Here is a 61,360-nt window from a genome sequence, read left to right as displayed (position 1 = left end):
TCTGTTGAGGCTGGGTGAGTGGGCAGATGAGGTTCAGTGTGGCCAAGTGCAAACTGCAAAGCAATGCACATTGGGGCCAAGAATCCCAGCTACAAATACAAGTTGATGGGTTGTGAACTGGCAGAGACTGACCAAGAGAAAGATCTTGGGGTCATGGTAGATAACTCACTGAAAATGTCAAGACAGTGTGCGTTTGCAATAAAAAAGGCCAACGCCATGCTGGGAATTATTAGGAAGGGAATTGAAAACAAATCAACCAGTATCATAAACCCCTGTATAAATCGATGGTGCAGTCTCATTTGGAATACTGTGTGTAATTCTGGTCACCGCACCTCAAAAAGGATATTATAGCTTTGGAAAAAGTCCAGAAAAGGGCAACTAGAATGATTAAAGGGTTGGAACACTTTCCCTATGAAGAAAGGTTAAACGCTTGGGGCTCTTTAGCTTGGAGAAACGTCAACTGCGGGGTGACATGATATAGGTTTACAAGATAATGCATGGGATGGAGAAAGTAGAGAAAGAAGTACTTTTCTCCCTTTCTCACAATACAAGAACTCGTGGGCATTCAATGAAATTGCTGAGCAGTCAGGTTAAAACGGATAAAAGGAAGTACTTCTTCACCCAAAGGGTGGAATAGATAAAGAACTGCTTTTAACAAATAGCTGACTGGCTTATTCTTACTTATGGGACATCCAGGGATCCCTGGAAAGATCTGATAGTAGCAACTAGCATAAAGGCAAGGGAAATCCTAGCTTGGGAGAAAATCTAAGTGATTAGACGTTCCATGGGGACCTCCTTATAGCTTTGCTTGTTGAAAACCACATCAGTATGCCTGTTTTTGTTTTCCTTGTTTTTCTTGTAAGCTTGCTTAATATAGAAGTCCCACAAGTTCAGGGCACAAGGAGAACAGCTGGGCCAGCAGGCTGCTTGTGGCATTTCTCCCTGTCACATGGTGTGGTGGGGTAATCAGGTTATCAATCACATGACCTAGATCGCACCAGCAGTGCCATCTTGGGGGGGGGGGTGCCGCCCGCAAAGTGACACCACTTCCTGTTTCCCCCCCCCCACAAGTGGTGGCCATTTTGGGGAAGTTACATCACTTCCTGTTTCCAGCAGGGCTCCCTCGCAAGTGGTGGCCATCTTGCGGAAGTGACATCACCGGAAGTGACATCATATCCTGTTTCTGGCGGCGTGCACACACATAGGGGGGCCCACATAAATCTTGGGCCCCGGGCCCCCAAAGCCCTAGCTACGCCCCTGTTCTCTGGCTCTCCTCTTATATCCTAACTTATGAAGATAGATCCAGGTGGGCAGCCGTGTTGGTCTGAAGCAGTAGAACAAATTCTGAGTCCAGTGCAGGGGTGGCCAAACTTGCTTAATGTAAAAGCCAGACAGAATAAATGTCAGCTGTTTGAGAGCTGCAAGACATGAATGTCAGATGTTTGAGAGCAGGGAGGAAGGAAAGAAGGAAGGAAGGAAAAAAAATAGATGGGGGAGCGGAGGGAAGGGGAGGTGGAAAGAAAGCAACTTTAAATACATTGCACATGCTGCCAGCTGGCTTGACTCGGAGAAGTAATTTAAAGAGACAAATGCCTTCTCCAAGCCAACCAACAGGGTCACACAATATGTGTGGAAGGGCCACATGTGGCTCCCGAGCTGCAGTTTGGCCACCCCTTGTCCAGTGGCACCTTTTATCTTAAAAGGTACTACTGGTCACAAAATTTGCCCTGATTTATACTAATGCAGAAGAGCCTGCTTCCCCCCACACCCCAGAGCTATTCATGTCACAAGGACAACCTTTGGTGGTGGAGATGAGGGCCGCTGGAGGCGTGGATGGCGTCACGTCTTGCAGGTCGCTTGTTCCTTGGTGGGCATCTACTTGAAGGTCCGAAGGCCTAAGAAGTCCAAAGGTAAAAAGGAAAAAAGGCAGGCATCTAGAAGGGAGCTGCGTTAGTCTGCAGAAGAAGAGTAACATTTGAGTTCAGTAGAACCTTTGAGACTGGCAAGATTTTCTGGGAATACGCTTTTGAAAGTCCCTTAGTTCCTATCTGACGAGGGCAATTTTGACTCTCGAAAACAAGAACGAACACTCTCCCCTCGGTGGTTTTGGAGGGCAGATATAATAGAGTATCTTACTGTAACAGAACATGCAGGTACTCTCATGATAAAATCGAAACAATCAAACCTATGGTTCTGGAGTGCCCTATATGTAAGGAGATGAGGACTAATTTAATCACTTCTTTACTTAAAAATACGGAACTGCTAAATCTGTGAGCCCAGGTGTCACAGCTACTGTTGGATACAGATGACTGTGTCATCCTCGCAATGGCAAAATCCATAGGCACCATCATCAAATATCAGAGAAATGATACTGAGTAAGGTTTTTAAAATAATTTTGGTTCCAACTTCTGCTGAAGGCAATTGCAGTATGAGCAGTACTAGATAGATGAGAGAGAGACGATAGATAGATAGATAGATAGATAGATAGATAGATAGATAGATAGATAGATAGATAGATAGATAGATAGATAGATAGATAGATAGATATGATGATGAAGAAGAGGAGGAGGAAGAGGAAGAAAGAGTAGTAATTGGTTTTTATACCCTCCTTTTCACTACCTGAAGGAGTCTCGAGTGGCTTACAACGGCCTTTCCCTTCCTCTCCCCACAACAGTGTTAGGTAGGTGGAGCTGAGAGAGCTCTGAGAGAACTGTGACTGACCCCAGATCACCCAGCAGCCGCATGTGGAGAAGCAGGGAAATCAAACTCAGTTCTTCAAATTAGAGTCTGCTGCTCTTAACCACCACACCACACTGGCCTCAGGGTCCTCTAGGTCGGGGCAGATTCAGTCGGGGTCCCTCTGTTCAGCTACAAAATCACAGAAAGCTCCAAAACAGTTTTGGCTGAGAAAACAACATTCAGACTGAATGAACTCGTGAGAATTAATCTTCACAAACTTGTCAGGCCCGCCTGCTGCCTCCTGCCAGCCCGTGGCACGCCTGCCTGGCATGCCCCCTTCACTCATTAAATTGGACCCCTACCACACCTGGCTTTTACGTGATTTGGGGCTAAAGTAGGCTTTAGAAAGGCAGGAAGGGCTGCTGGTGCTACTGACTCTGATGAAGCCGAGGACTGACGAAGTGAACCGTTGGATGTCCTACAGATGAAACCTCATGGCAGAGAAGAGAGGTTAGCATTGTAAAGGCTTTGTAATGAACGCCGCCCAATCCTTTTCAGCTTGCTGAAATTACATTAAAAATATCGTACTGTGCAAGGAGCTTTACCTTTCTTTTTTTTAAAAAGGGGCAGCTGATAAAGGTACAAATGATCCCTCTATTCACCCCACTTCTCCATCTCTGTCACCCTGATTAAAAGCCTTCGGAGTCAGCCTTCAGGCAGACGCCTTTTGATCAGCTGCAGGGCTGGAAAACACACCAGACTGGGTCACAGAAACCCATTTGCAAGCTGGGCGAGGCTTTTGCTGCCATCTTTGGTCCCTGTCGTTATTGATTGAGGGCAATTTTATCCTTTCTTTCCTCCCAGAAGTTCAGGGTGGCATACATGGCTCTACCCACCTCCATCTTATCTTCACAACAACAGCCCTGTGAGGTAGAAAGGGGTGGGAGAAGAAGGAGGAGGATGAGGGGGAAGAGGAAAAAGGAGAAAAGGAGGAGGAAGAACAGAAAGACGAGGAAGATGAGGAGGAGGAAAAAGAGGAGGAAGAAAAGAAGGGAAAAGAAGAGGAGGAGGAAAAAGAAGAGGAGGAGGAAAAAGAAGAGGAGGAGGGAAAAGAAGAAGAGGAGGAAGAGGAAAAGCAAAAAGAGAAAGAGGAAAAAGGAGAAAAGGAGGAGGAAGAAGAGAAAGTAGAGGAAGACGAGAAGAGGGAAAAAGAAGAATTGGAAGAGGATGAGGAAAAAGAGGAAGAGGAGGAGGGGGAAGAGGAAAAAGGAGAAAAGGAGGAGGAAGAAGAGGAGGAAAAAGAAGAAAAGGAGGAGGAAGAAAAAGAAGAAGAGGAGGAGGAGGAGGGGGAAGAGAAAAAGGAGAAAAGGAGGAGGAAGAAAAGAAAGACGAGGAGGAAAAAGAGGAAAAGGAAAAAGAGAAAGAAGGAGAAAAGGAGGAGGAAGAAGAAGAAGTAAAGGAAGACGAGAAGAAGAAAAAAGAATTGGAAGAAGATGAGGAAAAAGAAGAAGTGGAGGAGAGGAAGAAAAGGAGGAGGAGGAAGAGGAAAAAGAAGAGGAGGAGGAAGAAGAGTTGGTTCTTATACCCTGCCTTTCACTAGAAGTCTCAGAGCAGTTTACAATCTCCCTTTCCTTCCCCTCCCCTGCCTTTCACTGAGGTCTCTCCAGGTCAAGTCAGACATGGTAACTGCTACATTGGACTCGCTCTTTTCCTAAGGCTGAGTCACCTTGGTTTGCTGCATTTGCAGCCAGGATGCTGCGCCCCACCACAAGGCATCTCTTCACAGCACACTCGCCCTCCGAACCAGACGCACAGCTCCCTGTGCACTCGGTCGTCGGTGTGAGGCCAGTAGACAAGAGGCTGGGCTGAGCTTGTGCAGTAGGTGGCATTGATGGAGCCACAGTCGGTCACACTGGCCAGTTGGGGATCAGAAGGACCCACGATATCTTGCAGGATGCCCCGGGTATTAGACCCTCTCAGGCTCATGGCCAGCACGGGCAGCGTGTTCTCTGGTGCGTAAGAAGGTGGCAGCGTTGCTGTGGAAGAATAACGAACACGGGTGAGCTGATGCAACTGAACGGCCCCCATCTCTCTGCTTCGCTGTTGCAGCATGGGAGAGGGTGAGAATTCTCCACGCACTCTCCCACTAAATAGACTGTAGAAGAAGAGGACCGTAGATTTTACCCCGCCCTTCTCTCTGAATCAGAGTCTCAGAGCGGTTTACAATCTCCTATATCTTCTTCCCCCACAACAGATGGGTGGGGCTGAGAGAGCTCTCACAGCAGCTGCCCTTTCAAGGACAACTCTACAAGAGCTATGGCTGATCCAAGGCCATTCCAGCAGCTGCAAGTGGAGGAGTGGGGGAATCATACCCAGATCTCCCAGATAAGAGTCTGCACACTTCACCACTACACCAAACTGGCAAATAGCAAAATAGCAAAAAAAAGCGGGCAGAATTTTCCTCTCCCTGTCACACGTTTTTGTTTGCATGCAATTAAACAAAAGTAAATATAAACAATAAGCTGGAACCTCCCCCATGTGCAGGGGCACAAGGGCTATGGCCCTGTCTCCTTCATAAAAATGTTATTCATAGTTTGTGACCTAACAGAAGAGTGGAAACCTTCCTGATCTTGTCAGGAAGCCCATTTTTAGAAGGCAAGGGCCACAACCGGGAATGCGACGTGGCCAGGTCATTGTTGACTTTGCCATATGCCAGGTAGTGCTGGCAGGAGACCCTTCTCAGATGAGCAGACCTCTCATGGAAGGGAAAAACAGGTTGTTTACCTGTAACTGATGATCTTCGAGTGGTCATCTGTGCAGTCACACACATGGGTCTTGTGGCAGGCAACGGATCCATACCTCGGAGTCTCCAATAGCTCACCTAGGGCGTTTTCTGGCCCGCTTTCCACTCGCTCTGGGGAGCAGGCATTGACTGCGCATGCCTGGAGCGAGTGGGAGGCGCCATTCCCACTCAGTTTCTTCCAGCCGCTACTGACAGTCTACAAAGGTAAAAACCAAGGCAGAAAAAGCCAGCAGAGGGGAAGGCTGGGTGGGCGTGTGTGACTGCACAGATGACTGCTCGAAGATCATCAGTTACTGGTAAGCAACCTGTTTATCTTCTTCGTGGTCTCTGTGCAGTCCCACACATGGGTGACTAGCCAGCTGAAAGTCAAAGGAAGGTGGGTGCTGGCAAGAAAAAAACATTTTAATAGTCACAGCATAAGAATGCACTCACTTGGGGTGAATTCAATGGAAGATGGACCTGAGGACCGCTTGGCCGAAGGAGGCATCCCGTCTGGCACGACCGTCCAAGGCATGGTGCAAGACAAACGTGGATGGCGAGGACCATGATGCAGCAGCACAGATGTCCTCTAAGGAGACACCCTCCAAGAAGGCCGAGGAGGTAGAGACTGCCCTGGTCGAGTGAGCCTTAAGGCCTTCAGGTAAAGGTTGCTTAGCAACCTCGTAGCACAACCGGATTGCAAAGGATACCCATTTAGAGAGTCTCTGGGTAGAAATTTTGCGTCCTCTATGAGGATTGCCGTAGGCCACAAACAAGTTAGGGTCCTTACGGAATGGTTGTGTACGAGAGAGATAAAAGGACAAGGCTCTTCTGACATCGAGGGTGTGTACAGCTCTTTGTCCAGAGTCCTTAGGATTAGGAAAGAACATAGGTAACGAAGTAGAAGTTGAAAGATGAAACTTTGATACAAATTTGGGTAGAAAAGCGGGGTCCGCTCTCAGGACTACTTTGTTTCTATGAAAAACTGTATAAGGTGGGTCAGAGCTGAAGTCACATAAGTCACTGGCCCGCGTGCCAGAAGTGAGAGAAACTAACAGGGCAGTCTTCCAAGAGAGAAGATTAAGGGTCACAGTAGCCAAGGGTTCAAATAAGGGTTTCATAAGTTGTGAAAGAACTAACGACAAACTCCAAACAGGAACAAATGGTTTGATGGGAGGGTGAAGGTGCAACATGCCCTTGAGGAAGGATTCAAATAGTCTATGCGAGAACACAGTCTGACCGTCGATAGGCTCATGGAAAGCAGAAATGGCTGAAAGGTGAACCTTCAAAGAAGAGTAGCTGAGACCTGACACCTGCAGAGACAGGAGGTATTCCAGGATCGAAGGAAGAGGTACAGACTCAGGATTGAGATGATGGGAGGATGCAAACAAGCAGAAACGCTTCCACTTGCACTGGTATGAACGCCTGGTAGATGGCTTTCTAGCATTCAGGATAACTTCAGTTACTTTCGGTGGTAAAGATGTGGCCAAATTCTCCAAGCCATAAGACGCAGAATTTGTGGGTTGTGGTGCCAAACCTGGCCGTGACCCTGTGTGAGGAGATCGTCTGCCAAGGGAAGGCGGCGATAAGCGTGATGAAACATTTGAAGGAGTCTCATGAACCATGGTTGAGGTATGCAGTCTATACCGTCCCAAGCAATCTTGAGCAGAGATCGAGTGATCAGAGGGGTTGGTGGAAAAAGCTAATGAAGAGGATCTTTCCAGTTGTGAAGGAAAGCATCGTTGCCTCTCCTTGCATAAAAGAGGGGGCATTTTGTGTTGTCCTTCATAGCAAAAACATCAACTTTGGGAGTCCCGAAACATGCAAAGATTCGATGCAAGTAGCGAGGATTGAGAGACCATTCGTGGTCGTCTATGGAAGGTGGAATGGCAGTCAGGTAAACATTGTGTTGAATGCACCATTCCCAAAGAAGGATGGCTATGCGGCACAGACGTTGAATGCACCATTCCCAAAGAAGGATGGCTATGCGGCACAGACGAAGGGATCTGGTACCGCCCTGTTTGTTGACATAGAAGACCGTGGCCATATTGTCGGTTGTGATCTGGACATGTCGGTTGGTTACAGACGGGAGGAACGATTGAAGAGCCCTGTGAACAGCTATGAGTTCTAGGCAGTTTATGTGCATAGCCCTCTCGGGTGCAGTCCACAGACCTCTGACAGTCTTGTCCTCTATGTGGGCCCCCCATCCCCACTTGGAGGCATCTGTAGTCACGATGACAGATGGAGGAGGAAGAACAAAGGGCATTCCACAAAGTAAATTGTCTGCTACTGTCCACCAGGTAAGGGAGAGACGAATCCTCTGAGGCACACAGAGGATAGTGTTCTGTGGTTGTACATGCGGATGGTAGGCACGAACAAACCAAAGCTGGAGATGCCGCATGCGCAGTCTCGCGAACTGCAGAACGGAGGTAGTCGCAGCCATGGGGCCTAGAAGACGTTGAATGGTGATTGCTGGTTGCGTTGGGGTATGCATGACCTCCTGAGCCAGGGACATAATGGTACCGGCACGCTCCTCGGGGAGGAAAACTAAATGAGGGGATGTGCAGAGACGAGCACCGATGAACTGTAGGTCCTGAGTTGGTGTGAGGTGAGATTTGGTAGTATTCACACACAGGCCCAGGGAGGCGAGAAGGGAGAGTGTTGTTTTGAGATTCTTTGCCAGTTGATGTGCTGTAAAAGCGATGAGCAGCCAGTAGTCTATATACGGGAACACTGGAATGTCGCGAAGGCGCAGAGCAGCTGCCACCACTGCCATGCACTTCGTAAACACTCTGGGCACGGTAGACAGCCCGAACGGGAGAGATTGGTACTGAAAGTGATGATGTCCCATGGCAAAACGAAGATATTTGCGGTGCTGAGGCCTGATGGTCACATGGAAATAAGCGTCCTGGAGATCCAGGGATGCCTTCCAGGAATCCTGCGGAATCAGAGGAAGGATGGATTGGATGGAGATCATTCTGAATTTCTTGTAGACTATCCGCTTGTTTAGTCTCCTGAGATCCAAAATGGGTCGCTTACCCCCGTCCCTCTTGGGCACCAGGATATACCGTGAACAGAAACCTGTCCCCCGATGGAGAGGAGGAACAGGTTCTATGACATTTTTTTGGAGCAAGTCCAGAGTCTCTTGTTTGAGATGAGGGGAGGGTGGAGTAACGGTGAAGTAGTGGTGGTGAGGTGGCAAAACGAACTCAATTGCGTACCCTAGACGGATTATGGTGAGCACCCAAGAGTTCGTTGTGATTGAGCTCCAGGTTGGATAAAACGGGAGAAGACGTGTCTGATAGCAGGGGTTCAGCTGTGGAGTGAGATGTAGAGGGAAGTCAAAGAGACTGCTTGGCTGGTTGAGCAGACTCTTTGCAGGCTGAGAGCGAGGCCTTTGTTGGAAGGGTTGTTTTTGCTGGGAAGGCTTCCTCTTCCAATAATCGGACTGCTTAGGAGAGCATTGACGCCTTTGAAAAGACGGTATCCAAGACTTGGGTCGATTGAATTGCTGAGAGGCTGGCTGCGAAACTCCCAAAGCGCTTTGCCCTCTTGTGGCCGTCATCTACGGACGTCAGGACCTCATCTGTAGAGGAATGGAAAAGGCCAAGCCCATCAAAGGGTAAGTCTTCAATTTTTTGCTTAATGTCGGGTTGTAAGTTGGTCGACCTCAGCCAGGCGTGACGACGCAATGCCACCGATGAGGCAAAAACTCTAGACGAGCACAAAACAGCATGTCTGACAGTGTTGATCTGCTGCTTCGAGACTCGTGATAGCTCAGAAACTAGATTGGACACAGCTTTCTGAGAAGTTTCAGGCATGGATGGGATGTCGAGTAATTTGGTTGGCAAGGTTAAATGTATATGCCGCAAAATAAGCCAGGTAATTATTGAGTTTGGAGTTGGTCGAGGCAAGACTGTAAATCTAGCGAGCCAGGGTGTCCAGCTTCCGGCCCTCACGATCAGGTGGAGTAGGGTGCCGAGATGGTTTGGCCTTTGTTGCTGAGTGGACAATTATTGAGTTTGGAGCCGGATGGGAGGCTAGAAACTTCGAGTCAGGCGCGTGCACTCTGTAGAGGGAGTCAAAGCACTTTGAAGTAGGTGGGATCGAAGCAGGTTTGTCCCAAGCCTCACGCAAACCCTCCAAGTGTACTGGCAACATAGGTAGAAGTGAACCCGCAGGAAAATCTGCCAGAACAAGATCGTGGACGATGTCAGAGACTTTAGGTGAGTCCAAAGGAAGAGTGACATTAAGGGCTTCAGCCATGGTGGTGATCAAGTTAAGGTAGGCCTTCGAACCGTCTGATGAGGAGAGACGGGCAGGCTGTGTCGAATCCGAGGCAGGAGAAGCAGGAGGGTCCTCGGAGTCTGAAGGATCAGAACTGCCGAGTTCGGATTGAGATTCCTCGGTCGCAGGCGAAATCAGAGGCTTGGTAGGTGCAGAGGTGGATGTATGTTCCTTGGAAGGCTTAGCCTGTACGGCAGTCGAAGTCAAGGCTGATGTAGAGGTTGTAGCCGGTGCAGCAGATAAGGTGGCAGAAGCTGTACGGGGCATCAGAGGCTCTCTGTACGGTTCCCAGTACCGGGGAGGTTCACGGAGTCGAAGGGTCTCACGATCCCGAGAAGAGAGATACTCCTGGTCTCTGGAATGAGAGGGCTCACGGTATCGAGGAGATGCGTGGTCTCGGGTTCGAGAAAACTCACGGTACCGAGGAGATTTGAAGTGTCGGATTCGAGGTGTCGATACATCACGAATGTGGGGCTCGACATCGAATTCACGATACCTAGAGCGACAGGAACTCTCCTCAGAGGGGGAACGGGAGTAATGATGGTAACCCCGACGGCGTCTGGGAGATGGTGACCTGGAGAGCGAGGAATAATCACATTGGCCTCTCTGGTAATAGTCCTGGTATGGAGAGCGTGAGCAGAGATCACGACGTCGAACCGGAGAGCGGGATCAAACATGCTGGGTGGTGACTTGAGTGGAGGACTCTCTATAGAGTGGAGAGACACCGATGTCCCGAAAGGATCCAGCCTGTATCAGTGAACGGGGATGCTCCCGAGAGAAAGTCAGATCCAAACGGGGGTCGGGTTCGAGGATGTCGTATGGTACAACGCTGTGGACCGAGGGCGAGCGAGATCGGACCGGTATAACCTCAACTGCAGCTGGGGTGAGGAGTGAGCTGAGGCATTTCGGAAATGACGTCAGAGGGCGCCAAAAGATCTGGTGGCACGATTGGAGCCGAGTGTGAAGGAGCCGACGCCATCGAAGTCGCTGCAACAGTCGAAGTGGTAGCCCTCAGGGAAGTCGTGGGAGTCGACCATATCGGATCGCGGGATCTCTTTGGAGCCGAGGCCGATGAATCGGTATGGCGAGACTTCTTCGAAGCCTTATGGCCGGAGTCGGAGTGCTTGGGTGGTCTCTTGTCAGACTTTTGCTTCTTATGAGTGTGAAGAGCAGCCAACGCAGCCGAATATCCTGCTCATTGTGGGGGAGGCGGCGAATCTGAGCTGGGCATAGCCTGAAGAAACTTCTTGAGTAGGAAACTTTGAAGTCCGGCCGCTCGGTTTTTTCGCGCCTGTTTACCGAAGCTGGCGCAGTGAGGGCAAGTATCTACCCTGTGAGATTCACCCAGGCAGAAAAGACAGTAAGAATGTCCGTCTGAAGTGGGGATTTTAGATCCACAGCTCCGACACTTTTTAAACGTGATTTTCCCTTCCATACGCTCCGGATGGGGGAGGAGAGGAAGGGGAGAAGAAAAAGGGAAAGGAAAGCGCAGAGTAAGGGCTTTCTTTTTTTTTTTAAGGATGAAAACGATAGAAGAAAAATCTAGAAAGAGGGAGAAATACGATACCAACAGGAGAGACGAGATGAGGGAAGGATGAGCTGAGGGAGAGGAACACAGCAAGGTAGGTGTTGTCCGGGCGCCGGAAAGGAAGAAACTGAGTGGGAATGGCGCCTCCCGCTCGCTCCAGGCATGCGCAGTCGATGCCTGCTCCCCAGAGCGAGTGGAAAGCATGCCAGAAAACACTCTAGGTGAGCTATTGGAGACTCCGAGGTATGGATCCATTGCCTGCAGCAAGACCCATGTGTGGGACTGCACAGAGACCATGAAGAAGATCAGGGGGAGAGGTGGTCCTATAGATCAGAATCATAAGAGCTGGAAGGGAGCTCCAGGGGCATCCAGTCCAACCCCCTTCACAGGAAATGAGAAAAACTGAAAACTTCCTCCCCTCCATACACCCCGGTGACCCCAGCTCCATGCCCAGGAAAAAAAAAACCCTCCAGGGATCCAAGGCCCTGAGGGGCTTTTATGTGACAGCCAGTGTTCTCTCTAAACTGAGTTAGTGTGTCAGCTCACAGTTTTTTAGCCTCCAGCTCACTCATTTTTGTCTTAGCTCAGGAAGGGTGGCCTCGGTGCAAACTAATTCATGCAGTAGACCAATCACTCACTCACAACTTTAATATCAGTTGTTCACAAAGTAGAATTTTTGCTCGCAAGACTCCACGGCTTAGAGGGAGCATTGGTGACAGCTCGTACACTGACCCTGATAACAGAGTGAGTATGAGATGTGTGCTCTGCTTAGCTCTCAATAGTAACTGAGCTACTGTGTCTTGTGCCAGCTGGGCTGTCCAAGTTGACTTCAAGGGTAAATTCGAAGCGACCAGCAGGAAATGAACAAAGTGACTTGGACCTGGAACAAACCACACGCAGGAGTGTCAAACATGCGGCCTGGGGGCCAAATCAGGCCCTCGAAGGGCTCCTATCAGGTCCCCAAGCAACTGGCTGTTGTCTGCTTCCTTCTCCCTCTCTCTAGCTTCCTTCTGTGTCACAGCTTGCTTTGCAAGGCTTGCTCAGTTAGAGAGCCAGTTTGGTGTAGTGATTAAGTGCGCGGACTCTTATCTGGGAGAACGGGGTTTGATTCCCCACTCCTCCACTTGCACCTGCTGGAATGGCCTTGCGTCAGCCATAGCTCTGGCAGAGGCTGTCCTTGAAAGGGCAGCTGCTGTGAGAGCCTTCTCCAGCCCCACCCACCTCACAGAGTGTCTGTTGTGGGGGAGGGAGATAAAGGAGATTGTGAGCCGCTCTGAAACTCTTCGGAGTGGAGGGCGGGATATAAATCCAATATCATCTTCTTCTTCAATCACACAGGAGCTACAGAGCAAAAAAACAGGTTGCTTACCTGTAACTGATGATCTTCGAGTGGTCATCTGTGCAGTCACACACATGGGTCTTGCCGCAGGCAACGGATCCATACCTCGGAGCTCCAATAGCTCGCCTATAGCGTTTTTGGCGCGCTTCCCTCCCGCCCTGGGGAGCAGGCAGCGACTGCGCATGCCTGGAGCGGGGGGAAAGCGCCCATTCCACTCAGTTTCTTCCAGCCGCCACTGGCACTGACACAATACAAGGTTAAGCAACAATTACAGGAGGCCAGCAGCGGGGAAGGCTGGGTGGGCGTGTGTGACTGCACAGATGACCACTCGAAGATCATCAGTTACAGGTAAGCAACCTGTTTATCTTCTTCGTGGTCTCTGTGCAGTCCCACACATGGGTGACTAGCCAGCTGAATGTCCTGGAGGAGGGTGCTGGTAAAAGAAGAGAGTTAGTCACATAATCATATCACATCATGGCATGTAACATATAGATGGAAGCGGATGCACTCACCCCTAACCTCAGTTGAAGATGGATCTGAGGACCGCTTGGCCGAAAGAGGCGTCTCGTACGAACGTGTAAGGCATAATGTGAGACGAACGTGGACGGTGAGGACCATGATGCAGCCGCACAGATGTCCTCTAGGGAGACGCCCTGCAAAAAGGCCGAAGACGTCGAGACCGCTCTGGTAGAGTGAGCCTTAAGGCCTTCGGGCAGGGGCTGTTTAGCCAGTTCGTAGCACAACCTGATGGCACTAACTACCCATTTAGATAGTCTCTGGGTAGAAATTTTGTGTCCCATATGAGGTCTACCGTAGGCCACAAACAGATTAGGGTCCTTACGGAAAGGTTGTGTACGAGCGAGATAGAAAGATAAGGCCCTTCTGACATCCAAGGAATGCAGGGCTCTTTGTCCTGAGTCAGTTGGGTTGGAGAAAAACGTAGGCAAAGAAGTCGATGTCGATAAGTGGAACTGGGAGACGACTTTAGGAAGGAATGCAAAGTCTGGACGCAGAACAACCTTGTCCTTATGGAAAATGGTGTAGGGGGAGTCATGACGGAAGGCACATAAGTCACTTGCACGCTTCCCTGAGGTAAGGGCAACTAGCAATGCTGTCTTCCAAGATAGAAGGTTGAGATCTACAGTAGCCATAGGTTCAAAGGGAGTTTTCATTAAGCAGGAAAGAACTAGGGATAAACTCCAGGCCGGAACGAACGGTTTAACAGGTGGGTGAAGGTGCAGCATGCCCTTGAGAAAAGATTTGGAGAGACCATGAGAGAACACCGTCTTGCCGTCAACGGGGTCATGAAACGCGGAAATGGCAGAGAGGTGAACTTTTAAGGAAGAGTAGCAGAGTCCTGACTTCTGTAAGGACAGTAGGTAATCAAGGATCAGATTTAAAGGCATTGACTCTGGTCAAACCTGATTGGCGGTCGCGAATGAGCAGAAGTGCTTCCATTTACGTTGGTACGAAAGTCTAGTGGAAGGCTTTCTCGCGTTAAGGATGATGTTCGCTACTTCAGTGGAGAGGAAGGAGGGCGGATTCTCCAGGCTGTCAGGGCCAGAACCTGAGGGTTGTGATGCAGTATCTGGCCGTTGGCTTGAGATAAAAGATCGCCTACAAGAGGAAGGCGACGGTAATTGTGGCAGGACATCTGTAGTAGCCTCGTGAACCACGGTTGCCGTGGCCACCACGGAGCAATGAGGATACAGTCCGTGTCGTCCCGTGTGATCTTCATCAGCACCTGTGTCAGCAGGGGGGTTGGAGGGAAGAGGTAGTGTAGAGGGCCTCTCCAGACCTGTAGAAAGGCGTCGTTGCCTCTCCTGGTGTAGAATCAGGGACATTTGGCATTGTCCCTGGAGGCAAAGACGTCCACCTTGGGTGTCCCGAAGCACCAAAAGATGCGACGAAGGTAGGTCAGATTGATGGACCATTCGTGGTCGTCCATCCGAACCCTGCTGAGAGAGTCGGCCAGGACATTCTCCACACCTGGGAGGTGAATGGCAGTCATATAGATGTTGTGTTTGACACACCATTCCCAGAGCAGTATAGCTATACGGCACAGCCGGAGGGATCTGGTGCCTCCCTGTTTGTTTATGTAGTAGACTGTTGCTATATTGTCTGTGGAGATCTGAACGTGCCGACCCCTGATGAGTGGGAGGAACGATTGGAGGGCCCTGTGCACAGCAATCAGTTCTGAGCAGTTTATGTGCATGGCCCTCTCTGAGGGAGTCCAAAGCCCCCTGACAGTCTTGCCGTCTAAGTGGGCTCCCCATCCCCACTTGGAGGCATCTGTTGTCACAGTAGCCATTGGAGGAGTCGGTAGAAACGGCATGCCTGCGAGAAGGTTGTTGGGTACAGTCCACCAGGTGAGAGAAAGAAGCGCTCTCTGGGGAACGGTGAGTAAAATGCTCTGCGGTTGCACGTGAGGATGGTAGACACGTACAAACCAGAGTTGTAATTGTCTCATTCGTAGCCTGGCGAAATAAAGAACCGCTGTAGTGGCGGCCATTAGACCCAGAAGGCGTTGGATGGTGAAGGCAGATTGAAGAGGTTGTTGCTGAACCGATTTGGCAAGGTTGATGATAGTCAACGCTCGATCTTCTGGGAGGAAGGCACGATGGAGAGCGGTGCAAAGACGGGCCCCTATGAATTTGAGCTCCTGGGTTGGAGTAAGGTGTGATTTGATGGTATTCACACGTAGACCCAGGAAGTTTAGGAGGAGAAGAGCTGTATGGAGATTCGACTCCAGTTGATGCTGAGTTGGTGCTATGAGGAGCCAGTCGTCGATATATGGAAAGACGGGGATGTTTCGGATGCGAAGGGCAGCTGCCACCACTGCCATGCACTTGGTGAAGACCCTGGGTGCAGTGGAGAGACTGAATGGTAGGGATATGTATTGGAAATGATCGTGGCCCATTGCAAATCGAAGATACTTCCGATGTTGAGGTCAGATTGTCACATGGAAGTAAGCGTCCTGAAGATCTAGGGAAGCCATCCAGGAATTCTTTGGAATCAGAGGCAGGATGGACTGCAGAGAGATCATTCTGAATTTCCTGTATTCGATGTATTTGTTCAGCTTCCGAAGATCTAGAATAGGACGCTTGCCTCCATCCCTCTTGGGGACCAGGAAGTATCTTGAGTAGAAGCCCGTCCCCCGATGTTGGGGAGGAACAGGTTCTATGGCATTTTTCTGGAGCAAGTCCAGAATTTCCTGATGGAGGTGTGGAGAGGGGGGGGGTCTGTTGAGACCGAGGCCTCTGTTGGAACTGAGGCTTTTGTTGAAAATTCTTCCTCTTCCAGTACTCATTTTGTTTAGGAGACCGTTGGCGTTTCTGGAACGAAGGTCTCCAGGTTTTCCCCCGGTTAAATTGTTGGGAGGAAGGTTGGGAAACTCCGAGACGTTTAGCGCGCTTACGGCCGTCATCAACTGAGGTGAGAACTTCGTCGGTGGATGCATGGAAGAGGCCGAGGCCGTCAAAAGGAAGGTCCTCAATCTTTTGCTTGATGTCTGGCTGCAGGTTGGTAGATCTCAGCCAGGCATGGCGACGCAGGGCAACAGAGGACGCGAAGACCCTCGAGGAGCATGAAACAGCATGGCGGATAGAGTTAATCTGCTGTTTGGACACCCTTGACAATTCAGACACCAGGTTGGCAGCCGTTCTCTGAGAGGTCTCCGGGAGAGAAGAGATGAGTGGTGTAAACTGGTTCGTCACGTTGAAAATGTAAGCAGAGAAGTAGGCTAGATAGTTATTTAGCTTGGAGTTGGTTGAGGCCAAGTTAAATATCTTCCTAGCCAAGGTGTCCAGTTTCCTACCCTCTCGATCTGGTGGTGTAGGATGCCTGGATGGCTTGGTCTTGGTGGCGGAGTGCACTATAATAGAGCTGGGTGCCGGGTGGGAGGCCAGAAACTTGGCATCAGGAGCATGAACTCTATAGAGAGAGTCGAAGCGTTTAGAGGTGAGTGGTATTGAGGCTGGCTTGTCCCATGCCTCTCGTAGGCCCTCAAGGTGCACAGGTAGCATCGGTAGGAGAGAGCCTGGTGGGAAGTCACCTTGCACCAGGTCGTGTACGATGTCGGATACCCTAGGGGAATCCGAAGGTAGAGTAATCTTTAAAGTCTCAGCCATAGTAGTAATTAAATTCAAGTATGCCTTAGATGCATCCGATGGTGAAAGGCGGAGCTGTGGCATCGACTATGATGTTAAGGAGGCAGGATGATCCTCCGAATCCGATGATGTAGAGGCTTCCCTGTTGGAGTGGAAGTCGTCTCTAGAAAGAGAAAGCGGCGGTACGATCGGTGCGGAAGTGGAAGTCTGAGGCTTGGAAGTTTGAGGATCTTGGTCCTTAGAAGATCTAGGTGGAGTAACAGTGACTGGAGGAGCAATCGAAACGGTAGCGGAGGCAGTACGGGCTCTCTCGGCGTGTCGATACCGAGGGCATTCCTGGATTGGAAACGGTTCCGTGCGCCAAGATGGAAAGTATTCAGGGTCTCGAAGTCGATGAGGCTCTCGGAGACTATCGTAGTCGCGAGGTCGAGGAGAATAATCATACCGGATTCGAGGGGTGCGAATTTCTCGGCCCAAATAAGGAGCTGGTTCCTGGTAGCGGTAGCGGTGTACTCCGTCTTCGGAGGGAGAACGGGAGAGGCGATATGGTCGGCTTCGGCTTACCGGCGAAGGAGACCGAGAGGACGAGTAGTCGTAGCATGTACGAGGATCGTAGATCTGATGTTCGTAGTAGGTAGACGACCCGGAGTCGCGGCGCCTGTGCGGGGAGCGAGAACGGACTCGATGTGGTGGCGAGCGAGATCGGATCCGATGCGCGGAGACCTGGTAGGATGGTGAGGGAGAACGGACTCGGTGTGTCGAGACCTGAGTTGCTGACTCCCTGAACAGGGGGGAATTCGCGACATCACGGAAAGATCCGGGTCGGAGAGATAACTTCGGGTATTGTTGAGTAGGGTCGGTAGACAGGTCGGGCTCGAGAAACTCGGAGGGGACCACGCTACGAACCGAAGGTGAGCGAGATCGGATCGGAATCACTTCCACCGCCGTGGATGTGTGGGGCGTTAACTGTGGCATGTCAGTGATGACATCGGACGGCGCCGACAGTTCCGGTGGAATTAGCAACTGAGTTGACGAGCTCGCGATGGGATCCATTGTTGAGGCCGAGATTCGAGGTCTCTTGGGCGCCGAGTGCGACTCGTGAGACTTCCTCGGAGCCGAATCTAGGGATTCGGAATGACGAGGTTTTTTCGGCGCTGAATCCGACGATTCGGAATGGCGCGATTTTTTAGAAGTCTTATGGCTGGTATCAGCGTGCTTCGAAGATTTCTTTCCGGACTTGTGCGGCTTCTGAGTTTGGGAAAGAAGCGCGTCCGAAGAGGCCGAATCTCCCGCTCGTAGTGGGGGAGGCGGCAAGTCAGTCGTGGGCATAGCCCTCAAGGACCGTTCAAGAAGAAAGCTCTGGAGCCTTGCTGCGCGGTTCTTGCGGGCCTGCTTGCCGAAGTTGGCACAGTGCGGACTGGAGTCCACTCGGTGGGCTTCTCCAAGGCAAAATAAGCAGTAGCTGTGGCCGTCCGAGGTGGGAATTTTAGCTCCACAGCGCCTGCACTTTTTAAACGTAACCTTCCCTTCCATGCGCGCTGGACAGGGGCGGGGAGGGAGGGAAAGAAAAGGGGAAAGAAAGCACAGAAACGGACTTTTTTTTTTTATATTTTCTAGGGACGAAAAATAGTAGAATTAAGAAGAAAGATGACGAAAATGAGGTAACAGGATATGATACCAGACGAGAGGAGGCGAGAGGAGAAGGTGAGCTAAGGAGGAAACGCAGAGAGGTAGGTGTTGTCCGGGCGGCGGGAAGGAAGAAACTGAGTGGAATGGGCGCTTTCCCCCCGCTCCAGGCATGCGCAGTCGCTGCCTGCTCCCCAGGGCGGGAGGGAAGCGCGCCAAAAACGCTATAGGCAAGCTATTGGAGCTCCGAGGTATGGATCCGTTGCCTGCGGCAAGACCCATGTGTGGGACTGCACAGAGACCACGAAGAAGATCCTCTATCTTCTCCACTGACTGAGGCTCCTCCCTTGGAAAGGAAGGGGGGTGGGAGAGCTTGCTTTGCCAGGCTCTCTCAATTGCACAGCAGAGCTACTGAGCCAAGCCTCTCTTCCTTCTATTAGCTGAGGCTACAAAGAAAGCACCTTTAAGACCAATTAGTGCTAATGTTTGAAGTATGTTTTATTTTAGGATTTGTTAAAAAAATCTTACTGTGTTTGCCTGTGTCCTTTATAAAGTTTATATCTCTGCAACCTAATTCAAAAAAGGCACACACATGGCCTGGCCCAACATGGCCTGGCCCGACAAAGTCTCATTTATGTCAGATCTGGCCCTCATAACAAATGAGTTTGACACCCCTGCATGTAAGACACTTTGAGCTGACAGGAAAGATTAGAAAGGTCAGGTCTACTGCTGTTGCAATGAGGGCTACATACTCATCTGTTACCTGCGCTAGATAGCAGTATATCGTACAGAGGGTAGAGCAGGCGGAGTCCACAGATATCCAAATCGGAGGCCAAGATCAGCTGGAACATGTGGTGGACTGCCATGGGGTTTCCGAGCAGAGTTTCAAACAGTAGCACCATGGCAACCTGGGGGGGGGGGGGGGAGAACAAAATTGGCAGTTCAGGAACTCAGAACAAGACAGCCACTTTCCTCTCCTGTTAAGGCTATTTTTTCCAGGCTCCCTCCCACTATCTCTCAATGAAGCTCCCATTGATTTATCAGCAAAACCATTCGAAATGTAAGAAATGGAACGTAGGGAAGAATGGCTGTTTTTAAGAATGCGCAAAACAATTCAGCGACAAATGAGGCTCTGAAGGCACAGCCGGCTGGTGCTTTTGTGTAATTTGTGGCAAAATGAGTGAACGAGTACGAAGCTGCCTGACTGTTAGTCAGACCAGCAACTGGACTGCTAAGCCCAATGGCCTTCAAACCATGGCAGGTGATGAGCCCCTGCTAAGCTGCCATATGTATATATTTTTTTATATACAGGGCTTTTTTTTTTTTTAGCAGGAGCTCCTTTGCATATTAAGCCACATGTCCCTGATGTACCCAATCCTCCAGGAGCTTACAGGCCTCTTAGTATAGGGATTTTGGAGGTGGAGCCAGGAGACTTTGGGGATGGAGCCGGGAGCAAGGGTGTGACAAGCATAACTGAACACCAAAGAGAGTTCTGGCTATCATGTTTAGAGGGACTGCAAGCCTTTTAGATGCCTTCCCTCCATTGGAAATACTGGAGGATAGGGGCACCTTTTTGTGGGGCTCATAGAACTGGACCCCCTGGTCCAAACTTTTTGAAACTCGTTTTGAGGAGAGGCACCAAATGCTATGCTGAAAATTTGGTGTATCTACCTCAAAAAACAGCCTCGCCCCACCCCATATACCCTGTGACAGAACTGGCCTGATTCTGCCTTCAGACCTGGTCCCGTCAACTCCCTTCTGAGTTGCCAACTCCTGAAGGGAACTTATCTTCTTTCCGCCACTAGGGCATGCTGCCACCACCTGCTCAATTTAGGGGTTCCTGACTGAGAGGTACAGGACTCCCAATCCCCCTTGCCAGTTCTGAGGCCTGGCCTCAAGGTCCTCTGCCAATCCAGCACCTGGTTATGACAGAGACCAAAGTCCTTCTTTGGGAGACCCCTGGAGGATTGGCACCCTTGCCAACTGTATGCCTTCCCCATTCCCTGGACTCCCCTCTTGCAGTAACATGGGCTAAGGCGGTTGGGGAAACTATGTGTTACAGAGGGACTATCTTTTAAAAAGACAAAACGTTTATTTAAAATTTACAACTATACACAGGCATTTTAAAATAGTGAACAGAAGAAATAAACCAAACTAGAGAAAAACACTCCTTCTTTCCCTATTATACAATACTTGCCCTGACCATACCATCCAGCACAGACGGACTCACCAACCCAAACTGACTGAACTCAAAGCCCAACTCAAACTGAAGGCTTCCCGCCAAAAATCACTAATATAAAAACCAGCTGCCGCTCAGGAACTGGTTTTCCCTCCTGCAGCCTTCTGGGAGACCAGCCTGAAAGACTTCCTGTCTCTCTAGGAGGCCTCCTCAGAATTGCTGCTTCCAGACCAGAGGGGAGGGGGGAGGAGGAAGAGACTAGGCCAAAGCCTGAGTCCAGTTTGATGGCCTCTTCCTGCCAACTCCCAGATTATAGCCTAAAATGGCGTTTCTCCACATACCCACAGATCAAATCTCTATTATACCCCACGGGAATCGGTCTCCATAGGGAATAGTGGAGTGTCCAGCAGACTTCTCCCTCTCCCCACCCCCAGTTTCTGATGACTCTGAAGTGGGGGGAGGGCTTCCAAACTGGGGGATCCCTTGCTAGGGTTTGCCAGTCCCCAGGTGGGGGCAGGGGATCCCCATTTGGAGGACCTCCCCCCGCTTCAGGGTCATCAGAAATTTCTGCTGGGAACTCCATTATTCCGTATAGAGACTTATTCCCATAGGAATTATGGAAAATTGATCCACGGGTATCTGGGGCTCTGGGGGGCGCTATTTTTTGAGGTACAGGCACCCTAAAATAAGGTGCCCCTATCCTTTATTATTTCCTATGGAAGGAAGGCATTTAAAAAGGTGTGCGGTCCCTTTCAATGTGATGGCCAGAACTCCCTTGGAGTTCCATTATGCTTGTTACACCCTTGCTCCTGGCTCCGCCCCCAATGTCTCCTGGCTCCACCCCCCAAAGTCCCCAGATATTTCTTGAATTGGACTTGGCAACCCTATCCCTTGCCCCCACCTGGGGACTGGCAACCCTAAACAGGAAGCACACCTGCCGAAGCAAGCTGTGGCTATGGACATGATAGCTCTGGGCAGGGCTTCTTTTGCAGAAAAAGCCCAGTAGGAACTCAGATGCATATTAGGCCACACCCCCTGGTGCCAAGCCAGCCAGAACTGCATTCCAGTGCCTTCCTGGGCAGGCAAGAGAACCACTATGCTTCATGCTCTGGTTTTCAAACGGCACTGCCGAGGAGCTTCTCGTTTGTTTCTGCCTATATGCATTTCATTCCTGGGAAAATAAGGGTCCTCCAACGGCTGGCGTCTAGGCGTAGCTCTCCATTCGGAACTGCCCCCTGAGAACCAGCTCGGTTGTTGTGCCAATAACCACCCAAGGAGTCCATCGTTATGGGCCACTCGAAATGGAGTGCTGCCAAATGCTCTTTTCCTTGTGAAGACAGACTGAAGGTTTGCTCCATTATAATAAACACAGTTGTAAATCTACCCAAGGAATAATAAAAAAAGGCCTCCTTCAGGTAGAAAAATAAAACCTGTTCTGCTCCATCGAACTAACGGGGCCTGCTTTGAAGGCAGGCTAGGAAACAGCCTTCCAATCAGCCCTGGGCTGCAAGAGTGGTAATAAAAAGCAATAATATTTAATAAGTGAAGCAGGTCTAAAGCACCTGGGCCTCTTTGCTTTAGAAAAAGATGATGGAGGGGTGATGTGATGAGAGCCCACAGAACTATACATGGTGCAGAAAAAGTGGACAGAGATTGGGGGCAGAAGATCCCCCCGTTTGTAAGCCCTCCCCCCCCCCGGTGGGGGGAAATGTCTGCTGGGCGCTCCATTATTCCCTATGGAGACCAATTCCCATAGGGCAAGGGTGGCCAATGGTAGCTCTCCAGATGTTTTTTTGCCTACAACTCCCATCAGCCCCAGCCATTGGCCATGCTGACTGGGGCTGATGGGAGTTGTAGGCAAAAAACATCCGGAGAGCTACCATTGGCCACCCCAGCCATTGGGGTCCAGTTCTAGGAGTCCCAAAAAAGGTACCCCTATCCCCCAGTATTTCCAATTGAAGGAATGCATTTAAAAGGAATACGGTTCCTTTAAATGTGATGGCCAGAACTCCCTTCTGAGTTCAATTGTGCTTGTCACACCTTTGCTCCTGGCTCCACCCTCAAAGTCCCCAGGTATTTCTTGAATCAGACCTGGCAACCCTAGAGGCAGCTAATACTTGATTTATATATCTTTGGGCTCAGGGGTGGAATTCTAGCAGGAGCTCCTTTGCATATCAGGCCACACACCTCTGATGTAGCCAATCCTCCAAGAGTTTACAAGGCTCTTTTTTGTAAGCTCTTGGAGGATTGGCTACATCAGGGGTGTGTGGCCTAATATGCAAAGGAGCTCCTGCTAGAATTCCACCCATTTGGGGTCAAAGGCACAGTGCTTCTGATTCTCAGCTGCTGGGGATCAGTCAGCAGGGGAGGGCTCTTGGTCTGTAGGCCTGGCTTTGTGGCTTCCCTGTGGTGTCTACATGACCATGGTTGGAATGGAAACAGGATGCTGTAGTAGACCTGGGCCCTACGGCATGGCTTCTGACACTATTATGGACTGGCTTGGTGGGAGGCAGCTGTTTCTGACGGACCTTTGACTGGCTCCAGACTGGGAGAAAGGAACACGTCATACTCATTATAAATCACCTTGACTGGAAGAAGGTAGATGAGCCGGAACAAACCCTACTCATTGGACAGAGGCAAACATCACCCACTGTTCTGGAATCCATCAAAGCTCCTGTTCCGGACCTGGGGTTTGATGTGTGTGTTTTTACCTCCATATCTGTATCGCTGCTCTCTCTGATGTCGCTGCTGCCGGTGAAATATTTTTCATCTGTCTCTGCCGTCTGCCAATAAAACCCAGCTGGCACCTCAAAAGCTTCCTCCACCGCCTGAAATGCACAAAAGAGGAGCGGTTGTTTGCGAATGATCTTGGCTCTTCAAAGCCAGGGTGGGAAATAAAGAAGGCCGGAGAGAATGCCAAGGAGGGGAGACAGAAGAAAGAAGCATTAGTCACTGACACCTCGTTCCCTCGGCCGCTTCTGTGCCAACTGGGCTGGCACGAAGGACAGCCAGCCCAAACTGATGGCACAGTTGGCTGCAACTGATGCTTGGATAGCGGGACCAAACCCAGCAAACTGCACTCTACATCCCTATCGTCTTTGGGGTTACGTGCCTGCAAAAGACATAGCCCAGAGACGCACAGTGGGGATCAAAAGCCTTACCACTGTTCACCAAATGCTCTCCAGTGGCTCATCCACACTATTTAAAACATAGTCAGTGCCTCCTACTGGTCATCTCCATGCGCACAGTTGAACTGACAGATTTTGGTGCACCAGAGGGGGCCAAAATTGTTTAACGTAAGAGCCACAAACATCAGATGTTCCAGAGGATTGCACACCTGTAGCCAGAGAGGATTGTGCGCCTGTTCCGTCACCCTTAATGACATCCCAGATCCTTCTTATCGGCTCTCAGTTTTAAAAAAAATATTTATGTATTTACATTTGTATCCTGCTCTCCCTGTGTCCAGGCTCAGAGCGGGTAACGTCATGATAAAAGCGTTCTAGAACGGGGGTGGCTAAACTGGCTCAAGAGCCATATGTGACTCTTTCACACACATTGTGTGGCTCTTGAAGCTTTCACTGCCCTGTTGACTAACATGAAAAAGGCATTTCTCTCTAAATCACTTCCACAACCCAAGCCAACTGACAGCTTAGAGAATGCACTTAAAGTTGCTTTCTTTCCATCTCTCCCTCCCATCTATTTTCCTCCCTCCCTCCTACCCATCCATCTATTCTGTCTTGTAGCTCTCAGACATCTGATGCTCATGTCTTGCAGCTCTCAAACATCTAATGTTTATTCTATGTGGCTCTCACATTAAGCAAGTTTGGCCACCCCTGCCTTAGTGCAATTCCACTTCTACTGAAATAGAAGTTCAAGTCAGGGAAAGAAAACGTGCACATCTTTCTGCTAAGGGAGTGGCCGGAGTTTGTCTGCATTCGCAAATTGCGTTCCCCTCCCCCCCCAAAAAACCCTTTAGCAAAGGAGAAAATGCACGTGTATTTTGTACTCAGGGACCCCTTCCTTGAGAACAAAATGCCATGGAGGAACCAGCCCTACAGCAAAGATCCATTTTCTCGCTTGCTTTAAGAGACACGCTGATTGATTTTTGTACCTTGAAGGGCTTGCCAAAAAAAAAAAAACCCAGCAGAGACTGAAAAGAGACAATACTAATTTTTAAATATCATTAAAGTGAAACCTGGAGCCACTCATTCTGTTTGAGTCAATATCTCAGAGACAGAAGTAAAACATTATGTACAGCCATGTGGAGGGAACTGCAAAGCACAGTGACATTATAATTTCAAATACAGGGAGGAAAAATGAAAGCAGGGAAGGAGCCCCCTGGGGCTGGTTCGCTCTGGGAACCTGCCTGTAAATGATGCCTCCCCCCCTGTTCACTTGGTTTATGGGAAACAGTGGATGGTACAGCTCGGTTCCGGAACAGTGTGAATCCAGGATGCAGCTCACAGGTGATTCTTCAGATTATAGTCTGCTGCAACACGGGCTTCATTTATAGTTGCCCTGGCCTGACAGCTTGAGCAAAGAAAGCCAGTTTGGTGTAGTGGAGGGGTGGCCAAACTTGCTTAACATAAGAGGCACACAGAATAAATGTCAGATGTTTGAGAGCTGCAAGACATGAACGTTAGATGTTTAAGAGCAGGAAGGAAGGGAGGGAGGGAGGGAGGGAGGGAGGGAATATAGATGGGAGGAGAGGTGGAAGGAAAGTAACTTTAATTTTAAATGCATTCTCTAAGCCTCTGGCTGGCTTCACTTGGAGAAGTGATTTAAAGAGAGAAATACTTTCTCCAAGCCAACTGACAGGGTGGTGGGAGCTTCGAGAGCCACACAATATGTGCGAAGCCACAGTTTGGCCACCTTGGTGTAGCGGTTAAGCACGTAGACTCTTATCTGGGAGAACCCGGTTTGATTTCCCGCTCCTCTACAGGCACCTGCTGGAGTGATCTTGGGTCAGGTCACAGTTGTCTCAGAGCTGTTCCTCTCAAGAGCATTTCTTGGAGAGCTCTCTCAGCCCCACCTACCACACAGGCAGTGTTCCCTCTCAGCTGAGTTAATGTGAGCTAGCTCACAGATTTTTAGCCTCTGGCTCACACATTTTTGTCTTAGCTCAGGAAAAATGGCCCCAGAGCAAACAAATTTATGCAGTAGCACACAACTTTAATGCTAGTAGCTCATAAAGTAGTATTTTGGCTCACAAGACTCCACAGCTTAGAGGGAACACTGCTCACAGGGTATCTGTTGTGGAGAGGGGAAGAGAAAGGAGATTGTAAGCTCCTAGGAGATTCTGAGTGAAGGGTGGAGTATAAATTCAATTTCTTCTACTAAAAATGTTTTAAATAAATAGACAAGCCAGTTAGCAGTGCGGCCAATGTGGGGATGATCACGCTCACCATAGTTAAACCACGATTTCCGTGCTATTCCCAAAGTGAAACACTGTACAAAAACAGGGAGCTTATGAGACATCACGGCTGCTGCAGACATAACATTGCCAATGGCTTAAATGAAGAATCTGAAGCCGTAGTTTGAAGCTGGTTTCAGGTCCTGGGTTCAGCAGGAACATAACCACAATTAACAGCATAAAGAGTGTAACAGAAAGAGATAATTAAGTTTGACAGAAATTCAAGCTCCAGAAAAGAGCGGGGTGGGAGGGAAGGAGCTCAGTCCCATAGCTTATTTCCTGATGCTCGAGCAATCAGCAGCAGTTTCTGGTTTTAGATCTAACCTTGGTTAGCTCTTATCATGGTTAATAACACAGGGCCAGTGTAACTGTTTACTGGAGACAGGCCAAGCAGGGAGGATTCACAGTCCAGAAAAGAACAGAGCATGAAGCTTGGTGGGCTGTCCGTTTGTTTGTTTGCCAGTGTTACATCTGCCCCAGTCTCTGATGGCAAAGCCCCATAACACAAAGTGTGGAAGAAGAAGAGGAGGAGGGGGGGGGAGGAGGAGGAGAAGAGTTGGATTTGGATTTATACCCCGCCTTTCACTAAGCGTCTCAGAGCAGTTTACAATCCCTTCCTTTCCTCATAACACCCTGAGGTAGGTGGGGCTGAGAGAGCTCTGAGAGAACCACTCTTGATAGACCTGTTCTTAGAGAACTGTGGCTGACCCAAGATCACTCCAACAGCTGCCTGTGGAGGAGTGGGGAGTCATACCTGGTTCTCCCAGATTAGAGCCCATGCACTTAACCACTACACCCAACTGGCTCTCGGTGTCCTTACCTGAGGGCCTGAGTCGACAGCGGCGATGTCACTTAAGCGGATGTCAGGAATCTCGGGAACGAATGGGTACGGCTGATCCTGCAGGCGACTGGCCAGGTCTGCCTTCCACCCAATAACGCTTTGGAGGGAAGTCTTGGAGAGAAATGCGGAGGTCTGCTGATAGAATAGAGCTGTATCCTGAAGGGATTCCTCCTCAGGCTGCTGAAAGGACACATGGTTAAAGCTCTGGTTAGGAACTGAATAGCAAAAATGGTAGGCTGGGGACTCAAAGGCAAATGTCAGCAAACGGTTCAGTTCAGTGCCAGTTCCTTTATCCTGGGCTCTCTGCATTCAAGCAGATTTGCTCTTAACCAAAGATCAGTCCTTCTAAGCTAGCCTGGAAAAAGGATCTTTGCTTGGAAGAAAAAGTGTTGCTAAAAAAGAAGAAAAACAGGTTGCTTACCTGTAACTGATGATCTTCGAGTGGTCTCTGTGCAGTCCCACACATGGGTCTTGCCGCAGGCAATGGATCCATACCTTGGAGTCTCCAATACTTCGCCTAGAGTATTTTTTGGCGCACTTTCCGCTTGCCCTGGGGAGCAGGCATCAACTGCGCGTGCCTGGAGTGAGCAGGACGTGCCATTCCCACTCAGTTTCTTCCAGCCACTACTGACAGTCTACAAATGTAAAAACCAAGGCAGAAAAAGCCAGCAGAGGGGAAGGCTGGGTGGGCGTGTGTGACTGCACAGATGACTACTCGAAGATCAGTTACAGGTAAGCAACCTGTTTATCTTCTTCGTGGGCTCTGTGCAGTCCCACAAATGGGTGACTAGCAAGCTGAAAGTCAAAAGGAAGGTGGGTGCTGGCAAGAAAAAAAAATTTCATACTTACAATGTATGTATGCACTCACCTGGGGTGATTTCAGAGGAAGATGGACCTAAGGACCGCTTGGCCGAAGGAGGCGTCTCATCTGGCACAAATATCCAAGGCATAGTGCGAGACGAACGTGGATGGCGAGGACCATGATGCAGCAGCACAGACGTCCTCTAAGGAGACGCCCTCCAGGAAGGCCGAGGAGGTCGAGACTGCTCTAGTCGAGTGAGCCTTAAGGCCTTCAGGTAAAGGTTGCTTAGCAACTTTGTAACACAACCATAATTACAATGGATACCCACTTAGAGAGTCTCTGGGTAGAAATTTTGCGTCCTCTTTGAGGATTGCGGTAGACCACAAATAAGTTAGGGTCCTTACGGAACGGTTGTGTATGAGAGAGGTAAAAAGACAAAGCTCTTCTGACGTCAAAGGTGTGTAGAGCTCTTTGTCCAGAGTCCATAGGATTAGGAAAAAACGTGGGTGTCATGGGTGCTGGGGACCCTGCAGAGGAAGACGAGTCTGCCGAGGAAACTGTACCCCTGCCACCTGCACCAGTACCCCTGCCTCCTGCTGAAGAAGATCCCAGCCCCCCTGCCTCGCCCTCTCGGGTGGCTCGTGTGCGTGACTGCCTCCGTCAGGACCTCAGGGATCGGAGGAGGGCAGCACGCTCACAAGCAAGACGCTCCCTGAGTCCTGAGTTTTGAGAGGATTCTGGCCCTCCTAAGAGCAAGGATGCTTGAGTTGTAACAGGATCCTGGCTGCCTCCCAGAGCCAGCAATTAGCCCAAATGGGCAACAGCCAGCAGAGGGCTATATAGCTGTGGGCTTTGGGAGGAGGCTTTGTGGAAGCAACTAGTCATCTCCCTGACGTTCTAGCGTCCACTCCAGCTTGACTTTGGCTTTTGACTTCTGGACTCCCTGACCTCGGCTTCTGGACCTTGGACCTGCGATACTTGCACAGCGATTTGGATTTGGCACCTTGGACACGCCTGCTTGCTGGCTACAGACCTCGGACTGCCTCTGGACTTTGCCTGACCCGGCCCCAGCCATGACAGTGGGCAACGAAGTAGAAGTTGAAAGATGGAATTTCGATACAACTTTGGGTAAGAAAGCAGGATCCGCTCTCAGGATCACTTTGTTCCTATGAAAAACTGTATAAGGTGGGTCAGAACGGAAGGCACACAAGTCACTGGCCCGCTTGCCAGAAGTGAGAGCAACCAACAGGGCAGTCTTCCAAGAGAGAAGATTAAGGTCCATAGTGGCCAAGGGTTCAAATGGGGGTTTCATAAGTTGTGAAAGAACTAATGACAAACTCCAAACTGGCACAATCGGTTTGATAGGAGGGTGAAGGTGCAACATGCCCTTGAGGAATGATTTGGACAGTCTATGGGAGAAAACAGTCTGACCGTCAATAGGCTCGTGGAAAGCAGAAATGGCTGAAAGGTGAACCTTTAAAGAAGAATAGCTGAGTCCCCCACACCTGTAGAGACAGCAGGTACTCCAGGATCAAAGGGAGAGGTACAGACTCTGGATCAAGTTGTTGACAGGATGCAAAGGAGCAGAAGTGCTTCCACTTGCACTGGTATGAGCGCCTGGTGGAAGGTTTTCTAGCATTTAGGATAACATCCGCTACTCTTGGTGGTAAAGATGTGGCTGAATTCTCCGAGATATAAGTCCTAGAATTTGGGGGTTGTGGTGCTATACCTGGCCGTGATCTTGGGTGAGGAGATCGTCTGCCAGGGGAAGGCGGCGATAAGTGTGATGGGACATTTGAAGGAGTCTCATGAACCACGGTTGCCATGGCCACCATGGCACTATCAGTATGCAGTCTGTACCATCCCAAGCAATTTTGAGTAGAGATCGGGTAATTAGAGGGGTTGGTGGAAAAAGATAATGAAGAGGACCCCTCCAGTTGTGGAGGAAAGCATCATTGCCTCTCCTGGTATAAAAGAGAGGGCATTTCGAGTTGTCTTTCGTAGCAAAAACATCTACTTTTGGAGTCCCAAAGCATGAAAAGATGCAATGCAAGTAGCATGGATTGAGGGACCATTCGTGGTCATCTACGCGAATCCTGCTGAGAGAATCGGCCAAGACATTCTCTATCCCTGGAAGGTGAATGGCAGTCAGGTAGATGCTGTTTTTGATGCACCATTCCCAAAGAAGTATGGCTATGCAGCACAGATGGATAGATCTGGTACTGCTCTGCTTGTTCACAAAGAAACCTGTGGCCATATTGTCGGTTGTGATCTGGACATGTCGGTTGATTACAGACGGAAGGAACAAATGAAGAGCCCTGTGAATGGCTATGAGTTCTAGGCAGTTTATGTGCATAGCCCTCTCAGGAGCAGTCCTCAAACCCCTGACAGTCTTGTCCTCTAAGTGGGCTCCCCATCCTCACTTGGAGGCATCTGTAGTCACAATGACAGACGGAGGAGAAAGAACAAAGGGCATTACGCAAAGTAAATTGTCTGGTACTGTCCACCAGACAAGGGAGAGCCAAACCCTCTGAGGTACAGTGAGAACGGTATTCTGTGGTTCTACATGCAGATGGTAGGCATGAACAAACCAAAGCTGGAGATGCCGCATACGCAGTCTTGCGAATCGAAGAACCAAGGCTGTTGCAGCCATGAGGACCAGAAGACGTTGAATGGTGATTGCAGGTTGCGTTGGGGTACATATGACCTCCTGGGCCAGGGACATAATGGTATGGGCACGATCCCTGGGAAGACAAATGAGATGAGGAGATGTGCAGAGATGAGCCACCTATGAACTGTAGGTCCTGAGTTGGGGTGAGGTGAGATTTGGTAGCATTCACACACAGGCCCAGGGAGGCGAGAAGAGAGAGTGTTGTTTTGAGATTCTTCGCCAGTTGATGTGCTGTGGGAGCAATGAGTAACCAGTCGTCTATGTATGGGAACACTGGAATGTTGCGAAGACGCAGGGCAGCTGCGACTACTGCCATGCACTTCGTAAACACTCTGGGGGTGGTGGACAGCCCGAACGGGAAGGATCAATACTGGAAGTGATGTTGTCCCATGGCAAAGCGAAGATATTTGTGGTGCTGAGGTCTGATGGTCACATGGAAAAAAGCATCCTGGAGATCCAGGGATGCCATCCAGGAATCCTGCGGAATTAGGGGAAGGATGGATTGGATGGAGATCATTCTGAATTTCTTGTAGACTATCCACTTGTTTAGTTTCCTGAGATCCAGAATGGGTTGCTTGCCCCCGTCCCTCTTGGGCACCAGGAAATATCGTGAGTAGAAACCTGTCCCACGATGGTGAGAAGGAACAGGTTCTATGGCATTTTTTGGAGCAAGTCCAGAATCCCTTGTTTGAGATGAGGGGAGGGTGGAGTAACGGTGAAGTAGTGGTGGTGAGGTGGCAAAACGAACTCGATTGCGTAACCTAGGCGGATTATGGTGAGCACCCAAGAGTCCGTGGTGATTGAGCTCCAGGTTGGATAGAACGGGAGAAGACGTGTTTGATAGCAGTGATTCAGCTGTTGAGTGAGATGCAGAGGGGAGTCAAAGAGACTGCTTGGCTGGCTGAGAAGACTTCTTTGTTTGCTGAGAGTGTGGCCTCTGTTGGAAGGGTTGCTTTTGTTGGGGGGGGGTTTGATCTTCCAGTAATCGGATTGCTTAGGATAGCGTTGGCGCCTCTGAAAAGATGGTCTCCAGGACTTAGGTCGATTGAACTTCTGAGAGGCTGGCTGAGAGACTCCAAGGCGCTTCGCCCTCTTGCGGCCATCATCTACCGAAGTGAGGACTTCATCAGTGGATGCATGAAGGAGGCCAAGACCATCAAAAGGTAGGTCTTCAATTTTTTGTTTAATGTCAGGTTGAAGTTTGGTTGACCTCAGCCAGGCGTGTCGACGCAATGCCACCGATGAAGCGAAAACTCTAGATGAGCAGGAAACGGCATGTCTGATGGTGTTAATCTGCTGTTTCGAAACTTGTGATAGCTGAGACTAAATTAGATGCAGCTCTCTGAGAAGTTTCAGGCAGAGAAGGAATGAAAGGAGTAAATTGGTTGGTGAGATTAAATTAAATGCAGCAAAATAAGCCAAGTAATTATTAAGCTTGGAATTAGTAGAGGCAAGGTTGTAAATCTTGTGAGCCAAGGTGTCCAACTTCCGGCCCTCACGATCAGGAGGAGTGGGGTGCCTGGATGGTTTGGCTTTAGTCCCTGAGTGCATGATTATGGAGTTTGGAGCAGGATGGGAGGCTAAAAATTTAGAATCAGGAATGTGTACTCTGTACAGAGAGTCAAAGCGCTTTGAAGTGGGTGGAATCGAAGCAGGTTTGTCCCAGGCCTCACGCAGCCCTTCCAAGTGCACTGGCAACATAGGTAGGAGTGACCCTGCTGGGAAATCCGCCTGAACCAGATCGTGGACTATGTCAGAAATCTTGGGTGAGTCGGAAGAAAGAGTAACATTCAAGGCTTCAGCCATAGTAGTAATCAGGTTAAGGTAGGCCTTCGAACCGTCCGATGGAGAAAGACGGGCTGACTGCGTGGAATCCAAGGCAGGAGAGCCAGGAGGATCTTCGGAGTCAGAAGAGCCTGAGCTGTCCCCGTCGGATTGGGATTCCTCAGTTGCAGGAGAGATCAGAGGCCTGGTAGGTGCAGATGTGGATGCACATTCCTCGGAAGGTTTAGACTGTACTTGTAAGGCAGTCGAAGTCATGGCCGATGTAGAAGTCATGGCTGGAGCAGCAGATATGATGGCGGAAGCTGTGAGGGGTATAAAAGATTCTTGGTACCGAGGAGGTTCACGGACTCAAGAAGAGAGATACTCCGGGTCTCGGGTTCGAGAAGGCTCATGGTACTGAGGAGATTCGAAGTCACGGATTTGAGGTGTTGATACATCATGGCTGTGGGATGCGACCTGGAATTTACAGTACCGAGAGCGACGGGGGGGAACGGGAGTAGCGATGGTAAACCCGGCAGTGTCTGGGAGATGGCGATCTGGAGAGTGAAGAATATTCATATCGACCCCCTCTGGTAATAGTTCTGGTATTCATGGTAGACTGGAGAGCGTGAACAGAAATCACAACGTCGAACCGGTGAGCAGGATCGGACATGTTGGGTGGAAACCTGTGTCAACGACTCTCTGTAGAGAGGAGAAACTCCAATGTCTCTAAAGGATCTATCCTGTAGCAAAGACCGGGGATGCTCCTGAGAGAAAGTCGGATCCGAATTGGGCTCGGGTTCGAGGATGTCGAACGGCACCATGCTATGACCGAGGGCAAGCGAGATCAGACCGGTAGAACCTTGACTGCAGCTGGGGAGTGAGGAGTGAGATAAGGCATATCGGAGATAATGTCAGTGGAACAAGCTCTGGTGGAACAAGAGGTTGGATCGGAGCCGAGTGTGTGGAAACCAACACCATCAATGTTGCTATAGTGGTCAAAGTGGTAGCCCTTGGGGAAGTTGCTGGAGTCGACCTTGTCGGATCGCGGGATTTCTTTGGAGCCGAGGCCGATGAATCGGTATGGCAAGACTTCTTCGAAGCCTTATGGCCGTTGTCGGAGTGCTTGGATGGTCTCTTGTCGGACTTATGCTTGTTGTGAAGTTGAGGAGCAGCCAAATCTCCCGCTCGGTGTGGGGGAGGTGGTGAATCAGAGCTGGGCATAGCCCGAAGAGATTTTTCGAGCAGGAAACTTTGAAGTCTGGCTGCTCGGTTTTTTCGCGCCTGTTTACCGAAGTTGGCGCAATGAGGGCAAGTATCTACCTGATGAGCTTCACCCAAGCAGAAAAGACAGTACAAATGTCTGTCTGAAGTAGGGATTTTAGATCCACACCTCCGACACTTTTTGAAAGTAATTTTCCCTTCCATAAGCTCCAGACAAGGGAGGGGAGAAAAACAGGAAAAGGAAGGCGCAGAAACAAGGGCTTTTTTTTTAATTTTAGAAGAACGAAAAAGATAGTAGAATGGAGATAGAGAGAAAAAAGGAGAATACGATACCAAACAGGAGAAGACGAGCTGAGGAGAGGAACGCAGCAAGGTAGGTGTTGTCCAGGCGGCAGAAAGGAAGAAACTGAGTGGGAATGGCACCTCCCGCTCGCTCCAGGCATGCGCAGTCGATGCCTGCTCCCCAGGGCGAGCGGAAAGCGCGCCAAAAAACGCTCTAGGCGAGCTATTGGAGACTCCAAGGTATGGATCTGTTGCCTGCGGCAAGACCCATGCGTGGGACTGCACACAGACCACGATGAAGATGGAGAATAAGGAGAAGATGATGATGTTATTGGATTTATATCCTGCCCTCCACTCCGAATCTCAGAGTGGTTCACAATCTCCTTTTCCTTCCTCCCCCACAACAGAAACCCTGTGAGGTGGGTGGGGCTGAGAGGACTCTCACAGCAGCTGCCCTTTCAAGGACAGCTCTGCAAAAGCCATGGCTGAACCAATACCATTTCAGCAGCTGCAAGTAGAGGAGGGGGGAATCAAACCTGGTTCTCCCAGATAAGAGTCCGCATACTTAACCACTACACCAAACTGGAGAAGGAGAAGAAATTATGTGTGTTAAGGTAACTAATTAAGTATAATGATCTATTCATACATCAGTATAGTGGTAAGATGTCAATTGACCAATCAATGTTTATGTATGGAATAAAGAGGAAGGGAGTATTACCGGAAGGAATTGTGCATGCTTGTATGAGCTCCTGAATAGTTTACTGTTGTGAAAGTTTTGGAAAAACTTCAGACTCCCCTCTTTGAGAAAGGGATTTGAAATGGCGTGGCAAACGTCAGCCGGCTTTGGGCTCCATCGGAGGTGGACCTTGTGGAGTCTTCTGGAAATGGACTTGTATATTAAAAGAAATATGCTTCTGGATACAAGCACTTCTTTGCACTTAGCACTTTATTGTCAGAATTAACTATCTTAGAAATATTTGTATGTGTTCAGATGCTGGAGATTTTTTGATATGTATTACTTACCCTACGAAAATACTGAATTAATGAAATATGTGAATGTCACTGTATTATAAAAAAAATTCTGAGTAAGTTGATATCATTGTTTTTGTTGCATAATTTGATCACGGTGTCTTTTTGCTTGCAATCCCCAGGTGGGGGCAGTGGATCCCCCTGGTTTGGAGGCCCTCCCCCTGCTTCAGGGTTATCAGAAAGTGGGGGGGGAGGGAAATGTCTGCTGGATGCTCCATTATTCCCTATGGAAACAATTCCCATAGGGTATAATGGAGAACTGATCTGCTGGTATCTGAGACTCTGAGGGGGCCATTTTTTTTGAGACAGAGGAACCAAATTTTCACCCCCCAAGTTTCAAAATGATTGAACCAGGCGGTCCAATTCTATGAGCCACCCAAAGAAGGTGTCCCTATCCTTCATTATTTCCAAATGGATGGAAGGCATTTAAAAGACTCTGAGGCTCTGAGACTCTGAGATTCGGAGTGGAGGGAGGGATATAAATCCAATATAAATCCAATATCATCATCAAAAGGTGTGCGGTAACCTTAAAATGTGATGGCCAGGAGTCCCTTTGGAGTTCAATTGTGCTTGTCACAACCTTGCTCCTGGCTCCACCTCCCAAAGTCTCCTGGCTCCACCTCCAAAGTCCCCAGATATTTCTTGATGCAGACAAGGCAACCCTACTCAGGGGCACCATGAGCTGGCTCAGGGTTGACAAAAGGCACACAGGACGTTGAGGATAAAATAGGACTTGCAGGGATCCTTGGAGGAAAAGTGGGATAAAAACGAATTAATAACAGAACGGAGAATACACATCCTTCTGATTCGAGATGCTTAAATGGGGGAAATGACAGGGATTTTTGAAATGCTGGTTATCCTGACAGGGACCTTGAGCTTATTATTAAGGCAGTCGCATAAATCCACACACACACACACACACTGTAAAATGCCCCAAGCCAAGTCAAAGGAACCAGGAGGCACTGATTCCCTAGAAGATACTTCCAGAGATAAACATGTCAGATTTTTTATTCAACCGAGGTGTTGATTAAAGAGGTCACAGTGAAGCCGCCTGTTGCCAGTGCTGAGAAAGAGAGGAGAAGAAAACCCAAACAGCTGAAAGATTCCCCAGGGACGATGCAAGAAGAAGGGCTCATTTTACTTTGTTTTTGCCGCGGCTGACATTTTGGAAAGACTGGGGTGTGTGTTTGTGTGTGTGTTTTTCCCATCAGATCTAGCATCGAGTGTCAGCTGTACAAAACCCCCAGGAGAATGAGAACAACAGAGATCAAGGCTGCTGGAGAGAAATTCGAGGTCACCTTTGTCGTGAGAAGAAAATGCCAGTGGCACACTGTTCACCCAAGAGATACAGGATATACTAGAACAGGGGTGTCAAACATGCGGTCTGGGGGCCGAATCAGGCCCCTGGAGGGCTCCTATCAGGCCCCCAAGCAACTGTCTGTCATCTGCTTCCTTCTCCTTGTATCTTGATTCCTTCTGCATAACAATTTGCTTTGCAAGGCTTGCTCAATTGCACAGGAGCTACAGAGCAAAACCTCTATTTTCTCCATTGGCTGAGGCTCCTCCCTTGGGGAGGAAGGTGGGGGGAGGCAGAGCTTGTTTCCCCAAGCTCTCTCAATTGCACAGCAGAGCTACTGAACCAAGCCTCTCTTCCTCCTATTGGCTGAGGCTCCTTCCCCTCCCCAGTTCCCTGGAGAAGGAAAGAGCCAGAGCTTCCTTTGCCCAGTTCCCTGGATCCCATGGGAGCAATACAAAGAAAGCACCTTTAAGACTAATGAGTGGTAATATTTTACGTTTTTAAATATATATATATATATTTGTGTTTGTCTGTGTCCTTTTATAGTTTATATCTCTGCTATCTAGTCTTAAATAGGTACACACATGGTCCTGCCTGACATGGCCCAACCCAACAAGGTCTCTTTTATGTCAGATTCGGCCCTCATAACAAATAAGCTCGACACTCCTGTACTAGAACATGTATTTTAATCTGTCACCTAGTTTTACTGTATTTTGGTGCACCGATGAACCGATGTTCAGTTATGACATATTGCCCATGACAACGTGTCAGGATATGTGAGCCAGTTCCTTTCCTGATGACATGAAAGAATTTACATGCTTACTTGGTTTGCTTAGGGACTGACAGAAAGGCCTGCAGGTATTACCCTCCGGAACATAGGTGAGGTGATGATGTGCTTAATGAGTTGGTATTGAAACTGGTTATTTGCTAATCAATAGAACTGAGGATGTCCCAGATGTGGAGATTGGGAAAATTTTACTGCCTGTGTTCTAAGAACATAAGAGAAGCCATGCTGGATCAGGCTAGTGGCCCATCCAGTCCAACAATCTGTGTCACACAGTGGCCAAAAAACCCAGGTGCCCTCAGGAGGTCCATCAGTGGGGCCAGGACGCTAGAAGCCCTCCCACTGTACCCTACCCCCGCCAAACACCAAGAATACAGAGTATCACTGCCCCAGACAGAAAGTTCCAACAATACACTGTGGCTAATAGCCACTGATGGACCTCTGCTCCATATGCTTATCCAATCCCCTCTTGAAGCTGTCTATGCTTGCAGCAGCAACCACACTTGCCTGGGGGCACAGGCCTGAGGCAAAAGTTACAGAGACAAGATGTAGATTAGACAGCTAGACAGGATGTTTATTGTTTTGAATGCCCAGTTCCCCTTTCCCCATAAGTAATGAGTAAACTTTATTTTTAAAGCTAATACTTGTGCTGTGTTCTTCTTTTGCTCTCCTGCAACCCAACCCAACATAACCTCTTTTTAAAAACTCCAAAAGTTGGGGGTTAATGTGCCAAAGAATATGTCAGCAGCGGCTACAGGCTGAAGCCACCTAAGCCTGATTGATGCCACCTGCCCAAGATACCACCTAAGCCTGGCATCCATCTCGTTCTTTATTGCAAACAGCTGCAATTTCCTGCTCAGCTTGTAATAAAAGTGAGCATTACGCGACGGGGAGAGATACGCCAGACAAAACCTATTCTGTTCATACACAGGTCATTGATGGGGAATGCAAAATAATTTGAGCCATCATAGAGAGAACGTTGTTGGAGACTTTATGTCCCTATGAGTTTCGTCTTGAGTGTAGCACTTATTTATTTAATTTCTATCCCACCCTCCCCGCCGAAGGCAGGCTCAGGGCGGCTCACAGACCAAGGGTCAACACAAGCACACTAGTGGGACCGATGAAATAAACAACAATAAAAACATAAGACATAAAAACAATTTTAAAACATTTGCATGTGCTGCTGTCATGATTTCAGGCAGCGATTAAATTCTGGTGGTTAGAGGTCTCAGGATCACACAGTGTGGTGAGGTAGGCTGTTGGTGGTGTTCTTATGGGCTAGTCCCATTGCTGCAGATGTTACCATCATGTAAATGCCTGGTGGAAGAGTGCCGTCTTTAAGGCCCTGCGGAACTGTGAAAGCTCTTGCAGGGCCCTAACCTGCTCCGGCAACTCATTCCACCAGCTAGGGGCAGCAACGGAAAAGGCCCTGGTTCTCGTTGTTTTGATTTATTGTCCTTTGATACTGCGGAATATTCCTCATTGACAAAGACTTTGAAACAGGTGTGGCAGAAGTCAACAACCTGTCCAGGGAGTTCTGTTTCCACTATTGAGATATTTGCACAGTGGATACATCGATAAGGTGACGTCTATTGCTAGTCCTTCTAGGAATAAGAGACAGGTGGACTTCCACAAGGACTTTTATTAGGGACTTTAATATAATTTGTATAATTTGTTGCAATATATTAGTCAATTTGTCACTATAACCTGAGGGTTGTGTTTATTTATATGTTCTGGAATGACTTCTCTCATTGCCTCAGCCCCCCCAAAAGCAACTCTGCCCCGAGCTGTTTGGATATCGCTTGCCTTCTTACTGGCCTTCCTATCTGAAAATTCTGGTTTCCCACAAAATTGCCCCGCCTTTGCGGTTTTTAATCAAACGTCTGATGTCACCATCAATTAAGCCCCATACCAAAAAATAAAAGCATAACAGGCGCCACCGTTATTTTATGGGTTCTCTGACACAGGACGGGAAATGTCACTTCTGTTGCTTATGCAGCCAAGTCTTGGGCTGCTGAAGAGAAATGCTTGCTGTTGCTGAAGGAGAAGCAGCAAGGATTTTTTGAACGTGATCAGAATGTCCTGACTAGGGATACTATAGAACAGATGGGTCTCCTTGGGTGCATCAGAAATGGCCCAAATATTGCGATTTTGCAGCAAAATGCACTGGGATCTCAGAAGTTGCCCTCTTTCTTGGCTACACTCTGGGTGGTTCAAGATAAATTATGAAACCTGACTTCTCTAGAAAGAAAATTGACCAGGAAGAGATACACCTTTAGATCTGTTTGTGGCCAGATTATAATGCTTCTGCTGTTTATATTGGGGGGGGGGGCTTGTAGCCCCCCACACAACTTGGCAATGACAGCCAGTTTGGTGCAGTGGTTAAGAGCGGCTCTTACATTAAGCAAGTTTGGCTACCCCTGTTCTAGATAGTAAAGTTTAAGAGATAGAGACAGAACAGGCAGAGAGGTGGGGAGAGAGAGAGGTGGAAAGAAGGCAACTTTAAGTACATTCTCCAAACTGCTGGCTGGCTTGAGTTAGAGAAGTGATTTAAAGAGATAAAAGCTTTCTCCAAGTCAGCTGACAAAGGTGATGGGGGCTTAAAGAGCCCCACAATATGTGTGAAAGAGCCATATGCGGCTCCTGAGCTGCAGTTCAGCCATGCCTGATTTAGAATGTAGTTCCTGAATAAAACAACTGTTGTTAGTTGAAACTGTAAAGCAGCTCTGTATAACTTTGTAACTCTGCCAGCACACTGAGAACAAAGGCTTCATCTGCATGTAGCCAAGGTGCAGGGGTGGAATTCTAACAGGAGCTCCTTTGCATATTAGGTCACACCCCCATGATGTAGCCAATCCTCCAAGAGCTTACAAGGCTCTGTTTTGTAAGCTCTTGGAAGATTGGCTACATCATGGGGGTGTGACCTAATATGCAAAGGAGCTTCTGCTAGAATTCCACCCCTGCAGAGGTGCATTCTGCTATGTTTGAGACGGGATACCGGACTAACTAACCAGTTAACTTCCAGTAGAATCAAGACACACAGTCGTGACATTCCATTTGTCAGCTTTGGACATCAACACACAGCAGGATATCCTCCAACTTACTTCATCTTCCTGAAGTCCGAGCACGCTCTGTCCATCTGACTCGCAGACCGGGGTTAAACAAGCCCGCAGTGCCAGGCTGTCCTTATGCCAGGTTTGCTGCAGCCCCAAGACATGGAACGGAGCTTGGCGTTCTCCTTTACCTCCCAAGCAGGGTACCTGCGGATGCATTTGAAGAGACAGCTCAGATGAATCAGTCACAGCCACAAAGCGACCAGGTCAGAAGCAGTGTTCCCTCTAAGGTGAGTTAGTGTGAGCTAGCTCACAGATTTTTAGCCTCCAGCTCACACATTTTTGTCTTAGCTCCGAAATGATGACCTTAGAGCACACTAATTTATGCAGTCACTCCCAACTTTAATGCAAGTAGCTCACAAAGCAGAATTTTTGCTCACAAGACTCTGCAGCTTAGAGTGAACGTTGGTCAGAAGTGCAAATAATGGAGAACAACTGGAGAGTGATTCCTTTAGCGAGGATGTGCCAGCAAGGTGTGGAGGACTCCAAGAGAATGATCCTGGTGCTTCTGGGCATATTGGTAAAGCAGTGAAACGGGATCAGCCACAAACAAGCCAGAGACTCAGGGGAAGGTCCATAAAAATGGACCAATGAGCAAGTGCATTACCTAGAGGATGCACAGAGAAGGAGGAAGAAGGAGGAGGAGGAGACTGGATTTATACTCTGCCCCTCTGATATGTCCTTGCCTAAAACATTAGAGACTTCATCCCTGAGAACAAATGGCACCAAGGTTGAAACATCTGCATCCTGATTGGTCAGGCTGCCTTGGACCATCTATAGGGGGCTATTGGGCCAGTCTGAATGGGTCTATGGGTGGGGAGCATGGTGGAGTCTCACTGTACATACTCAGGCCATAGCCTGAGGTTTGCATGCTAGTTTTGCCCTGTATTTACGATGTTGAATCACTGAGCAGAAGATGCTGATCACAACTCTGGGAGTCCTCGTTCTTTCCAACTGAACCCAGTATTTTTACCCTCACTAACAACCACCTTCCCTCCCTCTCCCCACAACAGATACCCTGTGAGGCAGGTGAGCTGTGACTGACCCAAGGTCATCCAGCAGGCTTCATGTGGAGAAGGAGCAGGGAATCAAACCTGGTTCTCCTGATCAGAGTCCGCCAGTCTTAACCAATACACCAAAATGGCTCGTAAAGAGGAAGGAGGGAGGGGCAATAAGTCTGACTGAGCCACTCACAACTTGCCATATGCTACAGTTAGATATGCTTCCCTACAGCGCAATCTAAGATAATACAAGAAAGGCAGCGGGGTGCAAAATTGATAGCATCAGATAAGAGCCAGGAGAGCTGGGTTCAAATCCCTCACTTCAGCCATGAAGAGTCAGTTTGGTGTAGTGGTTAAGTGGGCGGACTCTTACCTGGGAGAACCAGGTTTGATTCCCCACTCCTCCAGCTGCAACTGCTGGAATGGTCTTGGGTCAGCCATAGCTATTGCAGTTGTTGTCCTTGAAAGGGCAGCTGCTGTGAGAGCCCTCTTAGCCCCACCCACCTCATAGGGTGTCTGTTGTGGGGGAAGAAGATAAAGGAGATTGTAAGCCACTCTGAGACTTTGAAGGGCGGGGTATACATCTGCAATTCTTCTTCCTCTTCTCTATGGATGACTTTGGGCCAGTTACACACACTTTGTCTCTGCATGGGCCACCGTCGTGAAGACAAAACGAGGGAAGAGAGAAGCATGTGTGCTCCTCGGAGGGAAGGGTGGATTTCAAACGTACAAGATAGATTTAAAGCATTTCAAAGATCCAATTACTTCTGAAGCGAAAAGAGTCCTGGCGGAGGGGTGGGAGGGATTAATTAACGCTAGAGGAAAGGCACCTGTCCTTCGAATTCAAAATTAATTGCATGGCGACACTGGCCATTGCTTAATCTAGTAAGAAGACAGGGCTGCAAGGGGAGGGGGATAGAACTGGGTCTGGCCGATGAATGCTGCAAAGTGCACGTCCACCAAACCCGATATGTCCCTTCCAACCAATCTGTCGGGTTAGAATGGTTAGAACAATCTGTCTCTCCTACAGGGAAGGAGAGAGAAAAAACCCTAAAACAATTAATGATGAGAACGGTCCAGGTAAGCAGCCGTGCTGGCCTGAACTATTTTGGCATAGATTCTGACTTGATACTATTTTGCATGCTTAATCACTGCCCACCAGCTATATGTAACTCTGCCCACTGTACCCCCATTTCATTGTCTGATGAAACATACATGCACGTGAAAACTCACGTTCTGAATGGAACTTTGTTGGTCTTAAAGGTGCTACTTGGCTCCAGTTATGAGAATGATTAGCTAACACTGGAGGGAAAGCACCTGCCCTTCAGATCCAGAAGTCCTTCAGAATATGAGAGCTATGGCCTGTTTCCAACAGTCAGTTCTGTTCTGGGGTGTTGGAGAAAGGCTTGATTCTCACATTCATAAGAATATAACAGAAGCCATGGTGCATCAGGCCAATGGCCCATCCAGTCCAACACTCTATGTCACACAGGGGTCAAAAAAACCAGGTGCCATCAGGAGGTCCATCAGTGGGGCCAGGACACTAGAAGCCCTCCCACTGTTGCCCCCCCCTCAAGCACCAAGAATGCAGAGCATCACTGCTCCAGACAGAGAGTTCCATCTATACCCTGCGGCGAATAGCCACTGATGGACCTCTGCTCCATCCAATCCCCTCTTGAAGCTGCCTATGCTTGTAGCCGCTGCCACCTCCTGTGGCAGTGAACTCCATGGGTTAATCACCCTTTGGGTGAAGAAGGATTTCCTTTTCTCTGTTCTAACCCGACTGCTCACAGCCTGGTCACAGAAGTCGGCCGGTCGCTGGGAGCAGGTCTGGCTTTCCCTCCAAAGATAAACTTCTCCTGTAGAACTGCCCTCTGAGAGAAAATGCAAAGTATATCCCTGTTCTTGCCCTTACTGATGAGCTGCGGGTATGTTTGCGCCTTGTTGTGCAGAGCCCACGACACAGTGCACACTTCCCCTCCTTCCCCTTCAAGTCCAACTGCCCACAGCGCCCCGTCCTCAAAGGAACAGTGTGTGTGTGGGGGGGAGAAGAACAGCAGTTTCCTTTCCCCACTTGCCCAGACTTGCCCTGTCCAGGGGCTCTGGCAGCTGACTGCCGGTGGCAGTGCAGGTCCCACCTGCCCCACACTGGGAATGGTTCACTCCTCGCTTGTCTGCAGTGCCGAAGGGCAGTGATTCTGGGTTCCCATCCTGGACTTTTCCCCAAGGACACAGGATCACTAAGACCGCCCCTACGTTTCCCAGGACCTTTGTAAAGTACAAGCTGCAAACCAAAAGGATCAGAAACTGGAAGACACTAACAGGAATCCTGCAGCAGAGTGAAATATATGTGGAGCACCAAGAGACACTTTGTACCTTATCAAAGATTTCAGGTTTTCATGGCTGGTAACATCATTAGGGTTTGTAGAATCTTTCGGGCTCAAGTGCCGTGTTCTACTGGAGAAAGTTTTCCTTCCAGACGTTTCGTTCTCAGCTGATGTTCTCCGCAACTGAGAACGAAACGTCTGGAAGGAAAACTTTCTCCAGTAGAACATGGCACTTGAGCATGAAAGATTCTACAAACCCTAACTTTGTACCTTCTAGGGTAAGAAGAAGGAGAAGGAGAAGAAGAAGAAGGAGAAGGAAAAGGAGGAGAAGGAGAAGGAAGAGGAGGGGGAGATTGGATTGATAAACCACCCTTCACTATGCAAAGGAGTCTCAGATTGGCTTACAATCTCCTTTCCCTTCCCCTCCCCACAACAGACACCATGTGAGGTAGGTGAGGCTGAGAGAGCTCTGACAGAAACCGCTCTTGAGTAGAACAGCCCTGAGAGAACTTGTAGCTGACCCAAGGTTCCATCAGCCAGTGCATGTGGAGGAGTGGGGACTCAAACCAGGTTCTCCCAGGTACTGCTACCCCAAACTGCCTCCCTTTACATTTACATCCTCTCCCTCTCTGACACACTGTCCCCCTCATGATGACAGGTATTTGCTCGTCCAGAGCTCCTTTGAGAGACACGTTGGCCATGCGGGTCCCCCCCCTCCACTCCGCCTTCCCTGCTTTCAAAGTGTCGCATTTGGATAGCCGGGCAAGACCCGTAACTCCAATTAGTTTCCTGTGGCAAAGAGGAGAACGAAGAGTCCTCATCGACTTCATGTTCTCTGCCGCGGCTACACAGTACATTGCCTTTATTGACGATAATGGGGTCGATGAGCTCCGCTAAAAATCAATGCTAAGTGATTATGCTGTTATAAGGAGACGGCGGGTGGCTTTCGGCGAGGGTTCGTAACCCCCCCCCCCCCCTAATGCATGCTAATACGCACAAGACCATCAGTTCCCTTCCTTTTCCACTCTGAACGAGGGAGAGAGGTGGTTGGGGCTTTTTTGCCCTTCTCTGGTTGCTATCTTTGGTGCAGGGAGAGCAAAATGCACTGCTTCATTTAAAGCTCTCCTCTGAATCAGACCTCAAAATAGCCTGCCTAATGAGGCTGAGAGGAAGGAGGACCCACAAAACTTTTTGCTAACCCGCTTTGCAAAGCTACACATGACGATGTCCGTTGTTTGCTACTCCAAAGGGCAGGGGGGAAGAACCAAGTTTATAATGCTTTCCAGCAGGGGTCATTTTGTAGGAAAATAGGTGGTGGAGCTCATTAGCATATGCTGCCCCTGCCAAAAGCAACCCGATGCAAGAAAGGAGAGCCCCGGGTGAGCAAGGCCAGCTTGGGCTGGCTAGTGATCTAGTCAGCCCAGCCTCGCTCACCTGAGACACCTCCCCAGTCAAAAGGCCAACAAGCCACCCATGGCCCAAAATCACATAAGAAATGGAGAAAAGGTGGCGCAGGCTTCTCCAGGGATTAATGAGGGCTGCTGGGGGTGAGGCAAAGCTCCTGGTGGCTGGCTGGCTGCCCGCTCTCCTAATCCAGGGATTGTTATGCAGCTGCACCTACTATTCAAAGGACAAGGCAGGTGGGGAGGAAGAGGGGGAGCCATCAGAAAGGTTCAGGAGCTGTGTTTTTTTGAACTCCTGCTGAAGCTGAGGCCTGCTTTTCAGGGCTTTTAATGTAGCAAGAACTCCTTTGCAAATCAGGCCAAAATCCCCTGATGTAGCCAATCCTCCCAGAGCTCACAAGGCTCTTAGTATAGGGCCTACTGTAAGCTCCAGGAGGATTGGCTACATTAGGGGTATGTGGCCTAATATGCAAAGGAGTTCCTGCTATAAAAAAAAAGCCCTGATGCTTTCCTGCCTGGAAACTTGGAAGAAGCTTCTACTCGCCAAAGATGAACAGGCCAATGGATATTTCCCATGTACTCTACACAAGGATAACACCCCCCCACACACACACACTCCCAGCATAGAACAAAGTCCAAGTCCAGCAGCACCTTTAAGACCAACAAGTTTAAGTCTGGGGTACAAATTTTCACGTGTAAGCACACCCACAAAAGCTTATCCCCAGGATTAAATGCATTATTTCCACACACACACTCCAGAGCACAAAGTATATTCCGGCTTGACTACTGCAGAGCAGTGGGCTGGCCCTTGGAAGTGTTCAGAAACATCACTGGGTAAAAAAAATAAAAACAGGTTGCTTACCTGTAACTGATGATCTTCGAGTGGCCATCTGTGCAGTCACACACATGGGTCTTGCTGCAGGCAATGGATCCGTACCTCGGAGTCTCTAATAGCTCGCCTAGAGCGCTTTTTGGCACGCTTCCCTCTCACTCTGGGGAGCAGGCATCGACTGCGCATGCCTGGAGCGAGGGGGAGGCGCCATTCCCACTCAGTTTCTTCCAGCCGCCACTAATAATCTACAGAGGTAAGAATCCAGGCAGAGAAAGCCAGCAGCGGGGAAGGCTGGGTGGGCGTGTGTGACTGCACAGATGACCACTCGAAGATCATCAGTTACAGGTAAGCAATCTGTTTATCTTCTTCGTGGTCTCTGTGCAGTCCCACACATGGGTGACTAGCCAGTTAAAGGTCACGGAGGTGGGTGCTGGCAAGAAAAAAATGTTTATTAGTCACAACATCTAAAAATCAGAAAGATGCGAATGCACTCACCTGTCACTTCAATGGAAGATGGACCTGAGGACCGCTTGACCGAAGGAGGCATCCCGTCTGGCACGAACGTCCAAGGCATAGTGCGAGACGAACGTGGACGGTGAGGACCATGATGCCGCAGCACAGATGTCCTCCAAGGAGACGCCCTGCAAGAAGGCCGAAGACATCGAGTCCGCTCTAGTTGAGTGAGCTTTAAGGTCTTCAGGTAAGGGTTGCTTAGCAACTTCGTAACACAACCGGATTGCACTGGATACCCACTTAGAGAGTCTTTGGGTAGAGATTTTGTGTCCTCTGTGAAGACTGCCGTAGGCCACAAACAAGTTAGGGTCCTTACGGAACGGTTGTGTACGAGAGAGGTAAAAGGACAAAGCTCTTCTGATGTCGAGGGCGTATAGAGCTCTTTGCCCAGAGTCCTTAGGATCAGGGAAAAACGTGGGCAACGCAGTGGAGGTTGACAGATGAAATTGTGACACAACCTTGGGTAAGAAGGAGGGGTCCGGTCTTAAGACCACCTTGTCCTTATGAAAGACTGTATAAGGAGGGTCAGAGCAGAAGGCACACAAGTCACTGGCCCGCTTGCCAGAAGTAAGAGCAACCAACAAGGCAGTCTTCCAAGTTAGAAGGTTAAGGTTCACCGTGGCTAGGGGTTCAAACGGGGGTTTCATAAGATGTGAAAGCACTAACGACAAACTCCAAACTGGTACAAACAGTTTGATAGGAGGGTGAAGGTGCAACATGCCCTTAGGAATGATTTGGACAGTCTATGAGAAAAGACAGTCTGGCATCAATAGGTTCGTGGAAAGCAGAAATGGCTGAAAGGTGAACCTTCAAAGAGGAGTAGCTGAGGCCTGACACTTGCAAGGACCGCAGGTATTCCAGGATCGAAGGCAGAGGTAAAGACTCTGGGTGGAGATGCTGGGATGATGCAAAGGAACAGAAGCGCTTCCGCTTGCACTGGTAAGAACGCCTGGTGGAAGGCTTTCTAGCATTCAGTATAACTTCAGCTACTCCTGAAGATAAGGATGTGGTCAAATTCTCCAAGCTGTAAGGGCCAGAATTTGAGGGTTGTGGTGCAGCACCTGGCCATGAGCTTGGGTGAGGAGATCGCCTGCCAGAGGGAGGCGGCGGTAAGTGTGACAGGACATTTGAAGAAGCCTCGTAAACCACGGTTGCCGTGGCCACCATGGTGCTATCAGTATGCAGTCTGTGCCGTCCCGAGCAATCTTGAGTAGTGACCGGGTAATTAGAGGGGTTGGTGGGAAGAGATAATGCAGAGGACCCCTCCAGTTGTGAAGGAAAGCATCGTTGCCTCTCCTGGTATAAAAGAGGGCATTTCGAATTGTCCTTCGAAGCAAAGACATCTATCTTGGGAGTTCCGAAACAAACAAAAATGTGATGCAGGTAGAGTGGATTCGTGGTCGTCTATACGAATCCTGCTGAGCGAGTCGGCCAGGACGTTCTCTATCCCTGAAAGGTGAATGGCAGTCAGGTAGATGTTGTTTTTGATACACCATTCCCAGAGCAGTATGGCTATACGGCACAGCCGAAGAGATCTGGTACCGCCCTGTTTGTTCACATAGAACACTGTGGCCATATTGTCTGTTGTGATCTGGACATGTCGATTCATTACAAACGGAAGGAACGATTGAAGGGCCCTGTGCACGGCAATGAGTTCTAGGCAGTTTATGTGCATAGCCCTCTCAGGCGCAGTCCACAGCCCTCTGACAGTTTTGTCCTCTAAGTGGGCTCCCCATCCCCACTTGGAGGTGTCTGTGGTTACGATGAGAGATGGAGGAAGAAGAACAAAGGGCATTCCGGAAAGCAAATTGTCCGGTACTGTCCACCAAACGAGGGAAAGCCGAGCATTCTGAGGGACAGTGAGAACAGTATTCTGTGGTTGTAGGTGTGGATGGTAGGCATGAACAAACCAAAGCTGGAGATGTCGCATGCGCAGTCTTGCGAATCGAAGGACCGACGTGGTTGCAGCCATGAGGCCCAGGAGATGTTGTATGGTGATTGCAGGCTGCATTGGGGTATGTCGAACCAGCTGGGCCAGGGACATAATGGTTCGGGCACGATCCTCTGGAAGGAAGACAAGATGAGGAGACGTGCAGAGACGAGCACCTATGAACTGCAAGTCCTGAGTTGGGGTGAGGTGCGATTTGGTGACATTCACACAAAGGCCCAGGGAGGCGAGAAGAGAGAGAGTTATTTTGAGATTTCTCGCCAGCTGGTGTGCTGTAGGGGCAATGAGTAACCAGTCATCTATGTACGGGAACACTGGTATGTTGCGGAGGCGCAGGGCAGCTGTAACTACTGCCATACACTTCGTAAACACTCTTGGTGCGGTGAAGAGCCCGAACGGGAGAGACCGATATTGGAAGTGATGATGCCCCATGGTGAAGCGAAGATATTTGCGGTGCTGAGGCCTGATGGTCACATGGAAATAAGCGTCCTGGAGATCCAGGGATGCCATCCAGAAGTCCTGCGGAATTAGAGGAAGGATGGATTGGAGGGAGATCATTCTGAATTTCCTGTAGGCTATCCGCTTGTTTAGCCTCCTGAGATCCAGAATGGGTCGCTTGCCCCCATCCCACTTGGGCACCAGGAAGTATCTTGAGTAGAAACCGGTCTCCCGATGTTGAAGAGGAACAGTTTCTATGGCATTCTTTTGGAGCAAGTCCAGAATCTCTTGTTGGAGGTGAGGGGAGGGTGGGGTAATGATGAAGTAGTGGTGGTGAGGTGGTGAAACGAACTCGATTGTGTATCCGAGACGGATTATGGTGAGCACCCAAGAGTCCGTGGTGATTGAACTCCAGGTTGAATAAAATGGGAGAAGACGTGTGTGATAGAGGGGATTCATTTGTGGAATGCAACACAGAGGGAAGTCAAAGAGACTGCTTGGGTGGTTGTGCAGACTTCTTTGCAGGTTGAGAACGGGGCCTTTGTTGGAAAGATTGTTATTGTTGTGGAGGCTTCTTCCTCCAATAATCGGGTTGTCTCGGGGAGCACTGATGACGCTGAACAGAAGGTCTCCAGGGCTTAGGCCTATTGAATTGTTGAGAGGCTGGCTGGGAAACTCCCAGGTGTTTTGCCCTCTTACGACCGTCATCCACAGGCCTAAGGACCTCATCTGTTGAGGCATGGAACAGGCCAAGCCCATCAAATGGTAAGTCCTCAATCTTTTGTTTGATGTCGGATTGTAAGTTAGTCGACCTCAGCCAGGCGTGACGACGCAGAGCCACTGATGAGGCAAAAACTCTAGACGAGCAGGATACAGTGTGTCTCACCGAGTTAATTTGCGGCTTCGACACTCATGACAGCTCCGAGACTAGATTGGAAACAGCTTTCTGAGAGGTCTCGGACATGGATGGAATATGCGGTGTAATCTGGTTGGCAAGGTTGTATGTATACGCTGCAAAATAAGCTAGGTAGTTGTTGAGTTTGGAGTTTGTGGAGGCAAGGCTGTAGATCTTGCGAACCAGTGTGTCCAGCTTCCTGCCCTCACGATCCGATCAGGTGGAGTTGGATGTCGTGAAGGTTGGCCTTTGTTGCTGAATGAATGATTATTGAATTGGGAGCCGAGTGGGAGGCTAAAAATTTGGATTCGGGCGTGTGCACCCTTTAAAGGGAGTCGAGGCGTTTCGAGGTAGGTGGTATCGAAGCCGGTTTGTCCCAGGATTCGCGCAGGCCCTCCAGGTGGACAGGCAACATGGGTAAAATCAACCCCGCTGGAAAATCTACCTGAACGAGATCGTGGACAATATCAGAGACCTTAGGAGAATCAGAAGGGAGAGGAATATTAAGGGCTTCAGCCATGGTGGTGATTAAATTGAGGTATGCTTTGGAACTGTCTGAAGGAGAGAGTTGGGTAGGTTGGGTCGAATCCGATACAGGGGAAACGGGCGGGTCTTCAGAGTCTGAAGGATCCGAGGTGCCCATCTCGGATTGAGATTCTTCGGGCGGAGACGACATACGAGGTTTGGGAGGTGCGGAGGGTGTCCGATCTCTGGGAAGTTTAGGATTGGATGTTAGGGCTGAGACGGGAGGTGCGGAGGGTGTCCGATCTCTGGGAAGTTTAGGATTGGATGTTAGGGCTGAGACGGGGGTCATTGCCGGTGCCGTAGATACTGTGGCGGAAGCTGTACGGGGCATCAAGGGGTCTATAGAAAGGTCTCGGTCCCGAGGGGGTTCATAGGGTCAAAGGGTCTCACGGGTCCGAGGGGAGCAATATTCCTGGTCTCTATAATGGGAAGGACGAGAGTATGGGGAAGGACGACGGTATTGAGGAGATTCCTGGTCTCTATAACGGGAAGGACGACAGTATTGAGGCGATGTATGTTCTAGGGTTCGGGTTCGAGAGGACTCATGGTACCGAGGTAAATGGTGGAAATCCCGGATTCGAGGCGTCAAAACATCACGAATATGGGGCTCGACGTCGAATTCACGGTACCGGGATCGACGGAAACTTTGCTCAGAAGGGGAGCGGGAGTAACGCTGGTGAATCCGTTGGGCCCGAGGAGATGGCGAACGGGATAGAGAGGAATAGTCATATCAACGACCTCGGTAGTAATCCTGGTAAGGAGAGGGAGAGCAAGGAAGACAACATCGAACTGGAGAGCGGGACCGGACCCGTTGTGTGGAGACCTGTGTGGAAGACTCTCTATATAGTGGAGAGACTGCAATGTCCCGAAAAGATACGGATTGAAACCTTGAACGGGTAGGGTCCAAGGGTCGGGTCGGGTTCCAGGATGTCGTAAGGCACGACGCTATGGATCGAGGGGGAGCGAGACCCGATTGGTATAACCTCAACCGTAGGTTGCGGAGTTAGCTGTGGCATGTCAGAAATAACATCAGAGGGCGCCGAAAGCTCCGGTGGTATGATCGGAGTCGAAGCCATTGAGGTCAACTGCACAGTCGAGGTTGATGGTGTCGGATCGCGGGACTTCTTTGGAACCGAGGTCGGCGAATCCGAGTGACGAGACTTCTTCGAAGCCTTATGGCCCTCGGAGTGCTTTGATGGTCTCTTGTCGGACTTATGCTTTTTCGGAACGTGAGGAGCAGCCGACGCAGCTGAATCTCCCGCTCGTTGTGGGGGAGGCGGCGAATCCAAGGTGGGCATAGCCCGAAGAGACATTTCTAGAAGAAAATTTTTACGTCTAGCCGCTCAGTTTTTTCACGTCTGTTTTTCAAAGCTGGCGCAGTGCGGGCAAGTATCTACCCTATGCGATTCACCCAGGCAGAACAGGCAGTAAGAGTGACCGTCTGAAGTGGGGATTTTAGATCCACACTTCCGACATTTCTTAAAGGTGATTTTCCCTTCCATATGCTCCGGACGGGGGAGGGAAGGAAGGGGGGGGAAAGAACAGAGAAAGAAAGCGCAGAATAGGGACTTCTTTTTTTAAAAAAAATTTATATGGATGAAGGAACTAGCGAAAGAGAAGGTAAAGATGAAGAAAATACAATACCAACAGGAGGGAGAGACAAGCCAAAGAGAGGAACGCAACAAGGTAGGTGTTGTCCAGGCGGCAGAAAGGAAGAAACTGAGTGGGAATGGCGCCTCCCCCTCGCTCCAGGCATGCGCAGTCAATGCCTGCTCCCCAGAGTGAAAGGGAATCGTGCCAAAAAGCGCTCTAGGCGAGCTATTAGAGACTCCGAGGTACGGATCTGTTGCCTGCGGCAAGACCCATGTGTGGGACTGCACAGAGACCACGAAGAAGATCAATCAATAAGCATCTAAGTCATCAACCACACTGATGGTGTTAAAGATCTGAACTGGGTTCTAACAGTTTTGAGGCCCAATTCAAAGTTCTGGTTGCCAATACCTAACCCATATATACCTTCATCTTAAAAATTCCCACATGAATACGCTGCAGATTCCTCTCCGCCTCTTCAAAATTACCAGAGGACACCCCCACATTCCCCTCAGAATTGCTGTTCTTGAGGAAGAGGACCACAGATTTTGCTATATATGTGAACGCTTGTATTTTATTTATTTATTTTTCACATTTATATCCCGCCCTCCCCGCCGAAGCAGGCTCAGGTATGTGATGAGCTTGGGGACTGAGGAACAATGGGCAAGAGGATCCAAATCCTAACTGCCATGCTCCAATCACAGGCCACCGGCTGGTGAATGGCCCTATCAAAGACTAGCGTGGGAACACAGTACTGTATATAATTGGCCCTGTGGGACCTGTTCAGTAGTTACGAAGTTAAGCCATCAACATGCTGTATTCAGTAAAGAGGTTGTTATTGCTACTGCCTCGAGTCCTCGATGCCTAGAACCCACTATATTATAGATTTATACCCTGCCCTCCACTCTGAATCTCAGAGCAACTTACCATCTCTTTTATCTTCTTCCCCCACAACAGACACCCTGTGAGGTGAGTGGAGCTGAGAGAGCTCCCCCAGAAGCTGCCCTTTCAAGGACAACTCCTATGAGAGCTATGGCTGACCCAAAGCCATTCCAGCAGCTGCAAGTAGAGGAGTAGGGAATCAAAACCGGTTCTAAGTCTGTACACTTAACCACTTCTTGGGGAAGAACACGTACCGCCCCCTTCCCTTTCCTGTGCCTTTCACTCGCTGAGCGGATGCCGTCGGTACTGAAAATGTAGGCCGTGGCTGGATTAATTGTCGCGTTAATCTTTCGTTATGACATCCAAGACTCCAGCCCTCGGTGAAGAGAGACAGCAGCCAGGTATCGTTACAGAAAATACTTCCTGCTCCCTCCATTTCCCCCTAGTGCTAAGAAGATCCTGTTGTTGCCTTCCATGGAATCAATTCCCTTGTGCAGAAACGGCACCGGCAGCTCGTGGCATTATTGTAATGTCTGTTTATCTGCAGATAAACACAAACTGAGCAGCGGGGGGAGGGGGAGGCTAATGCTCAGGCGGCCAATGTTGGCATTTTGAGCGGCATCGAGTTCCTCCAAAATGAAAGATCATGCCCTTGGAGCATCACTTCTCTGCCAACCAGCTGCACAGCGCGAGATCCGATCTTCTCTACCGGCTGTGCTCCAGAATTCTCTCTGACTGTTCCCCATCAATCCTAACTTGAATAGGTAGAGGTGCCCAGTGCCTGCTAGCCGTCAGCTACCGAAGGCATCCTGCAAGTTATTTTAAGAGGTTTCAATGAACTAGCAAACCATTTGGATCTGTGGCAAACAGGAGCTTTGAATCAGAACCAGGTTGCGAGAGGAAGGAGATAGGCCTCTCCCTTCGAACTCTGTTTTCCTGATCTAAAACAGCCTTGCAGAGCTGCTGAGAGCCAGTCTGGTATAGTGGTTCAGTGTGTGGACTCTTATCTGGGAGAACCAGGTTTGATTCCCCACTCCTCCACCTGCACCTGCTGGAATGGCCTTGGGTCAGCCATAGCTCTGGCAGACGTTGTCCCTGAAAGGGCAGCTGCTGTGAGAGCCTTCTCAGTCCCACCCACCTCACAGGGTGTCTGTTGTGGAGGAGGAAGATAAAGGAGATTGTGAGCCACTCTAAGACTCTGAGATTCAGAGTGGAGGGCGAGATATAAATCCAATATCATCATCTTCTTCTTAGACTTGCCAATCCCCAGGTGGGATGTGGAGAAAAAGTCCAAGGCTCTGTATATAAACAGCCTTAAAAAATAACTGTTATCAAACACAACTCATATATTTTCATTGATGAGGTCAAACTGAATACGAATCAAGTCCAATTTATTTGAAAATGGCACCAAGCCTTCAGGAAAGTGTGGGAAAACACATGCAGTTCATACATTGAACAAGATCCTTTTCCTTAGCTGCATAGGATCTTTGATGTCATCAATGAAAATATATCCCCCATGGGGGAATGGGCAGAATATAAATAAACTAATAATAATAATAATAATAATAATAATAATAGTTGTGTTTGAAAACAGTTATTTTTAGGCTGTTTATACACGGAGCCTTTTGTCTCCACACTCCACTTACCATGTGACTCTTTTGGTTGCTTAATCCCCAGGTGGAGGCAGGGGGTTCCCCTGGTTCGGAGGTCCTCCCCCCCTCCCCCACTTCAGGGTCATCAGAAATCAGGGGGGGGGGAGGGAAATGTCTGCTGGACACTCCATTATTCCCTATTGAGACCAATTCCCATAGGGTATAATGGAAAATTGATCTGTAGGTATCTGGGGCTCTGCGGGGGGGCTGTTTTTTGAGGCAGATGCACCAAATTTTCCGCATAGCATCCACTGCCTCTCCTCAAAATACCCTCCAAGTTGGAAAAAGATTGGACCATGGAGTCCTGTTCTATGAGCCCCAAAAGAAGGTGCCCCTATCCCCAAGTATTTCCAATTGATACAAATTGATTCTCCATTATACCCTAGGGGGACTGGTCTCTATAGAGTATAATGAAGTGCCCAGCGGACATTTCCCCCCCACACGCTTTCTGAGGACCCTGAAGTAGGGAGGAGGCCCCTGCCCCCACCTGGCACTGGCAATCCTATAATCTAAAAACACCTGGGCGGGACCCAGGTAAGATGCTACTAAGTAAGATGCTACTGGGCACCACATCGGAGAATTAGGCTACTGATACAGGTACCAACATGTTTGCTTCAGCTGGGCCAACCAGCCCAGAGCCATTTTAAAGGGGGAAAGAAATCCACCTGCCTAATAACAGAATTTTCACAAACAGAGGGCACTTTGGACATACAACTCCTGGTCCCTCAGTCAGTGCCGGATTAAACTCTGTGGTGGCTCCTAGGCAGTCAAAATCTTGGGGGGGCCCTCACAAATAATCTCAGAGTCTGAGCACCCGCCCTGTTGCCCACGGCCCCCGTTGCAGCCTGCAGGCACCTTCCCAAACGCCCCTTTTACTAAACTGCAGGGGAGAGGCAGAGAGAGGCAAACCTGGCAGCAACGCCGGCAGCAGCTGCAACAGGCAAGTTGGGCAAAGAGCGGCTCAGTTGCTAGCTGCACGTGCAGGCTGGGAAGATTGCAAGCAGGGGGAAAACCAGGGGGGGAAAGCCAACCTGGGGCCCCTAAAGGTGTGGGGACCCATAGGCCAGTGCCTGCTTGGCCTAATTGTTAATCTGGCTCTGCCCTCAGTTGGTTTGGCCAAAGCCTGCCTGCCTGCATGCCTATCTGTCCACGTATCTCCCCCGCTGCATTCTGCCGAGCAACACGAGGGAACCAGAGCCATCATTTCTAATTGCAGATGACTGCTTCCATTGATCCGCTTATGATTCGTTTCTGCCAGAAATAGCTATTTATTACGTTGATCTTTCGCTCATTAACTCTTCACGGACGCTCTGAGACGAAAGCCAATTAAAAAAGGCCGCCGTTGTCTCTTGCCTACATATTTTTATTAGGAACCAAATCCTGGCATGGGAACACCCTCCCCCCCATTCTAACCCATCACATTTAATGATGCTTGGTTCGCTGCTCTCCTTGGTCCCCACCCCCCACACTTTTACGTGACTTGAAAATTAAAAAACGTGCCTACTGACTTTAGAAGCAGATGGAGAGGACTGTAAGACCCTCGTGCTTTGCATAGGCTCCGATTTAGTGGAGACACTCCTCCCCTGAAATGTGGGCTACAGGGAACCCCCTTGCTCAACCTTGGCTGTTGTATATGTGATTGGTAGCGTGTCTAATAAATGGAGTTCTTGCCTGGCTCACTGGAGCCTGTAGGACAGAGCTTAGGGACTCGGGAACAATGGGCAGCAGGATCCAAATCCCTGCTGCCCTGCTCCAGTCACGGGCCCCCTGCTGGTTTGAATGGCCCAAAGGCATGCGAGCGCAGGAACCTTGAGTGTATATATAGTTGGCCCTGTTGGCCCAGTCTGCAATCTTTGAGTGCAGCCCTGTATTATGCTCTACCTAATAAAGAGCTGATGATCACTACCACCTCGCCTCTTCATTGCATGGAACCCACTATATTATATGGGCTGTGTTGGGCTCAGCTATAGAAGCACTGGCAGCTCCAGGCAGAAGGAGAAAAATCGGGTGATGTAAGAGGTCAGCTAGTTTTCTGCCTGCTCCAAAGCAGATTTTGATAACAGCCAGAGGGCAGGCACGTCCCTGTTGTCAAGACCCCCAAGGCTGGGACCCGGAGACTCCGAGAACACCCAGTGTGGAACCCCGTGGGTTGGTGGGTCCTTATAAATCCCAGGGTGGAACCTTCAGGGATGGGGTGAAGGTTGGGATGCATGGGTAGGGCAAAGGGAAGGAGGAGAAGGAGGAGGAGGAGGAGAAGAAGGTGGTGGTGATGATGATGATGATGATATTGGATTTAAACCCCGCCTTTCACTCTGAATCTCAGAGTGGCTTACAATCTTCTTGACCTTCCTCCCCTGCAACAGACACCCTGTGAGGTGGGTGGGGCTGAGAGAGTTCTCCCAGAAGCTGCCCTTTCAAAGACAGCTCTGCCAGAGCTATGGCTAATCCAGGGCCATTCTAGCATCTGCAAGTGGAGGAAAATCAAACCCAGTTCTCCCAGAAGAGTCCGCACATTTAACCACTATCCCAAACTGGCACTACACTATCCTGGCATCTGCTGAAGGGGCTTTGCTGTTGGTTGGTTATGCCCTGCCCCAGTGGGAGACACTGGTAGGCAGGAGAGATGGCTGTGTGCCATTTGTTTTACATTTTAATCTGCTATTAACTGTCTTTATTGTTATTCCTTCACTGTGACCCACACCGAGCCTGCTTGCAGGGAGGGCAGGATAAAAATCCAAAGATAAATGGATAAATAAAAGGAGCACGGCCCACTTGATTCTGGCAAATTCTGAGATCTGGCAACCCAGTAATGTCATAATAACAGACACAAGGGGACACAAGGGATGTGTTCCAGCCACAATTATTCACTCTTACTTATTTTGCTGTTATCGGCTTTTCCTTCAAGAATCTCACAGCAAAATCCAGGGCAATCTCCTCCCCCCGCCCATATCCTAATAACAATCCCGTGAGAAGATGATGATGATATTGGATTTATATCCCGCCCTCCACTCTGAATCTCAGAGTGGCTCACAATCTCCTTTATCTTCCTCCCCCACAACAGACACCCTGTGAGGTGGGTGGGGCTGAGAGAGTTTTCCCAGAAGCTGCCCATTCAAGGACAACTTCTGCAATAGCTAACCCAAGGCCATTCCAGCAGCTGCAAGTGGAAGAGTGGGGAATCAAACCCGGTTCTCCCAGAAAAGAGTCTGTGCACTTAACCACTACACCAAACTGACTCTCTGAGCTCTCACCAAACTGGCTCTCACTTAACTGAGGTAGGTCTAACTCTGCCATGGGGCCACCTTGTGAGCTTTCTGACTCAACAAGGTTTTGAACCCAAGTCTCAGCCTGACTCTCCTGACATCTACGCCACACTGGCTCGCTGATCGCATGGGGGGAGCTTGAAGGATGTTTTTAACACTCCCACTGAGTTCAACGGAATATAAACACGCTTAGCTCTGCCTTGCGGTCTAATGTACTTAAAGCTGTTTAGACAACCAATTGAGCCAATTAATTTGTTTAATAAACTACGGAGTGCTTGTCAATCATAACGCTGTTTCGTGCTTATCCGCTGGGACGCTGGAAGCAAGCTGGGATCTCAGGACCAAGCAGGATAAGACTCCAGGAGGAGCCTGAAGTTCTCCTGGGATTGCGACTGATCTCCAGACTGCAGGAAACATTTCTGCTGGAGACAATGACAGTTCTAGAGGGCAAATGTGGCATAGGGGTTAAGAGTGGCAGACTCTAATCTGGAGAACTGGGTTTGATTCTCCCCTCCTCCTTCACATGCAGCCTGATGGGTGACCTTGGGGAAGAAGAAGGAGGAGGAGGAGGAGAAAAAGAAGGAGGAGGAGGAGGAAGAGAAGAAGGAGGAGGACAAGGAGGAGGAGAAAAAGAAGAAGGAGGAGGAGGAGAGAAAGAAGAAGAAGGAGGAGGAGGAGAAGGAGGAGAAAAAGAAGGAGGAGGAGGAGAAAAAGAAGAACAAGGAGGAGGAGGAGGAAAGAAAGAAGAAGAAGGAGGAGGAGAAGGAGGAGAAAAAGAAGAAGGAGGAGGAGGAGAAGGAGAAAAAGAAGAAGGAGGAGGAGGAGAAAAAGAAGGAGGAGGAGGAGAAGGAGGAGGAGGAGAAAAAGAAGAAGGAGGAGGAAAAGGAGAAGAAGGAGAAGAAGAAGGAGGAGGAAAATAAGTGGAGCAGCAGGAGGAGATTGGATTTATATACCACCTCTTACTCAGAGTGGCTTATAATCTCCTTTCCCCTCACCTCCGCACAAAAGACACCCTGTGAGATAGATGGGGATGAGAGAGCTCTAAGAGAATTGCTTTTGAGAGAAAAGCTCTGAGAAAACTGTGGCTTGCCCAAAGTCACCCAGCAGCTGCATGTGGAGGAATGAGGAATCAAACCTGGTTCTCCCAGATTAAAGTCTGCAGTCTTAACCACTCCACCAAGATGGCTCTAGTGTCCATCAGTCACAATTCTCTCAGAGCTCCCTAAGCCCCACGTACCTTACAGGCTGTTCGTCGTGAGGAGACAAAGGGAAGGAGAATGTAAGCCGCTCCGAGACTCCTTTGGGTAGTGAAGGGTGGGATATAAAATAAACTCTTCTTCATCTTCTTTTTCTTCCTCCTCTTCTCTATGGTATTTATTTATTTATTTCGATTTATATCCCGCCCTACCCCACCAAAGCGGGCTCAGGGCGGCTCAGGTATACCACAGGTTCCCATTGCAATCCCTCCTCCAAAGCCCTCTCCGTAGGCACCAACCCCAAATCTTCAGGAATTTCCCAAGCAAGAGCTGGTAACCTTGCTGAGTGGATTTTCCCAGAATCCCCCTTTTAAAAAAAAGGAAACAGCATTTGGAACAACATTCAGTGCTTCCCCTTTGAGCTGTTTCATCAATCAAAGCTGGTCTTACCCTCCTGAGCTTTTATTAGCCTTAGAAAGGGGCATGGGCGGGGGCAGGAGGGGGAGAGACTGTTTCATTGTCTGTCTTTTTTTTCTCTTCCAAGGCAAACAGCAGCCAAGCGGAGGTGAAAACTGCATTCTCATCAGATCTTGGAAGCTAAGCAGGGTCAGTCCTGGTTAGTGTTTGGATGGGAGACCACGGAAGAAGTTCCAGGTTGTTGCTAGGCAGAAGCAGTCAGGTGACGCCCATCTCTTGCCTTGAAAACCCTACGGGGGCCACCGTAGGGTTCTCACCAGAAGTCCTCACCAGAGAGGTTGAATCCCCCCTCCCTCTGGGCCACAGCCCTGATAGAAATAGCTCTGCAAATTGTCTTCTTAAAATACCAGGAAGAGCCAATCACTGATCTTGCAGCATCTCATCTAGTTACTGGGGCAACTGGGTTGACAACGGCCGGTGCATTCCCCCCCCCCCCCCCTTACATCGTTATTAAATAAAAGTGGTACAGGTCTTAACTTTAAATTTAAAATGCGAGGGTTTAAGAGAACAACATTGAATGCTTCCCCTCTGAGCAGTTCCATCAATCAAAACTGGTCTTATACCTCTGAGCTTTTAATAACCCTGGAAAGGGATGGGGTGGGGGAGACCAGCCCCCCCAGTGGACCAGAAAGTCTAGCACAGGGTTGACTAAACTTGCTTAGCATAAGAGCCACATAGAATAGACATCAGATGTTTGAGAGCCATAGGACATGAAGGTCAGATGAGGAAGGAAGGAAGGAAGGAAGGAAGGAAGGAAGGAAGGAAGGAAGGAAGGAAGGAAGGAAAGAAGGAAGGAAGGAAGGAAGGAAGGAAGGAAGGAAGGAAGGAAGGAAGGAAGGAAGGAAGGAAGGAAGGAAGGAAGGAAGGAAGGAAGGAAGGAAGGAAGGAAAATAGATCAAGGAGGGAGGAACAGGTGGAAAGAAAGCAACTTTAACTTGAAATGCATTCTGCAAGCCACCAGCTGGCTTGGTTTGGAGAAGGGATTTAAAAAGACAAATGCCTTCCCCAAGCCAGTCGAGGGGGTCATGAGGGTTTTGAGAACCGCACAATTTGTGTGAAAGAATCACTTGTGGCTCCCGAGCCACAGTTCGACCTTCCCCAGTCTAGCATTCTCGACAAAAAGCACCTGAAGCAAACACAGCAATTGTCTCTTTCGTCTCCTGCTTCTGATGTTAGCATGTGAAGGAGGACAGGAGAACGAAGGAGGCCTCTGGAGGGAGTTCTCCCTTTGCTTGACGAGGGGCAACCCCTCAGTCGCTTATTGAAAAATTGGGGGAGGGGATGCTGCTGCTGATCAACTACAGTTTGGCCAATACTGGGAAAGAAGGAATAATCCAAATTTAGGGGGCGGGGTAGGAATAAGAAGAAAAACTAATGAAGAATTTTTCCCCCCTCCCAAAATGATGGGGAGCCAGAATCACATCCCCTGAGTATTGTAGCTGGAAAAAGCAGCTGAAGTGGGGATGATACAGGTCCGACGAGTCACACTGGCTAGCCCGATCTCATCAGATCTCAGAAGCTAAGCAGGACATATGCTTCTACAATGTACATAGGGCTTTTTCTGTAGCAGGAACTTCTTTGCATATTAGGCCACACACCCCTTATGTAGCCAGTCCTCCAAGAGCTTACAGGTCACAGTATGTTTTGATTTAATTATGTGTGTGTGGGGGGGACCAGTGAAGCTCCAGGAGGATTGGCTACATCAGGGTGTGTGGCCTAATATGCAAAGGAGTTTCTGCTACAAAATATCCTGCTACAAAAAAACCCTTGAATGTACATACCTTACAGTTTTGATAGAAATCGTCCATATTCTGCATTCCAACTATAGAACTCGTTGCATTGAAACAATTTCATGTATCCTTTCTTACTGTTCTTTTAATGCAGATATTCATACTAAACATTTAAACCCTCTTTGGGAAATAACATGGGATTCTCTGACCTCGTTAAGATTAATTTTATCATCAATTCGATGGTATCTTTAACCAACTGTAATCCAAAAGCAATCTGTATATTATGTTCCCATCTTCTCTACTTTATATGCCAATAAAAGATTGATTGATTGACTGACTGATCTGTATTCTTGGTGCTTGTGAGGGGCAACAGTGGGAGGGCTTCTAGTGTCCTGGTCCCACTGATGGACCTCCTGATGGCAGCTGGTTTTTCTGGCCACTGTGTTGGATTGGATGGGCCATTGGCCTGATCCAACATGGCTTCTCTTATGTTTTCTTAAGTTCATATCTCCCCCCCCCTCCCCAAATGGCTCCGCAATCCATCTGCAGTGCCAACGCTGCTGTGACATTTTCCCATCAACCCCCCAACACTCACCAGAGAGAGCAGCCAGGTCACAACCGCAGGGTAGATGTTGGCAGCTGACCAGGAGGTTTCTGGGAAGGAGGCCTTCTGCTGAGGAGGCAGGGAAACACACCCACAGCTGGATAGCCTGAGTGTCATCAGAAGCATCTTCTTTCTGGAGCCTTTTGAGGCAGGCAACATGCAGATGGGCGCCAGGAAGGAGACCTCCTGTTCAAAGAGAGTGGGGACATCAAGATAACGTACCTTGTTCAACATTAAAACGGGAAGGTAGATCCAGGAAGGCAGCCGTGTTGGTCTGAAGAAGCAGAACAAAATTATACATTTGTCTCCTCCTTTGACGTATTTATTGTTCCACT

At 49.3% G+C, this 61,360-nt stretch overlaps 1 long non-coding RNA gene across 1 annotated transcript; it reads right to left on the bottom strand.

Moving 5' to 3' along the window:
- Positions 1-23,238: 23,238 nt before the first annotated feature.
- LOC132588435 (uncharacterized) lies at positions 23,239-61,119 on the bottom strand. The gene is made up of 4 exons (XR_009556504.1): positions 61,017-61,119; positions 39,741-39,896; positions 26,763-26,918; positions 23,239-23,357 (listed from the first exon to the last, which is right to left on the bottom strand). It is a non-coding gene; the product is annotated as an uncharacterized LOC132588435 (long non-coding RNA).
- Between the last annotated feature and the right edge of the window lie 241 nt (positions 61,120-61,360).

This window comes from Heteronotia binoei, chromosome 20, assembly GCF_032191835.1.
Source record: "Heteronotia binoei isolate CCM8104 ecotype False Entrance Well chromosome 20, APGP_CSIRO_Hbin_v1, whole genome shotgun sequence".
In the NCBI taxonomy this organism is placed as follows: domain Eukaryota; kingdom Metazoa; phylum Chordata; class Lepidosauria; order Squamata; family Gekkonidae; genus Heteronotia; species Heteronotia binoei.
Note: the sequence above shows the minus strand (reverse complement) of the source record. Positions and strands in the feature narration are given on the sequence as shown.